Source organism: Strongylocentrotus purpuratus, unplaced genomic scaffold, assembly GCF_000002235.5.
Source record: "Strongylocentrotus purpuratus isolate Spur 01 unplaced genomic scaffold, Spur_5.0 spur5_scaffold_18, whole genome shotgun sequence".
In the NCBI taxonomy this organism is placed as follows: Eukaryota; Metazoa; Echinodermata; class Echinoidea; order Camarodonta; family Strongylocentrotidae; genus Strongylocentrotus; species Strongylocentrotus purpuratus.
The window spans coordinates 28,783,026-28,855,114 of NW_022145603.1; the positions used below are offsets into that span (position 1 = coordinate 28,783,026).

The window sequence follows — 72,089 nt, forward strand, 5'->3', positions numbered from 1 at the left end:
GCACCCGTCATAAGTTATCAAAGTGTAATGTACTTAATGTGAAAATAAGAGATACAAATATTGTTAAGGTTGACAGTACAAAATACCTCGGTATCAATATAGACAATGAATTGAAATGGGATCCTCATATAAATATAATGTGTCAGAAAATCAGTAAACTTATTGGCTTCCTTGGTAGATTGAGACATATTATAAATGAATCTGATCTGAATGTAATTTACAAATCCATAATTATTCCACATTTCGACTATGGAGACATTGTTTGGCAATCCGCAACTAAATCCTCCCTTTCACTTTTACAAAAGCTTCAAAACAGGGCGGGCCGTGTGATAATGAAAGTAAATCCTTATTCTCATACATCCAATCAACATGTTCATGATACTCTAAATTGGGACTTTCTAGACTGCCGTTACAAAAAGCATGTATGTACTATGATTTTTAAGATTTTAAATAATTACACTCCGTCTTATATGTCAAATAATATCAAATATCGCACGTATAATTATTCATTTCGCTCATCCCAAAATCTAGATCTCCCTAAACCGAATTCAAATAATTGCAAAAGAACATTCTTTTATAGGGGGGCGACACAATATAACCAACTACCAGAACACATCCGAAATGTAACTACATTAAGATCCTTCCATACCCTAATAACTGATAATTTTTCTTAGCACACTTCCTTAAACTCAAATGATTTTGCATAACCGTGTGTGTGTGTGTGTGGGTGTGGGTGTACGCGTATGATATTATTTTTTGAATATTTTGTTACTTTGGTATTTAAAAAACTTGCATTTCTGTTTTGTTTCTATTCTGCTTCATGTCGCTTTTATGTTAATATTGTAGTGTAGGACCCCAAGGAAGAACAGTAGTGTTCTATAAACACTGCTGAATTGGGCTATCCACCGATTTTTTTTTGTCTATGTATATGTATAAATATTTTACTTTGTATATTTTACTATGTATGATATTTTTATCTGATTTCGGAAATAAAAACAACAACAACAAAGCACACGCCCAAACTAATTTACGCAAACGCGCGCGATCGCGCACGCACAAACACACACACACACACGCTCGCTCATTAGGGGTGTGTGGGTGATAGGCTAGAAAGGAAGCTTAGACGTTTCCTTAAATTATTAGTAAAAGAAGACGATTTATTGTTCCGTTTTCTACTGTTAACCCTTGTCTGAATGAAATCCTCCCCCCCCCCCTCCCGCGCGAAGCGCGAAAGCTTTGGCGTTTCATTAAATTATTATAAAAAGAAGACGATTTGCTGTACCGTTCTCGACTGTATATCCTTGTCTGAATTCAGTCCCCCCCCCCCGCCCCCCCCGCCCCCCCCCCCCCGCGCGGAAGTTTTGGCGTTTCATTAAATTATTAGAGAAAGTAGACGATTTGTTAATCGTGCTCGACTCTTAATCTTTGTCTGAATTCGATTTACCCCTCCCGCGGAAAGCGCGGAAGTTTTGACGTTTCATTAAATAATTATAGAAAGCAGACGATTCGTTGTACCGTTTTCGACTCTTAATAGCCCTATTTATCTGAATTCAGTTTCCCCCTCTCGCGCGAAGCGCGGAAGCCTTGACGTTTCCTTCAATTATTAGAGAAAGCAGACGATTGGGTGTACTGTTCTCGACTCTTAATTCTCGTCTGAATTCAGTTTCCCCTTCCCGCGCGAAGCGCGAAAAGCTTAGACGTTTGATTTAATTATTATAGAAAGAAGACGATTCGTTGCACCGTTTACGACTCTTAATAAGCAATATTTATCTGAATTCAGTTTCCCCCTCTCGCGTGAAGCGCGGAAGCCTTGACGTTTCCTTAAATTATTAGAGAATGCAGACGATTGGATGTACTGTTCTCGACTCTTAACTCCCGTCTGAATTCAGTTTCCCTTTCCCGCGCGAAGCGCCCAAAGCTTAGAAGTTTGATTTAATTATTATAGAAAGAAGACAATTCGTTGCACCGCTTTCGACTCTTAATAAGCCCTATTTATCTGAATTCAGTTTCCCCCTCTCGCGCGAAGCGCAGAAGCCTTGACGTTTCCTTAAACTATTAGAGAAAGCAGACGATTGAGTGTACTGTGTTCGACTCTTAATTCTCGTCTGAATTCAGTTTCCCCTTCCCGCGCGAAGCGCGAAAAGCTTAGACGTTTGATTTTATTATTATAGGAAGAAGACGATTCGTTGCACAGTTTTCGACTCTTAATAAGCCCTTTTTATCTGAATTCAGTTTCCCCCTCTCGCGCGAAGCACGAAAGCCTTGACGTTTCCTTAACAGATTAGAGAAAGCAGACGATTGAGTGTACTGTTTTTTACTCTTAATTCTCGTCTGAATTCAGTTTCCCCTTCCCGCGCGAAGCTCGAAAAGCTTAGACGTTTGATTTAATTATTATAGGAAGAAGACGATTCATTGCACAGTTTTCGACTCTTAATAAGCCCTATTTATCTGAATTCAGTTTTCCCCTTTCGCGCGAAGCGCAGAAGCCTTGACGTTTCCTTAAACTATTAGAGAAAGCAGACGATTGAGTGTACTGTTTTCGACTCTTAATTCTCGTCTGAATTCAGTTTCCCCTTCCCGCGCGAAGCGCGAAAAGCTTAGACGTTTGATTTTATTATCAAAGAAAGAAGACGATTCGTTGCACCGCTTTCGACTCTTAATAAGCCCTATATTTATCTGAATTTAGTTTCCCCCTCTCGCGCGAATCGCGGAAGCCTTGACGTTTCCTTATCGTGACATACTGTATACGTGTATAGGCTATACATTAAAAAAATAACTCATTTCTCATGCATTATGCTGAAATTGAAACAATCACATTTTTTTCTTCTTCTTCTTCTTCTTCCTTTTTTTTCCTCTCTTTTTTTGGGTAATATCAGGGGGGGGGGATGATTGTAGAGGCCATTCCCCCCTACTTCAAGCCAGGGGGGATGCAGCCCCCCACCCCCCCCCCGGGATTTACGCCCCTGGTTGGACACCATTTAGTGTTATTCTGGGGGTTAAAAGCTTTCTATTGATGTAATTATCTTAATATTTGGGATTGTCTTAGAATATCAACTTTAAGTGTTCAGTTGACATTCGAAATTGGTTCTTTAATACAAAATAACAAAAACTTTTTGAGACAATTTTTAGAGTTTTCAACCATATCACAAATGTTAAAATATGCAGGAAGTTTATTCCAAAGCTCTGCTGATTCAACCTGAAAAGAGTATGACCTGTAGAACTTAATTTGTATTTATTTAAGGAATAGTGATGGGAAACTATTGGGAAGATCAGGACCCCTTCTTATAAAGAGTTGCTATGTAAAGCAACTTATTTGCGATTGTTTTAAATTATAGCCAAACGTAAATGAAGAGTATGGGACGCCATAGTGAAGTTCAGTAGTGTTCATTCGTGGTATAAATGGAAAAAACGGAAACCCCCTAGACTAAATGTCACACAGGTAGGAGAAAAAACTTAGTCATCTCAGCTGTATGACCTGCATCTCGTAACGAAACATCACACCTCAGCAGCTGTATATAAACTGCAATAAAGACAGGCTACCTTGACAGCTTCAATTAAACATGGTGCGTTGTGAAACGACCGGCTTCGTTTAGTATAAGTGCACGACTGTCAGTAATATAACTGCCCATCAAGGCCTTGCCTGACATACATCCACGTCCAGAAAGACTAAAAACAATATAATATGCATGAGAGTATATATCATAATTTCATAATGATATACATTCAACATTATCTATGAACAATTTAATCGAGTGACCACTTTGTCCTCGGAGTAGGTATACAAGACCCATGTGACCATTAACGTAATTAGGCCTCTGCGTCTAACACGTATATATTAACCACACCCAAAATGTTGTAGGATGTTCTAAAAGGAGAAATTAAGTTTGAACAAGGTCAAAACGAGTTTGGTCACTATATTAAATCCCCTCTTAGTAAGGAAGTCATGAAAAACTCACTTACAACAATTATATATTTCAATACATGTATCACCTTAGACCACAAAAGAATAACATCAATCAAGAAAAAAAATACGTATAATGCCTACCTATAATACAACCACACTCACGCACACACACCCTCGCCACCCCACACATACACATGCATGCTGGATAATAAATTGAAGAATTAAAAGAACCATCTTTTAAACTTTAAAGCCCCTTCAAAGCGTTGGGAGCCCCAAATTCGCCAACAATTTGATGGCAAAATTTTAATTAAATTGTATCATAATGTGAAAGAGGATGTCATTTATGACACACTTCTGCAAAGATTTCCCCCGAAAAATGTGTTTGAAGACAAAAATTCGACTTTAAACGCATTTGTTTTGAAGATCCTTGCAGAAATGTGTCTTAAATGACATCCCCTTTCTTAACATTTTGCCATCAAATTTTTGGGGCTCCCAACACTTTAGAGGGGCATTTAAGTTATTGGAAAAAAGTATTTAAGACAGAGTACGTTAAATCTTGAGAGTGGGGTATTTGTTTTTAAGTAGACACATGAAATCATTTGCGGAGAATAATATCAAGTACTTACAGTGTACGGAGGCTTGTAAATGCGGTGAACGCATTAGCTTCAATGTGTTGTATTTCATAACCTGACAGAATTCTGTTGACAAATACGAAAGGAAACATAATTATGAGCCTAAATTTAACCTTGCCTTTATCATAGACACAATGGTCTTTTTCGACTAATTCGGTTAAACCAGACTCTGCGTCTAAAATCACAAAAGAAAAAGTTAAACCTCGGACTAACTTTCTTTGTTAAACCCGATTTTGAACAAACATTTAAAAAAAGGTTATACATCACGTGGTGGTAAGTCTGGAACAGCAATCGTGTCTGACCACTACCATCAAGCCAAAATGAAAAAAAATAACTATTTTTGCATTTTACAAAGGCTCATAGTAGTGGGTTTTATGGGGATTTTGACACCATTCGAGTATTCACCCTATAACAGGTATTTTCAATCATATAAGGACATTGTGGCGGAAGAAAAAGTCGGGTCACGAATCAGACAGGGAAATACCAACTCACAGTACTCTAGCTTGTCTTTGATTATCGTAGATATGTTGTGGCAGAAGCTGTAGGTCTCGAGGATTTGCGAGGAGACCGTGGAACTTGTCTGCAGCTGTAGTATAATACAGTCCTAACTTATCAGTCAGTGCGGATATCACTTCGGGTATAGTTAGATTAGTCTTGGCTCTCTCATTGAAAGTCCTTTATCGGCAACAAGGGAAAATTGGAAAAAGTAACCAACACAAGAAGGAAAATTAGTTAATATATTGTGAATCATGACATGAAGATGTCGACATATTTACAGCGGCACTTAGTAGAGAAAATTGAAAAAAAACTACTGAAAATAGTTATGCTGCGACATCGTTTTCGAAGAAAAAGAAAATCGTTTAAATTTAAATTCTTCTTAAAAATTAGATTTACACTACGGTAGGCAACTATTCCCCTAAAAAGTTTAGAAGCAAATGTTAAATAAGAAGGAAAATATCCATGAAATCAGGATCTATGAGTCATTTTTAATTATAAGGGACAAATGTGTTAGTACCCTTTGGTATTAAGCAATCCAGTTTCTTTTGCAATATCCACTGATGGTTCGGGTGTGATATGCAGTACTGTTTTCATAGATCGAGATGATCGTTGTTGTATATAGTCACGAATGTTTACTAGTGAAGTGAACTTACATGCATCGTATTGTTGAAGCGATGGGTCGAATCGGTGTAGCTAGACATACTAAACCTTTGAATAAAATGGAATAATAGCAAATTAAAGTTAAATGCATGTATATACATGTACAAACACAAACGAACACCCGCACACACACACACATAATCACACACAGTGGCAGATCCTTTGGCCGTAAAACTGATAAAAACACATAAATTGTACCTAAAAGAAAAAAAAGAGACGGGCCCCCTCCCCTGGAAAAAAGGGGGGATGGGTGTTGATAAAAAAGTGGGCACTCCCCCCCCCCCCCACACCTCACCCCTCCCCTCGTTGAGCACCAAACAAAAATAGAGCTCACTACCCCCCCCCCCCCCTCCCTCATATCATAAACACATGTATAATATTAAACATACTTAAAACCATGAGAAACAGCCATCGAAACTATTCGAAAATGTATATTTATTTTAATTTATTTTTTACTCACCTATATACCATACATCCATCGCACATATATCCACAACTGGTATGCAGCGGCTCACTGTAAATAATTTGATTTTAAAAAGGTCGGTATTCATAAAGAAGTACTAACTTTAGAAATAATTGCCACTTATATCACTTTTATAGCGCCTGTATCCGTCAGGCAATGACGCTCATGGCACTAAGACATTATTACCCCAGTTACAGCTAAGCCACGTAAGTAACTAGCGCACCCATACCAGCACACTTTAAAGATAATAAAGTGTCTTTTTTTCCTCCATAGCTTCGCTAGCTGGAATCGTTTAGTGACATGTTGATTTCAGACAGTGAGGTGCATAAATAACTTCATATTTTGTGCAACGTGATGCCTGAATAAGTGAATTCGGTGACGGGAACTTTGTTCTTCTTCTGAGAATGCCGTGTCTATACAATTAGAAAAACGCTGTTGTAGTATATACCTCCTACGGTTTTAAGACGTTTGTTATACGACGTTCTTTTTAAGGAGAGTTTCGTATGAATATTTTAGTCTGAACAGACCCATAAACAATCTTAAAATGAGGAAGCCAATGGCACACCCAACTCTCAGTTTTCGTTGTTCCACTCTTCTACATGTTTTGTGGATTACGCTTACAAGTCGTTTCGAAAACGAGATCAAATTTTAAATGATTAATTTCAAATGATTAATTTTGTTTACAAGAGCGAGGTTAATATCGACTGTTTGGAGCCAGAAAGGCCTTCCATTTTCTACATAGTAAACGCCCTCTTTGATAAAAAGAAAAGACGATGTGTTATATATGAACGTCATTGCTAATGCCTGTATGTGTCTAAAACTGAACATAAAAGATCATTTGAATAGAGGCTCGGTCCACGCTAAACATTTTCATTTGCCTGCGTTTAGTAGGCTCATTAATCAATATACTTCTTACCATTGTTCGAATCGAGATAGCAATGTCCAGTTACACACGTTTCATTCTGCAGCGGAAATAAGGCGGAATCTGTACAAAATATAGATATTAAATAAGGGATTTCTCGATCACACCGAGTTATTAATATGTCCGATTAGAAAAAAACAATTCATTGTAAAATTCGACATCTGCGATTCACAGTCCAAAGATTTCAGCGAAACTTGCCATAACACGAACAAATCTCCTCCTCTTTCTTCCACTTCTTCTTCTTATAATAGTATAAGTAGTATTACACTGTAGTAGAAGAAAAATAGCAGTTTTAGTAGTAGTAGTAGTGTTAGGGGTAGTAAGAGTATGCTATGAAGGTTATGTTAGACCCCAACATGTGTGACATTTAGCTTAACTTCCGATCATACCAATTTAGCTCCACTTTCCCCAAAATACGGTGACCGTTAATTTTGAATAATATCAACACTAATAATAATAACAATAGACGGGCCGGCTGATTGTGCGTATTATAATCAAGTAACCAACACAAAAAAGGCAACAAAAAGCTAACATTGGCATTGGCTGGAATAAAACGTATAAGGCGCTATCTTGTTTTTTCAACGGCTGGTTCAAAATCATCGAATATTTGTGGGGGCCCCACAAATATTAGAAATGATTATATGTTTGGATATTTTAGCCGTCTCTGAACCGATTTGGTTCAAACAAAGATAATTTTGTCATTTAAATTGTTTGCTCTTTCACATTTGACACGGTTATGTTTTCATTACTCACAAAAAATTGTTTTGTGTAGCGCCATGATCTACACCAAAACTCAACTATCCCTTTAATACTACTACCACTTCTACTAACATTACTACTGCTATTAATACGGGTAATAGTAGTAGTACTACCTCTACTGCTACTATTAATATTACTACTATTCCTACTTCTACTGCTACTACTCCTTCTCCTTCATTTAATACAATATTACCCTTGAGGTTGGAATAATTTCTCTTCACCTTTTGTCATGAAATGATTGTGACAATATGATTCATTCTTGATAGACAAAGTTAATATTTTGCAGAACTGTACTGATCCATCTCAATAGACACAGAGATAGATCACTAAGTAAGAGAAAATGATAATGTTCTGGATGAAGGATATAATAACTACAATTATTTTGCGCAGACATCCATCCCAGCGGATGCTCAAGATGTCTATAAAATAGTATAACTAACGCGGCTGTAGCCCTTCTGCCCTAGGGCTAACACAAATTCGAGCAATGAATTCCGTCCAGATACCTATTTACTACACCAGGGTCGAGTGTGGCAAATGTAGATTAGTATTTTGCCGAAAGGACATTAGTGCCGCGGCGGAACTCGAACCACGAACCATGTGATCCACATGCTGGTGATGTATCGTCAAGATGTCATTTATTGTTCCTGTCCTATAGTTTGTTATATTTCAGCCGGGGTGTATGAAACTTTTATGCAATTAAAATAACAGATTCATTTTTTTTTATTTACAATAGCTTATCAGAAGCGTGTCTTTCACTTTAAAGTATACCATAAGCCTTCAGTTACGCTAAATAAGGTATGGATTAATGTTTGTTTATGAAAATATCCCCATGCTACCAAAACATCTCTGTGAAAAAAGAACACCAGGAAGCAGGATTTTCTTTCTTTCATTATAAGTAGGCTAACATTGATCACAGTCTTCCTTTAATTTAGTAAATAATCACATGTCATGTTTTATATTTATTTATGTATATGATTTCTGGACCCCATGGAAGACCAGCAGTGTCGTGCCTGGCACAGCTGAATATGGGCTATCCAGCCGTTTTATTGACGTTATGTATATACTTGTAAAATATGTTTGTTTTTAAAACGGAAAATAAATACTATAGCATACTATACTATAGGCGTCGGCTACCATAACCTGACTGATTTCATAAACGATGATTCTATAAACAGCTATCCATGATTTATACGTACATTGTTTCAGCCACTTCGACGTATCCCATCTTCTTTTACCGTGTAAAAGGGTACAAAACATAAAACTTAGTGCTTTCCTTTCCCATAGGCCAATGTATGTATCCCTTTCAGGGCCTGATTTTCTGTATGGGCTAAATTGAGCATATATGTTGTTCTTCAAATCGGCCACAATTATATATATTTGGTTCTATTTGTAGTGTGAGAGAGAGAGAAAAAAAGATGATGATGATGATGATGAAGATGATGATAATGCTGATGAAGTTGTTGATGATGAGGAACGAAGAGAGAGAGAGTAACATAGAAAGGGGGAAGAGATGATAATGATGAAGATGATGAGAGAGATGGTGAGAGAAAGGAGAGAGAAAGAGATCAAAAAAGGATTCGGTGATTGTTATAGGCCTAGACTTTTCATTTGTCAAAATTGGTTTCCTTTGATCGACAGTGTTCCGTATACGGAATTTGAAGAAGTCTCGAACTGGTTCAAATAGTATACATGTACGTATTAACCGTGGATAGCTGTTTATATAGGATCATCGTTTATGAAATAAGTCATGCTATGATAGCCGACGCCTATCATCGATGTTAACCTACTTATAATGATATAAAGAATCCTATTTCCTGCTGGTATATTTTTTCACGGAGATGTGCTTGCCTGGTAGCATGAGGCTTTTTCAGAAACACACATTAACCCATACTTTATTTAGCATAACTGTAGGCCTATAGAATACTTGAAATCGCAAAGCATTTTTTTTAAACAAAGGCTCTTGAAAAGTTTTTGTAAATAAATTTGCTATTTTAAATGCATAAACAGCTTGATACACTCCCGGCTGTGAGAAAATGTTTACAAATTTAACTTCAGGAACGATAAATAATCTATGGAAAAATCTGAAAATTCCGACTATATGACCGTCCCTATAACAACAATTAAAAAAACTGGTTAAAGGTAAATACCAGTATTGGAAACGCCCCAATTTCAAAGAAATGAATTGGAAGCTCTTATTACCAATCATGTGAAAGAATATGTTTTGAATAATACATGATGATACAATTTTTGCCGGGAAACCGCCTACTAATTGATATATTTGCTAAATTAGTTTATCTATTGGGATGTGATGGATAACGCACGTGTCGCGCACCTGTGCGCAGTCCCATATACATCTTTCTGTGTACGGTGCTTGTAACTTTACCACGACCGGGCCGAATTTGTTATCATTTTGATGATTCCAGAACCTTGCAGTACACACCAATACTTATATGCTAGATGTTCAACCTTTTCTGATCGATTCCACAATGTTTCTTTCACAATGCAATCGCATGACCAGAACTGATCTTTATTTTTAAGAACAAAAAATAGAACGAAATTAACAAGCAAACAAATCAAAACAGAATATTTGTTTTCTTATTTGCTAAGCTTATCATTACCAGTGAGTACATAGTAATCTGTATTGAAAAAGGAAAGAAAAAGGCAGACTGGCAATTTCTATATAATATTTGGGAAATTAACTTTTAGGTAAAATTTGCACAAAAGTTATTGAGTTCCTATATAAGGGGATTAGGTATCTTTGTCTCAGATTCTAAACAAAATCCTGGATGTAGCTCATACTGCATTCATGATTATAATTAAACCTTTAGGTCACTCAGGAATCCCATGATTATCGTCCGTCTGATTGTCAACATATTTATGATTGGAATTCGAAATTTCAAAAAGCGTTTTCCTAACGGTTTTAACACACTACAGTCTAATGGGGAAAATGAGTATGGTAAAACCGGTCACTCAAAGATTTTTGCTGTTTGGGGGGCAATTCATGATCATTTTTTAAGCGAAATTGTTTTAGGGCATCAATATTACACCATATCACAGGCGCTAATAACACGTAGGGCCATGCATCTCACATTTGGCATTTTAATCAATGCCTTTACATAAATTGTGTAAAACATTTGGTTTGGTAACATATACTAAACAAATTGAAGTTTCTTTTTTACATAATGACCTACATGATTTATTTGTGAAATTTACTATTCGGCAAATTTTACACAAAAGTTATGGGTTCCTATTTAACATATTTCTTGTCATATTTTGTGTAAACATTTCTCTGTGTGATCTACGACGAACGAAAAACAGAAAGATGATTGGCAGAATGTTGTTCTTGTAAAAATCCAAACAATGACCATTAACGAGAATATATGTCCAAAATGATGCATGATTCCCTTATTATTCTTATCCACTCGTATAAACATGGTACACGTTAAATGCTACGCGACAAACAAATTGAAAGAATGAAAAATAAGCATTGATGCTTACTGAATTCCCTACGATGAAACAGTGTAATTGCCACTCAATATCCAACATTAATCTATGCTTGTTAGCCGGACCTTTATGAAGGGATCATCATATTTCTTAGTGGTATATTATTTTGAAGATTGATGTTCGTTTTTACACTAATACATTTTTCTCCTGTGGTAGGTTGTAATTTACTGTGTTATAGGGTGGAGCATGAATGTCGTCCAGCAAACACGTATCCCACTTCAAGACTTTGAAGATGTATACTTAAATCAATCTTAGCATTGACGTAAACAAGACATGAAGAAGACGTTATAATGGCGTAGCTAAAGGGGAAAGGGTGGAGTGTCTCTTCACTCAGCAAATAAAATAAAATAAAAGGAGGTTAAGAGAGCGGGAGGGAGGGAGAGAAAGAGAAAGAGAGGGAAAGAGAAACGAGATTGAGAGAGATTCAAGGGAGAGGTTGGAGAGAGGGGTGAATGAGAGGAGGAGGGGTGGGGAGAGGGAGACGGGGATAGAGGAAGGAATAGAGAGGGACGATAGATATCTAGAGGACAGAGAGGAGATATAAGAGAGAGTTGAAGAGAGGGCATAGAGAGTGGGTGTGGGGGGGACAGAGGGAGGAAATTAAATGGCCAAATGGGCTAAAGCAGAGTAAAAGAATATGATTTTAAAATTCGAATTTCAAAGCCTTTATTTGTTAATCATTAAGATGTGTTGTTACTTTGTATACAATGGATATTAAATTCCATCTTTGAATCGAAAAACATTCTTAAAAACTAAATTCAAGCTATTTTATTTCATTTCATTTCATTTGAACATCTTTATTCAGGATAAACATGTTCACCAAGGCAGTTTTTTTGTCATTTTTCAGTTAACGAACCTGAATCAAAATAAACAAGAAAAAACAATATATCAAAGGCGGTTGGCAATGGAGAAAAGGATATGTACACAAATAAAGGAAAAGAACATGTTTTGCAATAGTTTATAAATCATATGAATGTCAGTTAAATTTATCTTCCACTTTCGAAAGTAAAGAGCAAGTCTAATTTTATACTTGGCTATTCTGTAAATATATCTTGTTGGACTTAACCAGCGCCTTAAAACCATCAATGTTTGGGGAGATTATTTCCATACAGTATTTGCGACAGTCATCTGCCACGGCTTATTATGCTTACATTGTAAACACGATCGCAACTAATTTCCGAAAATCAACCTAGCCTTGAAGTTTGCAAACATGACAATGACGAGACATTAATCTAGATTTGCCACTCCACATCCTAGAGAGGAATGGGGGCCTTGTAAGATGACAAAAGTCTTTGGGTTATTAATTGCCATATGCCCTCACGATGACCTTAGGTAGGAATACTCCCCAGGAAGTAGAGATGGTGCACATTATGCGTGAATGATCCGATGGCCGGGGAAATAACATTTGTAAAGCGCTTGGAGACGGGATTTCGTATTAAGCGCTATATAAATCCAGACTATTATTATTATTATTATTATTATTATATTATTATGTTTTATGAAAATCGAACTTGATTTCTTTTGGATATTCCAGTAGGGTATCAAAATAGCCCTTGAATTTATAAAACAAAAATAGTTCCAATCGTGTAAGTAATAGATGTTCTTTGTCTTACATAACATTTCCAAACATTCCAACAAAAGGCTCTTGTATGTAATACCAAAATTCATTGCATTTCTTTTTTTTATACTGTTGATACATATGTTTACTAAAACATAAATAACAAGAAGAAAAAAAACTAACATGTACCTTCTTTGTTGTGCAATCCTTTTAGTGTGTAATATTGTAAACTTTAAATTAACACTATACTTGTATACTTCGGTACAACTTGTTTCAATGCATTTGTGTCTTCATGTGCAGTCAAGGAAAGATCTTATACATTGGTTACGATGAGAGAATGAGAGGGGAGGATTAATAAGAGGTGAATAAAGAGAGAGGTCAAGTAGAGGTATTTTGGAACAGGTTAGGGAAGTTATATATATATATGTGTGTGTGTGTATATATATATATATATATATATAAATATATAAATATATATATATATATGTGTTGGGTAGTGCGTGTGTGTGTTTGCAAGTAAAGCATATTAAAGAAAAGTTGAATTCTAATTAAGAGTAAAAATCGCTCTTGACATTTCTTGTTCCTTGTTCCTTGTTACGAATCGGTAATACGTTAATGTAATCAAAGAAATAGTATCTATTTGATGTAATGTAGTAGCGGACAACTCTTCCATTTGTTTCAACACAAACAAATTACTCAAATATCTTCTTTTTTTTTAACGTATTAATCAAGGTCTTTCCTTTTAGATGACCTATACTAATAGGCTATCCAAAATATATTTTAAATATATCCCAAAGCGTAAAAGCCACTGAAGAGAAAAACACAAATAAAAAATATTGTGGACACTACGAACGGGAGAATTAACTACGTCACTAATCACTGCATTTCTAATGTGAGATTCGCATAGAATTTGTGATTTTTTTTTTTAATTAATATAAATTTTCTAAATTTAATTTCCAGGTACATGTATGAACAAAATAGAAAATTACAACACAGAGGATTTAACATGGGAGAATTACAGGACAGTGAAAATGCCACCAGCGGACGTCTGAGGATTACCTATTACGAATTTCCATTCCGTCATGAGGTTGTCCACGTCCGCTGGTGCTACATACATGCGAATAGATTTAAGAAGTAACGGTGAAAAAACATAACATAATTCAAGTAAATCCATTAAGCATAATAACTAATAGAATGATTGCATGTATGTGGAACTTTGTGGCATGAAGAAAATAACAATCATGTATGGCAGGTGAACAAACACAAAGCGCAACAACAATATTCATAGACTTTTTATTTGACCTAAATAAATTGAGATAATTAAGTTAAATTAATTTCTAACACTTAACATTATATAATTTCAAATTTGATTACCATTAATAAGAAAACATTTCAAACATTCCCAACTTAGTTACTTCTAACTCACTTATTTATTTTAAACTTTCGCTATTCTATTTCACTTATTTGTACCCCTACTTTTGAAGAGCTTATTAAAAATGTTGGATTGCCCTTTTAAGCTGGTTTACATCTACAGTGACACTTGTTTTTTAAAACTGTTTACTTCTGTCTATTGATGAGCTGTCCGTTAGAGATGTCATTTAAATCACAGGGTAGCAGGGTATGATCAGTGATCTAAATATATTAGCAGGGATTGCATAACTATATAGCGGATATGAGATTTCTTTAAATTCCGTCCACGAACCACTGTCGATCAAAGGATAACCTTTTTTCAACTTGATTAAGTAAAAGGCTAGGCCTATACCAATTACAGATTCCTTTCTTTCTCTCTCTCTCTCTCTCTCTCTCATTTCTCTCATCATCTCCCTCATATTCATCATCCTCATCATCATCTCCTTTTCTCTATTTCTACCTCTTTCTCACTCTCGCCCCTCTCTCTATCTGTCTGTCTCATCTCTCATCGTATCTCTCTCTCTCTCTCTCTCCCCCTCTCTCATCGTCATCATCTCTCACTCCCGCTCTTCCCCCTCTCTCTCTCTCTTCATCCCTCATCATCATCGTCATCTCGTTTTCTCTCTAACACACTTCCTCCCTCTCTATCTCGTTCTCTTGCTCATCTCTCTCCTCATCTCTTCCTCTCTTGAACCTTGAACCTTTAAGAATTACTCTCCCAAAAGCGTGAACGCTGTCCTGGAGAGGGCTGTCTCATCATCTTCATCTCTATTTCTCTCTCTTCCTCTCTCTCCTCCCCCTCTCTCTGGGTGTCTCTTTCTCACCTCTTTCCCTCTGATCTTTCTCTCTGTAGTCTCAATCTCAGCAATCAGAATATGAAATTGAGGGAGTGTGGGCGGGGAAAGATGGGGCGGGCGGGGTTCGGGCATTTTATGCAAGCTTCGATATCGCTATTGGGAATCACTGTAAGTTGAAGAACGCACGAAGTATTTTGCACTGTTATTCCTTATTCGTCTATTTAGTCTCTAGCAAACCAAGCAATATTTAATTTGTCTCAAGTTCTTACTGGTACCATGGGAGGAATTTTTTACATAACGGGGAAACTGAGGAATTAACAGACTGTTTCAAGCTTTGAGCCATGTGATCAAGATCTTATCTTCAGCCCCACTAACTAAATATTTTGTTGTGACTCTTGTGTAATGTGTGCAAAATAGCATATGGATCTGTGACTCTACTCTAGACTGTGTATGCAGTTACTAATTTTAGCCCTTCAAGAGGATTATGACCTGAAAGGGGTGCATACATTGGCCTATAAGAAAGGAAAGCATTATGTTTAGTACCCTGTTACACGGTAAAAAAGATGGGATTCTTCGAACTGGCTGAAACAATATACGTATTAACCGTGGATAGCTGTTTATAGGATCATCGTTTATGAACTAAGTCAGGCTATGATACCCGACGCCTATCATCGATTAACCTACTTATAATGATATAAAGAATCCTATTTCCTGCTGGTATGTTTTTTCACGGAGATGTGCTTGCCTGGTAGCATGAGGCTTTTTCAGAAACATACATTAACCCATACTTTATTTAGCATAACTGTTGGCCTAAAGTATACTTTAAATCGCAAAGCACTGTTTTAACAAAGGCTTTGACAAGCTTTTGTAAATAAATCTGCTATTTTAAATGCATAAACAGCTTGTGCACTCCCAGCTGTGAGAAAATGTTTACAAATTTGATTACAGGAACGATTAATAACATCTTTGACAAAAATCTGAAAAATTCCGAATATACCGTCCCTAACAGTAATTAAAACAACTAGTAAAGAAAAACAAACAGAATGAAGTTAACAAACAAACAAATAAAAAATGAAGATGTGCTTTTTATTTGCTAAGCGTATTATACCCAGCTAGTACAAAGTAATCTGTATTGAAAAAAGGAAATAAATAAGCAGACTGGCAATTTCTATCTGTCCTATGCAGATAATTAGATTTGGCTTTGTAAATACGGGAAGCATTCCACTACGATTCCGTTTTTGTTTTTATTTTGTTTGTTAATTTATTTAAATACGGTGATTGCAAAACATGCTTTCAGCTGGGCATAGTTGTTTTTCAGCTTGTCCGTACATGGAACATTAAACTACATATGAATAAACAGATACAATACAAAATTAAACAATAACAATACATAACATTAAAATAAGTGAAGGTTAAGAAAACAAATACATATTACAAAAAGAAAGACATAATGCAAATTTAACAAATAAATACATGTAAATAACTAGAAAGGGTGGGGGTATGATTGAATTATTGATTCAGTGAACATATTTAAGTTAATTGCTAAGCGGATGGACTCTGGGAGTTCATTTTGATACCAATATAAAGTGAACTTTTTAAAGAATGTTTCAGAGTGTAAAAGGTTAGGTTTAATATCACATGATATCAATGGCTAATAATTATATAAAAATTACAACTACTATTTCTACTACTACTACTACTACTACTACGACTACTTCTACTACTACTATTACTAATACTACCAATAATAATAAGAATTCACAGTCGCGTTGCCGCGCTGACCCTACTCGGAGGCAGGGCCAGCTTAAACGGTGGACTTGCGGTACTAGCCCACTTTCGAAAAACCAGGTGTGAACACAGAAGAGAGCCCGGGAAATGGCTGGACTAAAAACTCTCTTAGCCCAGCAAAAAACTGTTAAAGTATACAGAGAAGTTAATGACAGGCTGAGCTACAGTTCTCAAGAAAAACTTGTCTAAGACATTTTCCCGCTTTTCACGCAATAACACATGTGATTAAACATATGGAATGAACATCCAGGGTAAAGAACAATGGGTAGTAGCTTCCTGTAGAATCAGAATCAAAGATCAGAGGCTGCACTACCAGTCATCTGTGTGCTGCAGCTACATGCTATAAGCACAGAGGCATGTTTTAGTAGCAGATGCATGCAGACAATTTATTGCACTTATATGAGAAAACTATCTGTTTCACCATAGCACCTCTCACCATCCTATAGGTCCCAGACACAGTAATCTCAGGCTTACATCCCAGATAGCGATACGACGTTGTGCCAACGTGTTGCCAACGTGTGATGTTACGTAGGCCCAACGTCTTTTTGGCCGGCGGGCCAACTTTGGCTCGACAGCGACAAATTGACGTCGGGCCAAAATTGGGCAAATGCTATGCAAACCCCTTTCCCACCATGAGCCATATCCCAACGTTAAGCCAACGTAAGCCCAACGTCGTATAGCCAACCAATATTCATCATTTATCAGTGAAAAAATGGCAACGTTGGCCCAACATCGTATTGTTATCTGAGATGTAGTATTGAACAAATTGAGAATAAATTACCTCTGCAGACCACTGCCGCATCTTCACTGTGGGAACAATCATGCTCATAGAACCCAGGGTGTTGGCAATCCTCAAGACTCGTTTCATTTCCGATACATTCCACATCGTCCAGAAGAATACCTGCTTCACCCGGGCCAAAGAAACCACTGGCGAGAGCACTCTGCGCCCCAGGATAGCCCAGCATACGACAGGTCACATGAGCATCCGGCAGATCCCAGGAATCGTCACAGATGGTGCTCCAAGTTCCGTTATACAGGACCTCAACACGACCTTCATTGGACGTGTTGCCATTCACCAAGCGCACCTGCAGTGTTCTAGGGGGTGCCTGAGTAGTGGCTGTTAATAAAAAGAATAATTGTGAAGCTCTTTTGCATATTAAAGATGAAGTTGAGTTCTGGTCATGCGATTGCATTGTGAAAGAAACGGTGTGGAACCGACCAGAAAAGGTTGATCATCTATCATATAAGAATTTGTGTGTATTGCAAGGTTCTGGAATCATCAAAATGATAAGAAATGTGGCCAAGTCTTGGTAAAGTTACAAACACTTGCACAGAAAGATGTATATGGGACTACACGAACACGTGGCGTAAAAAGCCGGCCCCCGATTTTTACGATGTTACATGTATATTTAGAATATGAAGGCATTTGAAGAGCCAAGCTTTTCAGGGAACATGTCTTAACTGATGTTCTTCCACACTTGCATAATAAGAATGAGTAATGCTCACAAATTATTTTTCACCTCTTCCCAGAACTCAACCTTCTCTTTAAGAGCTTACATATATTTTTTAAAGCACGAAACATGAGTTAACAAACCAGTCATGAGTAAGGACACAAAGGGTATTTGAGATGAATGTCAACTACTCGTTGTTTGCCCAACAGAAGCATACAAACAAGCTGTCAAATTTAAAACTTGGACAATGCACAAACTGATATATACCATGTTCATGAGATCAAAAAGTTTAGATTGTATTTGTTGGTTGCTTTTTTTTAAAAACTTTTGTTAGCATAGGCATTCACTTTACTTTACTGACCTCAAGGCGCTTATACATAATATTATTACTACCACGGCTTTAGCCTGCTGCTCTAAGGCTAAAGCAAATTCAAGGATAAATTCCTTCCAGATACCTATTTACTACACCTGGGTGGAGTGTGGCAAATGTAGATTAGTGTTTTGCCGTAGGACATTACTGCCGCGACGGGACTCGAACCACGAACCATGTGATCCACATTTTGGTGATGTATCCTCAATACCACAACACTTTTGGTCAACATAGACTCTAATCTCGTGAAAGCGAAACCTTTCTTGTATGGTTTTAAATTTATTATTATACATGGATTGATATATGAATAGTTAGTTACCAAAATTAACAGTACACACGTGATAGAAATGAATTTAAAATTATCACATAACTTGCGTACACAAAATTACCTAAACCACTGCACTCATACGGAATGGAAAAGGCTTGAAAATACCCCTATTTAATGACTGGTTGGAAGAAAAAGGGGTTGGGGCGCTGCCCCTTAAATTCAACATTTCCGGGTAGGTGTCTAGTAAGGGTAGGGGGCCTGCCAAAGTTGCGACTGTGCCCGGACGCGTCGGGGCGCGATGAATAGAAAGGTCGCGTCTCAAGAGACGCATTTCGGCGCAAAGGGGCGCAAAGGGGCACAAAGGGGCGCGACAGTTACCCTCATCTGATTCTTGCATATGAAAAGAAACTGTCTATTGTTGGTATAAACCCGCTCTATTCTTCGTGCGCCCTTTCGCGCCCCACCAGGCTATGGAAGATTATCTCTCCCGTCATTGTTCTCGCTCGTGATGCGCGATGCACAACGGTACAGCTTAAACTTGTTATACAGAAAGTATTTGTCAGCCAAAACCTGTCTTCCCCTCTTCTTGTTCTCGTTCTGATAAACATCCCATTGTTTGTAAAAACTTGATGTATTCTTCTCGCGACGCGATCTATTCTTCCCGCGCCGTTTTGCGTCGTAACAGGCGGGGTATTATCTTTCCTATCATTATGGATGCTTTGCGATGTACATTGCTACAGCACAGCCTGAACTTGTCTGGTGGGAGCGTTTTTGTTTTGGGGGGCAATCAACACACTCGTTCATCTTGATCAGAATAAATTATGATTTTTTTTCTTCTGTTGTTGGTTTAATACGCCTCCTTTTAATATTTGTGACGACTGTATGAAATGTGAAATAAAGATGACTATGCACGATGAATGGTTGTTTAATTGCGAGCTTGATTGTCCCCAACAACCAAAAGTAAATGACGAATGAGTGAATAAATACATGTATGCGGTTAAAGTCGGCAAACTGATTACTGTTTGGGACGCTTGTGTATGTTTGTAATTCGACGTCTTTTGGCTAGACATTAATCAACATTTTCCACTCTCCACCCAGGTTACGTGTCAAGAATGTAAGACTCTCTAGATACTATGTTTGAAGTCGCTGATAACAACGAAAAAAAGAAGAAGTAATTAATCATATTATATTCTAATGATTTTGGTTCTTTTGATTAAGCGCTGTGCAGTGCCAACTTTTTCCACACGTTGTTGAGAACAGTCGAGTTTAAGAACCTTTCAGTAATTCTTGCAACTCAATTTGATCATTTTTTGTTGGTGCTTTTAATTGTAAGACATCTTGTAATCATAGTCGAATCAGTTTGGGTGTTCCATTTTATACTTTGGAAACAGTTATATACAATGGCACATTGCTTCCAAAGGTTATCGAGATAATGTTCAGTTCAGGCTGTAAGATATGCCAAGAAATCATGACTCTCTTTCTCTCGAAGTTCTATTTGAAGTCCCTAATTAGAATGAAAGTACCTTTAATTAATCTATTTCTATTTTTTTAATTGCTTGTATGTATACTTTGAAAAGGCACAAGGGGAAGAAAAGATCCAACAGTTGTTAGCACTTTAACTCTATAAGAACCTTTCATCCGTAGTACTAAAATCCAACTGAGATTTGTAGAAAGGGGGGGGGGCACCATAGGGGGCACACATTAATGAGGGGTTTATAACTCTTGGTCAAATATGCCAAGTGTCCTAAAACATTCTGACAAGAATAAACAAGTTTCAGATCTTGTTCATGCATATGAAAGTAATGTAGGAATGGTAACACATGATAACAAAAATTGCAGTGGCAGGAGGGGGGTCTTTCATGTGGAGAAATACGGGGTAGGGGTTAAAGGGCTTCCTTATTCTGACACCTGTGGTTTTCTGTGATCAATATAATTTCAAATCTGATCTTTGCTAATTTCAGACAGTTATTTATGGCATGCTAGAAAATCATTGCTATGTACACTATATAGAGGGTTCCGTGTAAAGTCATATCAATGTAAAGAGCTCCCTTCAGTGCAACTATTTTCTTACTTGGATTACCCTTCCCGATAATTAAAAAGCTGGAATGCAGTCTGTCATCTTAGTTGTGAAACGTAATAAAACTATTCCAGATAAGATCATTTATTTATTCAAGCGCTATTTTAAACAATCATTCAATGGAGACCATTTAATTATGTTTGCTATTACATTCTATTTGAAGAAATTTATCAATTTCAGGATCCTTTTTATAAAGAAGTTATGATTGTTCATCTTTGAGCTTTTTAATTTTGCCATAACAAATTAAGACGCAACTTGAAAAATTACTTTCAGGAACAGTTTTTCTTTTCTACCTGATGAGTTATTATCAAGGAACATCATTTGTTAAAATAAATACTGAACAATAAACAGTACTTGGTTTCTTTGTCAAATATTTGACTTGTGCATGTGACACATTTTTCTTGCAGTATTACATTAATTAATGTAACACCTCCCATCTGACGTTATTGATCATTACTTAAAAGTTGTTTACCTGGTATATGTTGGGAATTTCCTAGATATAAAATACCCATTTATATATATATATATATATATATATATATATTTCAAATTTATAATTATATATACATCTATATATTATACTACTATCTATTTCTTGACAGAAAATATCGGGTATTTTTGCAAGACAGTTTGAGGTGATATCACATTCTGCACACATATACATAAACTCACTGATGATTTTACATAATGGTTCAGATGTTTTACATAAACATATTTCATTTTTCCATATATAGAGTGGTTAAGAAATATAAATGCTAAGGCTTTGTAAGCTCTTATTCAAACAACATATTCCATCATTTATGTAAAATGTTGTGTTTGGTAAAAATTACACAAAGTTCTAAAGTTGTATTTGACCTAGCATTTTTCATAATATTTGTAGAATTGTTTGTTAGGTAAAATTTACACACAAATTTGAAGTCCTCTTATCTAACATAATATTTTACATACATTTAATAGAATATTTGGTTAGGTAATGTTTACAAAATTGAAGTTTATATTAAACAAGGATTTGCATAATATTTGGTAAATTAACTGTTTGGTAAAATTTGCACAAAAGTTATGGAGTTCCTATATACAGGGATTGGGTATTTTTGTCTTAGATTCTAAACAAAATCCTGGAATTAGCTCATGCTGCATTCATAATTAAAATTAAACCTTTAGGTCATTCGGGAATCCCATGACTATAGCCCATCTGATTATCAAGATATTTATGACTGGAATTCGAAATATCAAAAGGCGTTTTCCTAACGGTTTTATAACACTACAGTCTAATGGGGAAAATGAGTATGGTAAAGCCGGTCACTCAAATATTTTTGCTGTATGGGGGGCAATTTATGATCATTTTTTAAGCGAAATTGTTTTAGGGCATCAATATTACACCATATCACAGGCGCTGATAACATGTAGGGCCATGCATCTCACATTTGGCATTTTAATCAATGCCTTTACATAAATTTTGTTAAACATTTGGTTAGGTAATATTTACTAACAAAATTTAAGTTTCTATTTAACATAATGACCTACATAATTTATTAGTGAAATTTACTATTCGGCAAAAGTTACACAAAAGTTATGGAGTTCCTATTTCTTGACATAATTTGTTGTAAACATTTCTCTGTGTGATCTTCGACGAATGAAAAACAGAAAGATTCTTGGCAGAATGTTGTTCTTGTAAACATCCAAGCAATGACCATTAACGAGAATATATGTCCGAAATGATACATGATTCCCTTATTATTCTTATCCACTCGTATAAACATGGTAAACGTTAAATGCTACGCGACAAACAAATTGAAAGAATGAAAAATAAGCATTGATGCGTACTGAATTTCCTACGATGAAACAGTGTCATTGCCACTCAATATCCAACAGTAATCTATGCCTGTTAGCCGGACCTTTACGACGGGATCATCATATTTCTTAGTGGTATAATATTTCGAAGATTGATGTTAGTTTTTACACTAATACATTTTCTCCTGAAGTAGGTTGTAATTTACTGTGCTATAGGGTGGAGCATGAATTTCGTCTAGCAAACACGTATCCCGTTACAAGACTTTGAAGATGTATACTTAAATCAATCTTAGCATTGACGTAAACAAGACATGAAGAAGACGTTATAATGGCGTAGCTAAAGGGGAAAGGGTGGAGTGTCTCTTCACTCAGCAAATAAAATAAAATAAAAGGAGGTTAAGAGAGCGGGAGGGAGGGAGAGAAAGAGAAAGAGAGGGAAAGAGAAACGAGATTGAGAGAGATTCAAGGGAGAGGTTGGAGAGAGGGGTGAATGAGAGGAGGAGGGGTGGGGAGAGGGAGACGGGGATAGAGGAAGGAAGAGAGAGGGACGATAGATATCTAGAGGACAGAGAGGAGATATAAGAGAGAGTTGAAGAGAGGGCATAGAGAGTGGGTGTGGGGGGGGGGGCAGAGGGAGGAAATTAAATGGCCAAATGGGCTAAAGCAGAGTAAAAGAATATGATTTTAAAATTCGAATTTCAAAGCCCTTATTTGTTAATCATTAAGATGTGTTGTTACTTTGTATACAATGGATATTAAATTCCATCTTTGAATCGAAAAACATTCTTAAAAACTAAATTCAAGCTATTTTATTTCATTTCATTTCATTTGAACATCTTTATTCAGGATAAACATGTTCACCAAGGCAGTTTTTTTGTCATTTTTCAGTTAACGAACCTGAATCAAAATAAACAAGAAAAAACAATATATCAAAGGCGGTTGGCAATGGAGAAAAGGATATGTACACAAATAAAGGAAAAGAACATGTTTTGCAATAGTTTATAAATCATATGAATGTCAGTTAAATTTATCTTCCACTTTCGAAAGTAAAGAGCAAGTCTAATTTTATACTTGGCTATTCTGTAAATATATCTTGTTGGACTTAACCAGCGCCTTAAAACCATCAATGTTTGGGGAGATTATTTCCATACAGTATTTGCGACAGTCATCTGCCACGGCTTATTATGCTTACATTGTAAACACGATCGCAACTAATTTCCGAAAATCAACCTAGCCTTGAAGTTTGCAAACATGACAATGACGAGACATTAATCTAGATTTGCCACTCCACATCCTAGAGAGGAATGGGGGCCTTGTAAGATGACAAAAGTCTTTGGGTTATTAATTGCCATATGCCCTCACGATGACCTTAGGTAGGAATACTCCCCAGGAAGTAGAGATGGTGCACATTATGCGTGAATGATCCGATGGCCGGGGAAATAACATTTGTAAAGCGCTTGGAGACGGGATTTCGTATTAAGCGCTATATAAATCCAGACTATTATTATTATTATTATCATTATTATATTATTATGTTTTATGAAAATCGAACTTGATTTCTTTTGGATATTCCAGTAGGGTATCAAAATAGCCCTTGAATTTATAAAACAAAAATAGTTCCAATCGTGTAAGTAATAGATGTTCTTTGTCTTACATAACATTTCCAAACATTCCAACAAAAGGCTCTTGTATGTAATACCAAAATTCATTGCATTTCTTTTTTTATACTGTTGATACATATGTTTACTAAAACATAAATAACAAGAAGAAAAAAAACTAACATGTACCTTCTTTGTTGTGCAATCCTTTTAGTGTGTAATATTGTAAACTTTAAATTAACACTATACTTGTATACTTCGGTACAACTTGTTTCAATGCATTTGTGTCTTCATGTGCAGTCAAGGAAAGATCTTATACATTGGTTACGATGAGAGAATGAGAGGGGAGGATTAATAAGAGGTGAATAAAGAGAGAGGTCAAGTAGAGGTATTTTGGAACAGGTTAGGGAAGTTATATATATATATGTGTGTGTGTGTATATATATATATATATATATATATAAATATATAAATATATATATATATATGTGTTGGGTAGTGCGTGTGTGTGTTTGCAAGTAAAGCATATTAAAGAAAAGTTGAATTCTAATTAAGAGTAAAAATCGCTCTTGACATTTCTTGTTCCTTGTTCCTTGTTACGAATCGGTAATACGTTAATGTAATCAAAGAAATAGTATCTATTTGATGTAATGTAGTAGCGGACAACTCTTCCATTTGTTTCAACACAAACAAATTACTCAAATATCTTCTTTTTTTTAACGTATTAATCAAGGTCTTTCCTTTTAGATGACCTATACTAATAGGCTATCCAAAATATATTTTAAATATATCCCAAAGCGTAAAAGCCACTGAAGAGAAAAACACAAATAAAAAATATTGTGGACACTACGAACGGGAGAATTAACTACGTCACTAATCACTGCATTTCTAATGTGAGATTCGCATAGAATTTGTGATTTTTTTTTTTAATTAATATAAATTTTCTAAATTTAATTTCCAGGTACATGTATGAACAAAATAGAAAATTACAACACAGAGGATTTAACATGGGAGAATTACAGGACAGTGAAAATGCCACCAGCGGACGTCTGAGGATTACCTATTACGAATTTCCATTCCGTCATGAGGTTGTCCACGTCCGCTGGTGCTACATACATGCGAATAGATTTAAGAAGTAACGGTGAAAAAACATAACATAATTCAAGTAAATCCATTAAGCATAATAACTAATAGAATGATTGCATGTATGTGGAACTTTGTGGCATGAAGAAAATAACAATCATGTATGGCAGGTGAACAAACACAAAGCGCAACAACAATATTCATAGACTTTTTATTTGACCTAAATAAATTGAGATAATTAAGTTAAATTAATTTCTAACACTTAACATTATATAATTTCAAATTTGATTACCATTAATAAGAAAACATTTCAAACATTCCCAACTTAGTTACTTCTAACTCACTTATTTATTTTAAACTTTCGCTATTCTATTTCACTTATTTGTACCCCTACTTTTGAAGAGCTTATTAAAAATGTTGGATTGCCCTTTTAAGCTGGTTTACATCTACAGTGACACTTGTTTTTTAAAACTGTTTACTTCTGTCTATTGATGAGCTGTCCGTTAGAGATGTCATTTAAATCACAGGGTAGCAGGGTATGATCAGTGATCTAAATATATTAGCAGGGATTGCATAACTATATAGCGGATATGAGATTTCTTTAAATTCCGTCCACGAACCACTGTCGATCAAAGGATAACCTTTTTTCAACTTGATTAAGTAAAAGGCTAGGCCTATACCAATTACAGATTCCTTTCTTTCTCTCTCTCTCTCTCTCTCTCATTTCTCTCATCATCTCCCTCATATTCATCATCCTCATCATCATCTCCTTTTCTCTATTTCTACCTCTTTCTCACTCTCGCCCCTCTCTCTATCTGTCTGTCTCATCTCTCATCGTATCTCTCTCTCTCTCTCTCTCTCTCTCTCTCCCCCCTCTCTCATCGTCATCATCTCTCACTCCCGCTCTTCCCCCTCTCTCTCTCTCTTCATCCCTCATCATCATCGTCATCTCGTTTTCTCTCTAACACACTTCCTCCCTCTCTATCTCGTTCTCTTGCTCATCTCTCTCCTCATCTCTTCCTCTCTTGAACCTTGAACCTTTAAGAATTACTCTCCCAAAAGCGTGAACGCTGTCCTGGAGAGGGCTGTCTCATCATCTTCATCTCTATTTCTCTCTCTTCCTCTCTCTCCTCCCCCTCTCTCTGGGTGTCTCTTTCTCACCTCTTTCCCTCTGATCTTTCTCTCTGTAGTCTCAATCTCAGCAATCAGAATATGAAATTGAGGGAGTGTGGGCGGGGAAAGATGGGGCGGGCGGGGTTCGGGCATTTTATGCAAGCTTCGATATCGCTATTGGGAATCACTGTAAGTTGAAGAACGCACGAAGTATTTTGCACTGTTATTCCTTATTCGTCTATTTAGCCTCTAGCAAACCAAGCAATATTTAATTTGTCTCAAGTTCTTACTGGTACCATGGGAGGAATTTTTTACATAACGGGGAAACTGAGGAATTAACAGACTGTTTCAAGCTTTGAGCCATGTGATCAAGATCTTATCTTCAGCCCCACTAACTAAATATTTTGTTGTGACTCTTGTGTAATGTGTGCAAAATAGCATATGGATCTGTGACTCTACTCTAGACTGTGTATGCAGTTACTAATTTTAGCCCTTCAAGAGGATTATGACCTGAAAGGGGTGCATACATTGGCCTATAAGAAAGGAAAGCATTATGTTTAGTACCCTGTTACACGGTAAAAAAGATGGGATTCTTCGAACTGGCTGAAACAATATACGTATTAACCGTGGATAGCTGTTTATAGGATCATCGTTTATGAACTAAGTCAGGCTATGATACCCGACGCCTATCATCGATTAACCTACTTATAATGATATAAAGAATCCTATTTCCTGCTGGTATGTTTTTTCACGGAGATGTGCTTGCCTGGTAGCATGAGGATTTTTCAGAAACATACATTAACCCATACTTTATTTAGCATAACTGTTGGCCTAAAGTATACTTTAAATCGCAAAGCACTGTTTTAACAAAGGCTTTGACAAGCTTTTGTAAATAAATCTGCTATTTTAAATGCATAAACAGCTTGTGCACTCCCAGCTGTGAGAAAATGTTTACAAATTTGATTACAGGAACGATTAATAACATCTTTGACAAAAATCTGAAAAATTCCGAATATACCGTCCCTAACAGTAATTAAAACAACTAGTAAAGAAAAACAAACAGAATGAAGTTAACAAACAAACAAATAAAAAATGAAGATGTGCTTTTTATTTGCTAAGCGTATTATACCCAGCTAGTACAAAGTAATCTGTATTGAAAAAAGGAAATAAATAAGCAGACTGGCAATTTCTATCTGTCCTATGCAGATAATTAGATTTGGCTTTGTAAATACGGGAAGCATTCCACTACGATTCCGTTTTTGTTTTTGTTTTGTTTGTTAATTTATTTAAATACGGTGATTGCAAAACATGCTTTCAGCTGGGCATAGTTGTTTTTCAGCTTGTCCGTACATGGAACATTAAACTACATATGAATAAACAGATACAATACAAAATTAAACAATAACAATACATAACATTAAAATAAGTGAAGGTTAAGAAAACAAATACATATTACAAAAAGAAAGACATAATGCAAATTTAACAAATAAATACATGTAAATAACTAGAAAGGGTGGGGGTATGATTGAATTATTGATTCAGTGAACATATTTAAGTTAATTGCTAAGCGGATGGACTCTGGGAGTTCATTTTGATACCAATATAAAGTGAACTTTTTAAAGAATGTTTCAGAGTGTAAAAGGTTAGGTTTAATATCACATGATATCAATGGCTAATAATTATATAAAAATTACAACTACTATTTCTACTACTACTACTACTACTACTACTACGACTACTTCTACTACTACTATTACTAATACTACCAATAATAATAAGAATTCACAGTCGCGTTGCCGCGCTGACCCTACTCGGAGGCAGGGCCAGCTTAAACGGTGGACTTGCGGTACTAGCCCACTTTCGAAAAACCAGGTGTGAACACAGAAGAGAGCCCGGGAAATGGCTGGACTAAAAACTCTCTTAGCCCAGCAAAAAACTGTTAAAGTATACAGAGAAGTTAATGACAGGCTGAGCTACAGTTCTCAAGAAAAACTTGTCTAAGACATTTTCCCGCTTTTCACGCAATAACACATGTGATTAAACATATGGAATGAACATCCAGGGTAAAGAACAATGGGTAGTAGCTTCCTGTAGAATCAGAATCAAAGATCAGAGGCTGCACTACCAGTCATCTGTGTGCTGCAGCTACATGCTATAAGCACAGAGGCATGTTTTAGTAGCATGATGCATGCAGACAATTTATTGTACTTATATGAGAAAACTATCTGTTTCACCATAGCACCTCTCACCATCCTATAGGTCCCAGACACAGTAATCTCAGGCTTACATCCCATATAGCAATACGACGTTGTGCCAACGTGTTGCCAACGTGTGATGTTACGTAGGCCCAACGTCTTTTTGGCCGGCGGGCCAACTTTGGCTCGACAGCGACAAATTGACGTCGGGCCAAAATTGGGCAAATGCTATGCAAACCCCTTTCCCACCATGAGCCATATCCCAACGTTAAGCCAACGTAAGCCCAACGTCGTATAGCCAACCAATATTCATCATTTATCAGTGAAAAAATGGCAACGTTGGCCCAACATCGTATTGTTATCTGAGATGTAGTATTGAACAAATTGAGAATAAATTACCTCTGCAGACCACTGCCGCATCTTCACTGTGGGAACAATCATGCTCATAGAACCCAGGGTGTTGGCAATCCTCAAGACTCGTTTCATTTCCGATACATTCCACATCGTCCAGAAGAATACCTGCTTCACCCGGGCCAAAGAAACCACTGGCGAGAGCACTCTGCGCCCCAGGATAGCCCAGCATACGACAGGTCACATGAGCATCCGGCAGATCCCAGGAATCGTCACAGATGGTGCTCCAAGTTCCGTTATACAGGACCTCAACACGACCTTCATTGGACGTGTTGCCATTCACCAAGCGCACCTGCAGTGTTCTAGGGGGTGCCTGAGTAGTGGCTGTTAATAAAAAGAATAATTGTGAAGCTCTTTTGCATATTAAAGATGAAGTTGAGTTCTGGTCATGCGATTGCATTGTGAAAGAAACGGTGTGGAACCGACCAGAAAAGGTTGATCATCTAGCATATAAGAATTTGTGTGTATTGCAAGGTTCTGGAATCATCAAAATGATAAGAAATGTGGCCAAGTCTTGGTAAAGTTACAAACACTTGCACAGAAAGATGTATATGGGACTACACGAACACGTGGCGTAAAAAGCCGGCCCCCGATTTTTACGATGTTACATGTATATTTAGAATATGAAGGCATTTGAAGAGCCAAGCTTTTCAGGGAACATGTCTTAACTGATGTTCTTCCACACTTGCATAATAAGAATGAGTAATGCTCACAAATTATTTTTCACCTCTTCCCAGAACTCAACCTTCTCTTTAAGAGCTTACATATATTTTTTAAAGCACGAAACATGAGTTAACAAACCAGTCATGAGTAAGGACACAAAGGGTATTTGAGATGAATGTCAACTACTCGTTGTTTGCCCAACAGAAGCATACAAACAAGCTGTCAAATTTAAAACTTGGACAATGCACAAACTGATATATACCATGTTCATGCGATCAAAAAGTTTAGATTGTATTTGTTGGTTGCTTTTTTTTAAAAACTTTTGTTAGCATAGGCATTCACTTTACTTTACTGACCTCAAGGCGCTTATACATAATATTATTACTACCACGGCTTTAGCCTGCTGCTCTAAGGCTAAAGCAAATTCAAGGATAAATTCCTTCCAGATACCTATTTACTACACCTGGGTGGAGTGTGGCAAATGTAGATTAGTGTTTTGCCGTAGGACATTACTGCCGCGACGGGACTCGAACCACGAACCATGTGATCCACATTTTGGTGATGTATCCTCAATACCACAACACTTTTGGTCAACATAGACTCTAATCTCGTGAAAGCGAAACCTTTCTTGTATGGTTTTAAATTTATTATTATACATGGATTGATATATGAATAGTTAGTTACCAAAATTAACAGTACACACGTGATAGAAATGAATTTAAAATTATCACATAACTTGCGTACACAAAATTACCTAAACCACTGCACTCATACGGAATGGAAAAGGCTTGAAAATACCCCTATTTAATGACTGGTTGGAAGAAAAAGGGGTTGGGGCGCTGCCCCTTAAATTCAACATTTCCGGGTAGGTGTCTAGTAAGGGTAGGGGGCCTGCCAAAGTTGCGACTGTGCCCGGACGCGTCGGGGCGCGATGAATAGAAAGGTCGCGTCTCAAGAGACGCATTTCGGCGCAAAGGGGCGCAAAGGGGCACAAAGGGGCGCGACAGTTACCCTCATCTGATTCTTGCATATGAAAAGAAACTGTCTATTGTTGGTATAAACCCGCTCTATTCTTCGTGCGCCCTTTCGCGCCCCACCAGGCTATGGAAGATTATCTCTCCCGTCATTGTTCTCGCTCGTGATGCGCGATGCACAACGGTACAGCTTAAACTTGTTATACAGAAAGTATTTGTCAGCCAAAACCTGTCTTCCCCTCTTCTTGTTCTCGTTCTGATAAACATCCCATTGTTTGTAAAAACTTGATGTATTCTTCTCGCGACGCGATCTATTCTTCCCGCGCCGTTTTGCGTCGTAACAGGCGGGGTATTATCTTTCCTATCATTATGGATGCTTTGCGATGTACATTGCTACAGCACAGCCTGAACTTGTCTGGTGGGAGCGTTTTTGTTTTGGGGGGCAATCAACACACTCGTTCATCTTGATCAGAATAAATTATGATTTTTTTTCTTCTGTTGTTGGTTTAATACGCCTCCTTTTAATATTTGTGACGACTGTATGAAATGTGAAATAAAGATGACTATGCACGATGGATGGTTGTTTAATTGCGAGCTTGATTGTCCCCAACAACCAAAAGTAAATGACGAATGAGTGAATAAATACATGTATGCGGTTAAAGTCGGCAAACTGATTACTGTTTGGGACGCTTGTGTATGTTTGTAATTCGACGTCTTTTGGCTAGACATTAATCAACATTTTCCACTCTCCACCCAGGTTACGTGTCAAGAATGTAAGACTCTCTAGATACTATGTTTGAAGTCGCTGATAACAACGAAAAAAAGAAGAAGTAATTAATCATATTATATTCTAATGATTTTGGTTCTTTTGATTAAGCGCTGTGCAGTGCCAACTTTTTCCACACGTTGTTGAGAACAGTCGAGTTTAAGAACCTTTCAGTAATTCTTGCAACTCAATTTGATCATTTTTTGTTGGTGCTTTTAATTGTAAGACATCTTGTAATCATAGTCGAATCAGTTTGGGTGTTCCATTTTATACTTTGGAAACAGTTATATACAATGGCACATTGCTTCCAAAGGTTATCGAGATAATGTTCAGTTCAGGCTGTAAGATATGCCAAGAAATCATGACTCTCTTTCTCTCGAAGTTCTATTTGAAGTCCCTAATTAGAATGAAAGTACCTTTAATTAATCTATTTCTATTTTTTTAATTGCTTGTATGTATACTTTGAAAAGGCACAAGGGGAAGAAAAGATCCAACAGTTGTTAGCACTTTAACTCTATAAGAACCTTTCATCCGTAGTACTAAAATCCAACTGAGATTTGTAGAAAGGGGGGGGGGCACCATAGGGGGCACACATTAATGAGGGGTTTATAACTCTTGGTCAAATATGCCAAGTGTCCTGAAACATTCTGACAAGAATAAACAAGTTTCAGATCTTGTTCATGCATATGAAAGTAATGTAGGAATGGTAACACATGATAACAAAAATTGCAGTGGCAGGAGGGGGGTCTTTCATGTGGAGAAATACGGGGTAGGGGTTAAAGGGCTTCCTTATTCTGACACCTGTGGTTTTCTGTGATCAATATAATTTCAAATCTGATCTTTGCTAATTTCAGACAGTTATTTATGGCATGCTAGAAAATCATTGCTATGTACACTATATAGAGGGTTCCGTGTAAAGTCATATCAATGAAAAGAGCTCCCTTCAGTGCAACTATTTTCTTACTTGGATTACCCTTCCCGATAATTAAAAAGCTGGAATGCAGTCTGTCATCTTAGTTGTGAAACGTAATAAAACTATTCCAGATAAGATCATTTTATTTATTCAAGCGCTATTTTAAACAATCATTCAATGGAGACCATTTAATTATGTTTGCTATTACATTCTATTTGAAGAAATTTATCAATTTCAGGATCCTTTTTATAAAGAAGTTATGATTGTTCATCTTTGAGCTTTTTAATTTTGCCATAACAAATTAAGACGCAACTTGAAAAATTACTTTCAGGAACAGTTTTTCTTTTCTACCTGATGAGTTATTATCAAGGAACATCATTTGTTAAAATAAATACTGAACAATAAACAGTACTTGGTTTCTTTGTCAAATATTTGACTTGTGCATGTGACACATTTTTCTTGCAGTATTACATTAATTAATGTAACACCTCCCATCTGACGTTATTGATCATTACTTAAAAGTTGTTTACCTGGTATATGTTGGGAATTTCCTAGATATAAAATACCCATTTATATATATATATATATATATATATATTTCAAATTTATAATTATATATACATCTATATATTATACTACTATCTATTTCTTGACAGAAAATATCGGGTATTTTTGCAAGACAGTTTGAGGTGATATCACATTCTGCACACATATACATAAACTCACTGATGATTTTACATAATGGTTCAGATGTTTTACATAAACATATTTCATTTTTCCATATATAGAGTGGTTAAGAAATATAAATGCTAAGGCTTTGTAAGCTCTTATTCAAACAACATATTCCATCATTTATGTAAAATGTTGTGTTTGGTAAAAATTACACAAAGTTCTAAAGTTGTATTTGACCTAGCATTTTTCATAATATTTGTAGAATTGTTTGTTAGGTAAAATTTACACACAAATTTGAAGTCCTCTTATCTAACATAATATTTTACATACATTTAATAGAATATTTGGTTAGGTAATGTTTACAAAATTGAAGTTTATATTAAACAAGGATTTGCATAATATTTGGTAAATTAACTGTTTGGTAAAATTTGCACAAAAGTTATGGAGTTCCTATATACAGGGATTGGGTATTTTTGTCTCAGATTCTAAACAAAATCCTGGAATTAGCTCATGCTGCATTCATAATTAAAATTAAACCTTTAGGTCATTCGGGAATCCCATGACTATAGCCCATCTGATTATCAAGATATTTATGACTGGAATTCGAAATATCAAAAGGCGTTTTCCTAACGGTTTTATAACACTACAGTCTAATGGGGAAAATGAGTATGGTAAAGCCGGTCACTCAAATATTTTTGCTGTATGGGGGGCAATTTATGATCATTTTTTAAGCGAAATTGTTTTAGGGCATCAATATTACACCATATCACAGGCGCTGATAACATGTAGGGCCATGCATCTCACATTTGGCATTTTAATCAATGCCTTTACATAAATTTTGTTAAACATTTGGTTAGGTAATATTTACTAACAAAATTTAAGTTTCTATTTAACATAATGACCTACATAATTTATTAGTGAAATTTACTATTCGGCAAAAGTTACACAAAAGTTATGGAGTTCCTATTTCTTGACATAATTTGTTGTAAACATTTCTCTGTGTGATCTTCGACGAATGAAAAACAGAAAGATCCTTGGCAGAATGTTATTCTTGTAAACATCCAAGCAATGACCATTAACGAGAATACATGTCCAAAATGATGCATGATTCCCTTATTATTCTTATCCACTCGTATAAACATGGTACACGTTAAATGCTACGCGACAAACAAATTGAAAGAATGAAAAATAAGCATTGATGCGTACTGAATTTCCTACGATGAAACAGTGTCATTGCCACTCAATATCCAACAGTAATCTATGCCTGTTAGCCGGACCTTTACGACGGGATCATCATATTTCTTAGTGGTATAATATTTCGAAGATTGATGTTAGTTTTTACACTAATACATTTTCTCCTGAAGTAGGTTGTAATTTACTGTGCTATAGGGTGGAGCATGAATTTCGTCTAGCAAACACGTATCCCGTTACAAGACTTTGAAGATGTATACTTAAATCAATCTTAGCATTGATGTAAACAAGACATGAAGAAGACGTTATAATGGCGTAGCTAAAGGGGAAAGGGTGGAGTGTCTCTTCACTCAGCAAATAAAATAAAATAAAAGGAGGTTAAGAGAGAGGGAGGGAGGGAGAGAAAGAGAAAGAGAGGGTAAGAGAAACGAGATTGAGAGAGATTCAAGGGAGAGGTTGGAGAGAGGAGTGAAGGAGAGGAGGAGGGGTGGGGAGAGGGAGAAGGGGATAGAGGAAGGAAGAGAGAAAGAGAGGGAAAGAGAGACGAGATTGAGAGTGATTCAAGGGAGAGGTTGGAGAGAGGGGTGAAGGAGAGGAGGAGGGGTGGGGAGAGGGAGAAGGGGATAGAGGAAGGAAGAGAGAAAGAGATGGAAAGAGAAACGAGATTGAGAGAGATTCAAGGGAGAGGTTGGAGAGAGGGGTGAAGGAGAGCAGGAGGGGTGGGGAGAGGGAGACGGGGATAGAGGAAGAAAGAGAGAGGGACGATATATATCTAGAGGGGACAGAGAGGAGATATAAGAGAGAGTGGAAGAGATGACATAGAGAGTGGGTGTGGGGGGGGGGGCAGAGGGAGGAAATTAGATGGCCAAATGGGCTAAAGCAGAGTAAAAGAATATGATTTTAAAATTCGAATTTCAAAGCCCTTATTTGTTAATCATTAAGATTTGTTGTTACTTTGTATACAATGGATATTAAATTCCATCTTTGAATTGAAAAACATTCTTAAAAACTAAATTCAAGTTATTTTATTTTTATTTCATTTCATTTGAACATCTTTATTCAGGATAAACATGATCACCAAAGCAGTTTTTCGTCATTTTTCAGTTAACGAACCTGAATCAAAATAAACAAGAAAAAACAATATATCAAAGGCGGTTGGCAATGGAGAAAAGGATATGTAAGCAAATAAAGAAAAAGCTATAAGAACATGTTTTGCAATAGTTTAAAAATCATATGAATGTCAGTTAAATTTATCTTCCACTTTCGAAAGTAAAGAGCAAGTCTAATTTTATACTTGGCTATTCTGTAAATATATCTTGTTGGACTTAACCAGCGCCTTAAAACCATCAATGTTTGGGGAGATTATTTTCATACAGTATCTGCGACAGTCATCTGCAACGGCTTATTATGCTTACATTGTAAACACGATCGCAACTAATTTCCGAAAATCAACCTAGCCTTGAAGTTTGCAAACATTACAATGACGAGGCAGTAATCTAGATTTGCCACTCCTCACCCTAGAGAGAAATGGGGGCCTGGTAAGATGACGAAAGATTAATTGCCATATGCACTCACAGTGACCATATGGTAGGAATACTTCCCAGGGGGTAGAGATGGTGTACATTATGCGTGAATGATGCGATGACCGGGGAAATAACATCTGTAAAGCGCTTGGAGACGGGATTTCGTATTAAGCGCTATATACATCCAGACTATTATTATTATTATCATTATTATATTATTATGTTTAATGAAATTCGACCTTGATTTCTCTTGGATATTCCAGTAGGGTATTAAAATAGCTCTTGAATTTGTTTAAAAAGGGTAGTTGCAATCGTGTAAGTAATAAATGTTCTTTTTTTGTCTTACATAACATTTCCAAACATTCCAACAAAAGGCTCTTGTATTTAATACCAAAATGCGTTGCATATCGTTTTTATACTGTTGATACATATGCTTACTAAAACATAAATAACAAGAAGAAAAAAACCAAAATGTACCTTCTCTGTTGTGCAATTCTTTTTTGTGTGATTCTTTTAACTTTAAATTTACACTGTACTTGTATACTTCTTTACATCTTGTTTTAATGTATTGTGTCTTCATTTGCAGTCAAGAAATGATCTCTTACACTGGTTACGATGTGAGAATGAGAGGGCGGGGGATTAGAGGTGAATAAAGAGAGAGGTCAAGTAGAGGTATTTTGGAACACGTTAGGGAAGTTATATATATATATATATATATATATATATATATATATATATATATATATATATATGTGTGTGTGTGTGTGTGTGTGTGTATTTATATATATTTATATATATATATATAAATATATATATATATATAAATTCACACAATTCACACAATTACATGTCTTCGTGGTGTATATTCACCCCGATGCCGACGCAGGTATTGCTTCTACCATGATACAGACAAAGGTTAATGAGATGGAGGACCAGGCCCCTGATTCCCCCAAAATTGTCCTAGGGGATTTCAACCATTGTCGGCTGGAGGACACTATGCCCCATTATCACCAGCATATCGATAGACCTACACGAGGTGGAAACATTCTAGACCGTTGTTATAGCTCAATAGAAAACGCATACAAAGCTATTACACAACCACCACTTGGACGTTCCGATCACAATGTGATCCACCTCTTGCCAAAGTACAAACAGAAGCTAAAACGAGAAAAAACGGTAAAAAAGACCATCCGTGTTTGGAATGTTAAGTCAACTGAAGACTTGCAGACAGCCTTTGACATCACAGACTGGGAATTGTTCTTTGGTTCTTGTGAGAACATTGATAAGATCACAGACACAATTAATAGTTACGTCATGTTCTGTGAGAGCCTTCACATTCAGTCAAAAACTGTTACTATCTACCCTAACAATAAACCATGGATAAATACTGAGCTAAAATCGATCATGCGAGAGAAAAGGGCTGCCTTTGACCGCGATGATATTGAGCAGGTTAGAGATCTGAATGAAAAACTAAAGAATGCAATCAATCGGGCGAAAAGATGCTACAAAGATAAGCTAGAAAGCTGCTCCGAGAATAATAACTTAAAAGGAGCATGGAAATGTTTAGAAACCATGACCGATTATAAAAGAAAAGAAAATGCATTTGTAAACATTGATGATCCAAAACAAAAAGCTGATCAATTAAATGTTTTCTATTGCCGATTTGACAAACACGACTTTCATGATACTATCAAGGAGCAGGAAGTATTGCTCCGATCAATGAATGACCATCCGATCTAGATCGACGAGCAAGAGGTACGAAGGCAGTTCAAAGCTGTGAACCCCCAAAAGGCTAACGGCCCAGATGGCATTAGAGGTCGAGTGATGAAAACGTGCGCCAGCCAACTGGCTACCCCGTATACGGCGCTTTTCCAGATGTCCGTTGACCAATGCAAAATCCCGGCATGCTGGAAATCATCCGTCATCACTCCAGTAGCCAAGCAACCCCGCCCTACAGAAGACAACGACTTTCGACCAATAGCGTTAACGTCGATTGTCATGAAATGCCTTGAGAGAATTGTCTTGAGAAATCTCATTCGACCGATTCGCTCTAGTATTGACCCCCTTCAATTTGCATATCAACCGCAGAGATGTGCGAATGATGCTGTTCTTTCTTTTGTACACACGCTACAAGAACATTTGGACACACCGAGACGTTACGCAAGGGCATTGTTCGTTGACTTTTCATCAGCCTTCAACACGATACAACCGCACCGTCTTATAGAGAAGCTGTTGCATCTGAAAGTGAAACCGTCTCTTATTTTGTGGATAACGGACTTTCTCCTCACGAGAAGCCAGAGAGTGAGAGTAAACAACATTTTGTCCGAACCACTGCACACCAACACTGGATCACCCCAGGGCTGTGTACTTTCCCCGATTATTTTCATTCTATATACTAATGACTGTCTATCCCATTTTAACAATGTTCATACTTTCAAGTATGCAGACGATACTGCCATATTAGGGCTGATTAAATATGATGAAAAGGATTACAGAGATTGTGTAGATAACTTCAACTCATGGTGTGTGGAAAACTATCTAGAACTGAATGTGCAGAAAACCAAAGAGATCCTGTTTGATTTTAGAATCAAAGTAGAAAGCAAACCAAGTGACCACCCTGTAAGCATTAAAGGCCAAGATATTGAAATTGTTACTTCATACAAATATTTGGGTATAAACATTGATAATGAACTGGTCTGGAATGGGCATACAAAAGCCCTCGCAACAAAAGGGAGCCAGCGAATGCACTTTCTGCGAAAGCTGCGTTCATACCATGTTGATAGGACCATACTGTCACTTTTTTATCGGTCCGTACGTAGTTGAAAGTATAATGACCTATGATTCTGTAGTGTGGTACAACAGTGCTAGAAAGAAAGACCAAGGAAAACTCAAAACCATTGTCAAACAAGCAGCCAAAATAATAGATAGACCAATGGACCTTGATGATGTTTGCAGAAACAGAGCAGTGGAAACGGATGTCAAGTTGTTAAGGGATTCAAGTCACCCCCTGAATGGAAATTATGTCAGGTTAAGAAATGGTAAAAGGTGGCAATCAAAGAAATCCCGCACTTCGAGGTACCTGAACTCTTATGTCCCGTATTCTATCCGTCTGCTGAATGAAATATAAAATGTAAAAATGTATCACCCGTATCTTATTTTGTTCTATTTGATTGTAGGAAATGATCAAAATTCCATTTGTATTTATTCTAGGACAAGTATATTTAACTACTTACAATAGCCATCTTTTCTCAAATTAAATGAAAAAGTTTCTTTTTCTATTTATACTCACATGTCGTAATATATTGCATGTTTACTAATAATTATCTCATACTGCCTCCAATAGGTATTCATATCTCATACATACTGCATTGAGTGCACTCATATTTTAGGTTTCATTTATAGGGACAATAATTGTTGTGGATCTATCAGAATATCAGGATATATACATGGTTAGTTTTTACTTGTTTCCACAATATAGACATTATGATAAATATGTTTTATTGTTAAACTGTCTGTGTTTTATATGTGCCTTGTTATATTTTGTTATCATAATGATATAATGAGTCAAACTAATGATTATAATAACAATTCAAACAATAATAATAATAATAATAATAGTATTAGTAATATTGATAATGATAATAGTAATAATAGTTACAATGTTATATTGTTCTGGTAATTACTCTGGATACATAAACAAATATTGAATATAATGTAAATTCAAAGAAAATATCTATATAATGTGAATGTTAAAGTGCTATATGTTCATTCTCTCTATATACTCGTTGTATGTTGTATGTATCATGTTACATGTACATTTTATTTATTCTTCTATGTGAACAATGCATGTAAACGAAACGAATTTCCTTTTGGACCAATAAATTTGAATTGAATTGAATTGAATATATATATATGTATGTGTCGGGTAGTGCGTGTGTATGTTTGCAAGTAACGCATATAAAAGAAAAAGTTGAATTCTAATTAAGATTAAAAATAGCTCTTGACATTTCTTGTTCCTTGTTCCTTGTTTCGAATCGGTAATACGTTAATGTAATCAAAGAAATAGTATCTCTTTGATGTAATGGAGTAGCGGACAACTCTTACATTTGTTCCAACACAAACAAATTACTCAAATATATATATATTTTTTTAACGTATTAATCATGAAGGTCTTTTCCTTTTAGATGACCTATAATAATAGGCTATCCAAAATATATTTTAAATATATCCCAAAGCGTAAAAGCCACTGAAGAGAAAAACACAAATAAAATATATTGTGGACACGACGAACGGGAGAATTAGCTACGTCATACTGCATTTCTAATGTGAGATTCGCAGAGAATTAGTGATTTTTTTTTTTTAACACGACCTTCATTGGGCGTGTTGCCATCCACCAAGCGCACCTGCAGTGTTCTAGGGGGTGCCTGAGTAGTGGCTGTTTATAAAACAAAAATTGTGAAGCTCTTTTGCATATTAAGACCCAAAACATATTTTTTTAAAGCACGGAACATGACTCAACAAAATTGTCATGAATAAGGACACAATGGGTATTTGAGATGAATGTCAACTACTCGTTGTTTACCCAACAGAAGCATACAAACAAATGTCAAACTTGGACAATGCACAAACTGATATATACCATGTTCATGCGATCAAAAAGTTTAGAGTGTTTTTTTTTGGTTGCTATCTTTTAAACTGTTGTCAGTATAGGCATTCACTTTACTTTACTGACCTCAAGGCCTCTATACATAATATTATTACTACCACGGCTTTAGCCCTGCTGCCCTAAGGCTAAAGCGAATTGAAGGATAAACTCCTTCCAAGTACCTATTTACTACACCTGGGTGGAGTGTGGCAAATGTAGATTACTGTGTTACCGAACGACATTAGTGCCGCGGCGGGACTCGAACCACGAACCATGTGATACACATTTTGGTGATATATCCTCAATACCACAACAGTTTTGGTCAACATAGACTCTAATCTCGTGCAAACGAAACCTTTCTTGTATGGTTTTAAATCTACACTGTAAAAAAAAATCTCTGTAATTTTACAGCAAATCTGCTGGCAGCAGAGTCGCCATAAATTATGTTGTAAAAATACAGATTGGTTGTTATTTTCTCCTACAAACATTTCATGTATTTTCTTTTACAAATTGTATGTTGATTAAAATTACACCAGAATGAATGTAAAAACATAGTACAAAAATGTTTGTTAATTTGGTTTACAGCTGCTTTGGTGTGGAAGTACCTTTTTGTGTATTTGTATTTGAAGCAATTTTGTTTTATTTGTTTACACCACCATGTAATTTTACAGAATGAATGTAAAAATATAGTACAAAAACGTTGTATAAATACAAATGTTTGTTAATTTGGTTTACAGCTTTCCCTTCTTCCTTTTGAGTACAGACCTCTTTACAGAGTATTATCGTACTATACTGGGGGTGTGCAGGTGGACCACTTCACCGGGGTTTCCCCCTACTCTTATACGAATAGTGCAGTGGGTTCTTAACGTGCAAAGGTAGTGACTCTTCTCTACACGAGGCCTCCATTTAACGTCCTATCCGAGGGATGGAGTGTTTTCCACTTGACATAACCTGCGTCTATGAACAAGGGAAGGGGCACGTTAACACACAACGCAGGTTTCAGTCATCCGCTTGGGTGGGAGTCGAACCCGGGATCTTTGGTTCGACAGACGGACGCTTTACCGACTGAGCCAACTCGCCTCCCTTTGGTGTGGAAGTATCTTTTTGTGTATTTGTATTTGACCCAATTTTGTTTTATTTTTTTTACACCACCATGTAATTTTACAGCATGAATGTAGAAATATAGTACACATTCAAAGTCTCTGGGACTTCATTCATATGCAAATGAGCATCCTCCGCATCGTGTATAAGAAGCCCACTCAAAGCCACGTGCATCAGTATTCAAAGACAAAAGGCTCATTCAATCATGCAAAGAAGGGCGGGAAAAAGACAACAAAATCAATTGTATTAATAGTCACACTGACAGAACATTCAATCAGGGAGGGACATGATTCCTCATATTAGGCTTATACTTCGTAGAATATAAATTAAACTTCAATATTAAATTTCTTTTAAATCTCGTTTAATTTAATTATTCTACTTCGTAACGCCTAATTATTCGAAATCATGTCTGGGATTTTAAAGTTGGAAAACGGAATCTGTAAATATGCTACAGTATATGTGAAATAAGTTTCATGAAATGTAAAATGCTGTCCAATCAAAACGACATTATAAAAACAGAATTTTGTTAAAGAATCTAGTAACTGCATTCAATTAAATCACATCGAAGTAAAACTGCACCATATCCATTCAATTTAAGAAATCGTTGTACGAATACAGACATCTGTAAAAATACATTTAGGTAAACAATTTCATCTGTAAAATTACAGGCAAACTGTATTAGTAACTCTATTTTGCCCTAAAATTACAGGCAAACTGTATTAGTAACCCTATTTTGCCTTAAAATTACAAATTTCTGATGTAAGTAAGTCTCACAATAAAAATGAAGTATTTTTACGGGATAGATCTGTAAAATTACAGGCAAACTGTATTGGTACTCTTTTTTGCCTTAAAATTACAAATTTCTGATGTAAATCAGTCTCACAATAAAAATGAAGTACTTTTGCGGAATATATGTAAAAATACATCCGAATTGCTGTATTTAGTTAAAACGTTACAAATCTGTATTTTTTTCCTGTAAAAATACAGATATTTTTTTACAGTGTATTATTATACATGGATTGATATATGAATAGTTATTTACCAAAATCAAACAAACAGTACACACGTGATTTGGGAACACCTGATAGAAATGAATTTAAAATTATCACAGAACTTGCATACAAAAAATTACCTAAACCATTGCACTCATACGGAATGGAAAAGGCTTGAAAATTCCCCATGTGATGACTGGTTGGAAGAAAGGGGTTGGGGCGGTACCCTTTAAATTCAAATTTTTCGGGTAGGTGTCTAGTAAGGGTAACTCTAACCGTAGAAGTGTCGTGGTATAAATGGATATGTCACCGTGCTGAAGATAAGCTGGTTCGTGGTTATAGTTGCACTTCGGCACCGACGTCTTTTGGCTAGACATTAATCAACATTTTCCACTCTCCACCCAGGTTATGTAAAAGGGTACCAGGTAGGAAGAAATTCCTAAAATGCCAGAAAGCTTTATCAGGGTAGCTCGGCTAATACTAAGGTAAGAGTACAGCGCTTAGATATATTATTATTAAACGCTATATCAATGCTATTACTGTTATTAATATCGTCATCATTACTATAATCGTTTTCATTATCATTATTATCATTATTATCACCACTGCTGATTAATTTGTACTAATTGCTTATTAGAAGCTATGCAAATAAAACTAATCTTCTCTTTTGGTTTGTTTGTTAATTTTGTTCTGTTTGTTTTTCTTAACTGGGTTTTCTAATTGCTGTTAGGGACGGTATAGTCTGAATGTTTCTGAGTTTTTTCAAACATGTCTTTTATTGTTCCTGTCCTATAGTTTGTTATATTTCCTTACAGTCGGGAGTGGATGAAGCTTTTATGCAATTAAAATAACAGATTCATTTTTGTATTTACAATAGCTTATACAAATCTTTTACCAGAAAAGTGTCTTTCACTTTAGAGTAGACTTTAGGCCTACATTTATGCTAAATAAGGTATGGATTAATGTTTGTTTTTTTAAAACATGCCCATGCTACCAACAACTCTCCGTTAAAATAAAAAACCGGAAGCAGGATTTGTTTCTATCATGATGAGTAGGCTAACATCGATGATAGGCGTCGGCTACCATAACCTGACTGATTTCATAAACGATGATTCTATAATCAGCTATCCATGGTTTATACGTATATTGTTTCAGCCATGCACTTCGACAAATCCCATCTTCTTTTACCGTGTAAAAGGGTAATAAACATAAAACTAAATGCTTTCCTTTCCCATACTCCATTGTATGTATCCCTTTCAGGGCCTGATTTTCTGTATGGGCTAAATTGAGGAAAATAGAGCCTACCAATACTTCGCTCTGTGGGGGGGGGGGGGTAGTATGCATAATTCATTTATTGTATTTGACCCCAGTGGGGGGGGGGGGAAGTATGCATAATTCATTTTTTGTGTTTGACCCCAGGGGGGCGGGGGGGGGGCCCGTCGGGTCCCCCCGTGGATCCGCGTCTGTGTAGGCCTATAGTATACTTTAAATCGCAAAGCACTTTTCTTACAAAGGCTTTGACAAGATTTGCTATTTTAAATGCATAAACAGCTTGATACACTCCCGGCTGTGAGAAAATGTTTACAAATTCAACTACAGGAACGATAAATAACATCTTTGGAAAAATCCGAAAATTCCGAATTTACCGTCCCTAACAAAAATTAAAAAAACTAGTTAAGAAAACAAACAGAACAAATTTAACAAACAAAGAAATAAAACAAGAACATTTGCTTTTTATTTGATTAGCGTATCATAACCAGTTAGTTCAAAGTAATCTGTATTAACAAAAGAAGAAATAAGCAGACCTGCTATTTATATCTGTCCTATGCAGACAATTTGATGTGGCTTTGTAAATACGGGGAGCATTCCCTTAGATTCCGTTTTGTTTAGTATTTGTTTGTTTGTTTATTTAAATACGGTGATTAAAACCATGCTTTCAGCTTGGCATATTTGTTTTTCAGCATGTCCGTAAATGGTACATTAAAATATATATGAATAAACAGATGAAATACAAAATTAAACAATAAAAATACATAACAGTAAAACAGGATAATGTTGTTGCTAGCTCATGCCAGCATAGACATTCACTTTACTCTACTGACCTGAACATTTGACTCCAGCATCCTCCGCATGGCTGCAGTTATTCTCAAACAATCCTGGATGCTGGCATTCCCCAAGGTTGTCTTCTGTCCCCAGGCAAGTCACGTTGTCAAGGATAATAGGTCCCTCTCCTGCTCCATACCCTTGTGTTAACTGCGCCTCACCCAGACCCAGCATCCTACAAATTACGTGACCGTCGCTGATGTCCCAGAGGTCATCGCACACCGTTCCCCAGGAGCCGTTGTAGTAGACCTCCACCCGACCCTCTCGATCCGTTGCGCCATCAACGAGACGCACCTGGAGGTAAACTACAGGCCTTATCTGGGGAGGGATTGTCGTGGGTGGAGCATCAGTAGCGCTGGAATCTAAGGGTGGGTGATTTGAGAAAGTTTATGGTATAGATTAGTGTTTTGCCAAAGGAGATTAGTGCCGCGGCAGGAATCGAACCGAAAACCATGTGATCCACATTCTGGTGATGTAACCTCAAGACCACAGTACCTCTGCTAAAAATAGACTCAAATCTTGTGTAAACAAAGCCTTTAATTCTTTTATTTCGATTCCATCATTATAAATTGATTGATACATGAATAATTATTTAACAAAACTATACAAACAATATTGACGTGATTCGGAAATGAATTTTAAAAAGTGACAGAACTTGCATACGCAAATTAACCTATACCACTGCACTCATAAGGAATGTAAAAGGCTTAAAAATAACCCATAAAATAGCTGATAGGGAGGAAAGTGATATGTCACCGGGCTGAAGATAAGCTGGTTCGCGGTTATAGTTCCACTTCGGCACCGATCTCATTTGGCTAGACATTAATCAACATTTGCCAATCTCCATCCAGGTTATTACTATTATTGTTATCATTATTATAATCTTTTTCTTAATCATCATCACCATCGCATATCTCTTTCCTTTTTTAAATAGAGATTACTTTGTACTAACCGCTTATACACAGCTATGCAAATAATGTTTTTTTTTTGTTCTTTTTGTTGGTTGTTTGTTAATTTTGTTCTTTTTGGTTTTCTTAACTAGCTTTTCTAATTACTGTTTCTGATTTTAGGTAGTGTATCAAACGTTTCTGCCTTTAAAAAATCAGATTTATTTACCATAGCTTGTCAAAAGCCTTTGCAAAGAGAAACAAGTGTCTTGCATTTAAAGTTATACTATGGGCCTACAGTTACGCTAAATAAGGTATGGATTAATGTTTGTTTATGAAAAGTCCCCATGCTACCAACACATCTCCGTCAAAAAAAAAACACCAGGACGCAGGATTTGTTCTATCATTATAAGTAGACTAACATCAATGATAGGCGTCGGCTACCATAACCTGACTGATTTCATAAACGATGATTCTATAAACAGCTATCCATGGTTTATACGTATATTGTTTCAGCCAGTTCGAGGAATCCCATCTTCTTTTACTGTGTAAAAGGGAACTAAACATAAAACAAAATGCTTTCGTTTCCCATAGGCCATTGTATGTATCCCTTTCAGGGCCTGATTTTCTGTCAACAAAAAATATTTGTTTTCTTATTTGCTTAGCTTATCATAACCAGTGAGTACATAGTAATCTGTATTAAAAAAGGAAAGAAATAAGGAGACTGGCAATTTCTATATAATATTTGGGAAATTCAGTTTTAGGTAAAATTTGCACAACAGTTTAATATGGAGTTCCTATACTGTATAAAAGGGATTGGGTATCTTTGTCTCAAATTCTAAACAAAATCCTGGATTTAGCTCATGCTGCATTCATAATTATAATCAAACCTTTAGGTCACTCAGGAATGGGATTCCTGAGTGACCTAAAGGTTTAATTATAATTATATATATATCTGTACAGCGCTTTGAGAGGGCTTTCGGTCTTGAAAAGCGCTATATAAGAACTAGCTATTATTATTATTATAACTATATAGCGGATATGAGACTTCTTTAAATTCCGTCTACGAAACACTGTCGATCAAAGGATAGCTTTTTTTCAACTTGATTAATTAAAAGGCTAGGCCTATACCAATCACAGATTCCTTTCCTTCTCTCTCTCTCTCTCTCTCTCTCATTTCCCTCATCATCTCCCTCATATTCATCATCATCATCATCTCCTTTTCTCTATTTCTACCTCTCTCTCACTCTCGCCCCCTCTCTCTCTACCTGTCTCGTCTCTCATTTTGGAGCAAGCCGGGTGGCATTTGGCGCACGCCATATGGCACCCAGTTTATTCCACTTGGCGACACATGCCGAGCGGACATTAATTCGGCGCCACAGCGAGCCACTACGCGCCAATCACTACGCGCCGGCACCAACTGGCGCTGGCCCAGTGGACTTCTACCTTTAACAAACAAACAAATAACAACTAAAGATGTGCTTTTTATTGCAAAGCGTATCATAACCAGCTAGTACAAAGTAATCTGTATTGAAAAAAGGAAATAAATAAGCAGACTGGCAATTTCTATCTGTCATATGCAGATAATTAGGTGGTCTGTCGATGACAGATCACCTATTGATTTCGTTAGAATTTTCTTTCTTTATTTATTTATTTATTTATTCTTTATTAGGTGGACTGTCAACGACAGATCACCTATTGATTTCGTTAGAATTTTCTTTCTTTATTCTTTCTTTATTCTTTATTAGGTGGTCTGTCAACGACAGATCACCTATTGATTTCGCTAGAATTTTCTTTCTTTCTTTATTCTTTATTTTTATTTCTTCCGTACACTTTTTTGTCCACACGTTTACTCGAAATCGACATGGTCAATTTCCTTTGAATTTCTGTCAGTCATCAAGCCCTATGATTTCAAGTCTAATTAACTTTTTCAAGTTCATTGGGTCATCGTGACGTCATCCAGGCGCCATTTTGTAAAAATCAGGTCATTATCATATCTCGATAACAAGTCATCAAACATCAACCATATTTGGTATACATCAACTTCAGGTTGAAGGTCAACGAAAAATGTCAAAAAATTCCGCGCGCGCACCTCGACGCACACGTACGCGCGCATTAAAATTTTGAAATGGTCAAATTCGTTCTAAATTAATTTTTCATACGTTTCAGGCCATTTTAAGCATTTTCAAAATTTGCGCGCGCATAATTATGCGCGCGCGTTTCCGCGCGTATCCGCGCGTCTTGGCATTTTGCAGCATAGAATCGCCAATTTTTTTCTGTTATCACATTTATTACATTTTACCAAGCATTTTGATACCTTGTTTACCTTTTTCCGACCAGTAATACTGCAATTAGCGGCTGTCAAAGTTGAACGCACGCGCCAACCTGCGCTATCTGTATCCACAATACATGGGCAAAAACATGCCTATACAAAATTCATTTTAACTCCTCAGAATTGATAGATAACCCCCAATTTCTTTCATATTTAAATAGATTATGAGTTGGAGGTATGATTTCATGTCTCATTTGACCCTCAATTAACTCATGACGTCATCATAATGGCCTCCAAACTCAAAATTTCAATTTGCATATTATGACGTCAGCATATTTCTGGAAAATTGACTGTATCTCTGTAAACAATGATCAATTTTCTTCCAAATTTTGATATGATCTAGCTTAGACAATTCTCTACAAATATAGTACAAACAATATTTCATTTTGACAAAGGTATCATGGCGTATTTTTGCGATTAAAGGTGGCATGTCAATTTTTCACATTTTGCGTGTATTCTCTATGGGACATGACTTTTTCTCAAAACTGGTTCTACATTCTCGTCTTTCGCGAGCAATATCTCCGTCGTTTTATCTTCATTTACGCTGAGCTTTGAGTATGTTGTAGCTGAGACAATAAGCTATCATAAGTGTGCCCTTTATTTTTCATTCAGATGCCGGGATCATGCTCATATTTCACTTCCAAAGTGGGATTTGAGAATTCCATTTCCCGTTTACGTGTAATCTCTATGGGAAATGTTTTGGTATATCCGTAACGCACTTGACTTCCGACCTCGAGGTCCCTGGTTCGAGTCCGGGCGTCTCCAACAATTTGTTTTCTTCACTTTTTTTTCTTTTTGACCTTTCACTGTACCATCTCCTTTCAATATTAAAACACGTACAATCGTAAATAATGTAATAAACAACCATATTTACTTTATTATTACCCTATTATCACTTGATCCATTACTTTTTGCGTGCAATCCTTATGGGAGATGACTTTTTCTCAAATCTGGATTCTACAAAATCTTGTCTTTTGCGAGCAATATCGCCGTTATTTCGGCTTGATTTTTGTTGATTTTTGAGTATGTTGTAGCTGTGACTATATACTATCTAAATGTTCTCTCATTTGTGTCAGTCTGATGTCATCATGGTCTGTTGATGATAATCATCAACATCATCATGATCATCATCATCATCATCATCGTCATCACCATTACTATCAAGATCATCATCATCATCATCATGATGATCATCATTGTTTACATGTCTATATAACTTCTCCCTTTCTCAATAAAGTAAATATTATAATCTATCATAAGACTTGAAGACAGACCACCTTAATCGTCCTCGTGACAATTTAAATTCTAGTTCTTTAGTTTTTTATTTCTTCCGTACACTTTTTTGTCCACACGTTTACTCGAAATCAACATGGTCAATTGCCTTCAAATTTCTGTCAGTCATCAAGCCCTATGATTTCAAGTCAAATTAACTTTTTCAAGGTCACTAGGTCATCGTGACGTCATCCAGGCGCCATTTTGTAAAAATCAGGTCATTATCATATCTCGATAACGAGTCATCAAAAATAAACCATATTTGGTATACATCAATTTCAGGTCAAAGGTCAACTAAAAATGTTAACAAATTCCGCGCGCGCACCTCGACGCGCACGTACGCGCGCATCAAAATTTTATAATGCTCCGATTCGTTTAAAATTAATTTTGCATACGTTTCAGGCCATTTTAAGCATTTTTAAAATTTGCGCGCGCGTAATTATGCGCGCGCGTTTCCGCGCGTATCCGCGCGTTCTGGCGTTTTGCAACATAGAATCGCCAAATTTTTTCTGTTATCACATTTATTACATTTTACCAAGCATTTTGATACCTTGTTTACCTTTTTTCGACCAGTAATAACGCAATTAGCGGCTGTCAAAGTTGAACGCACGCGCCGACCTGCGCTATCTGTATCCACAATACATGGGCAAAAACATGCCTATACAAAATTCATTTTAACTCTTCAGAATGAATAGATACCCTCCAATTTCTTTCATATTTAAATAGATTATGAGTTGGAGGTATGATTTCATGTCTCATTTGACCCTCAATTAACTCATGACGTCATCATAATGGCCTCCAAACTCAAAATTTCAATTTGCATATTATGACGTCAGCATATTTCTGGAAAATTGACTGTATCTCTGTAAACAATGATCAATTTTCTTCCAAATTTTGAAATGATCTAGCTTAGACAATTCTCTACAAATGCAGTCAACACAATATTTCATTTTGACAAAGGTATCATGGCGTATTTTTGCGATTAAAGGTGGCATGTCAATTTTTCACATTTTGCGTGTATTCTCTATGGGACATGACTTTTTCTCAAAACTGGTTCTACATTCTCGTCTTTCGCGAGCAATATCTCCGTCGTTTTATCTTCATTTACGCTGAGCTTTGAGTATGTTGTAGCTGAGACAATAAGCTATCATAAGTGTGCCCTTTATTTTTCATTCAGATGCCGGGATCATGCTCATATTTCACTTCCAAAGTGGGATTTGAGAATTCCATTTCCCGTTTACGTGTAATCTCTATGGGAAATGTTTTGGTATATCCGTAACGCACTTGACTTCCGACCTCGAGGTCCCTGGTTCGAGTCCGGGCGTCTCCAACAATTTGTTTTCTTCACTTTTTTTTCTTTTTGACCTTTCACTGTACCATCTCCTTTCAATATTAAAACACGTACAATCGTAAATAATGTAATAAACAACCATATTTACTTTATCCTTATGGGAGATGACTTTTTCTCAAATCTGGATTCTACAAAATCTTGTCTTTTGCGAGCAATATCGCCGTTATTTCGGCTTGATTTTTGTTGATTTTTGAGTATGTTGTAGCTGTGACTATATACTATCTAAATGTTCTCTCATTTGTGTCAGTCTGATGTCATCATGGTCTGTTGATGATAATCATCAACATCATCATGATCATCATCATCATCATCATCGTCATCACCATTACTATCAAGATCATCATCATCATCATCATGATGATCATCATTGTTTACATGTCTATATAACTTCTCCCTTTCTCAATAAAGTAAATATTATAATCTATCATAAGACTTGAAGACAGACCACCTTAATCGTCCTCGGGACAATTTAAATTCTAGTTCTTTAGTTTTTTATTTCTTCCGTACACTTTTTTGTCCACACGTTTACTCGAAATCAACATGGTCAATTGCCTTCAAATTTCTGTCAGTCATCAAGCCCTATGATTTCAAGTCAAATTAACTTTTTCAAGGTCACTAGGTCATCGTGACGTCATCCAGGCGCCATTTTGTAAAAATCAGGTCATTATCATATCTCGATAACGAGTCATCAAAAATAAACCATATTTGGTATACATCAATTTCAGGTCAAAGGTCAACTAAAAATGTTAACAAATTCCGCGCGCGCACCTCGACGCGCACGTACGCGCGCATCAAAATTTTATAATGCTCCGATTCGTTTAAAATTAATTTTGCATACGTTTCAGGCCATTTTAAGCATTTTTAAAATTTGCGCGCGCGTAATTATGCGCGCGCGTTTTCGCGCGTATCCGCGCGTCTTGGCATTTTGCAACATAGAATCGCCAAATTTTTTCTGTTATCACATTTATTACATTTTACCAAGCATTTTGATACCTTGTTTACCTTTTTTCGACCAGTAATAACGCAATTAGCGGCTGTCAAAGTTGAACGCACGCGCCGACCTGCGCTATCTGTATCCACAATACATGGGCAAAAACATGCCTATACCTTATCTATGTTACTTTTGTATTTTTGCTTTTTCTTCTAATTTAATTGTACGGGTTATAGTCTTCTCTTAATCAGAACACTGTGCGCTTAGAAACATCAGTATTAAGCGCCTAATAAATGTTATGTATTATTATTATTATTACAAAATTCATTTTAAATCTTCAGAATGAATAGATACCCTCCAATTTCTTTCATATTTAAATAGATTATGAGTTGGAGATATGATTTCATGCCTCATTTGACCCTCAATTAACTCATGACGTCATCATAATGGCCTCCGAACTCAAAATTTCAATTTGCATATTATGACGTCAGCATGGATAAATACTGAGCTAAAATCGATCATGCGCGAGAAAAGGGCTGCCTTTGACCGCGATGATTTTGAGCAGGTTAGAGATCTGAATGAAAAACTAAAGAATGCAATCAATCGGGCGAAAAGATGCTACAAAGATAAGCTAGAAAGCTGCTCCGAGAATAATAACTTAAAAGGAGCATGGAAATGTTTAGAAACCATGACTGATTATAAAAGAAAAGAAAATGCATTTGTAAACATTGATGATCCAAAACAAAAAGCTGATCAATTAAATGTTTTCTATTGCCGATTTGACAAACACGACTTTCATGATACTATCAAGGAGCAGGAAGTATTGCTCCGATCTCGATCGACGAGCAAGAGGTACGAAGGCAGTTCAAAGCTGTGAACCCCCAAAAGGCTAACGGCCCAGATGGCATTAGAGGTCGAGTGATGAAAACGTGCGCCAGCCAACTGGCTACCCCGTATACGGCGCTTTTCCAGATGTCCGTTGACCAATGCAAAATCCCGGCATGCTGGAAATCATCCGTCATCACTCCAGTAGCCAAGCAACCCCGCCCTACAGAAGACAACGACTTTCGACCAATAGCGTTAACGTCGATTGTCATGAAATGCCTTGAGAGAATTGTCTTGAGAAATCTCATTGGACCGATTCGCTCTAGTATTGACCCCCTTCAATTTGCATATCAACCGCAGAGATGTGCGAATGTGCCCTGTCACATTCATTGTAATGATCAACGATGCTGCTGAAAATTGTGACTACTGGAAGTATGTCGATGATTTGTCACTTGTGGAAGTTGTTCATCACTCGCGGCCGTCAGAAATGCAGTCGAATCTCGATTCCTTAAGTCGCTGGTGTGATGACAACAATATGGCTCCTAAACCAGAAAAGTGTCAAGTGTTGCAAGTCTCTTTTCTTCGTCATGCTCCTCCCCCTGTTCATTTGTCCATTCGTGATGTACCCTTGCAATCCTGCTCATCTTTTAAACTTCTTGGTGTTATCGTTCAGGATGATCTAAAATGGAAAGAGCAGGTGAAACGCATGGTTGGAAATGCATCACGTCGCCTCTTCATTCTATGTAAACTCAAGAAGTTTGGTGTCAAACCGGAGGATCTCGTGTTCATATACTCTGTGTACATACGACCAATACTAGAGTATGCAGTACCTGTTTGGGGAACAAGTTTAACTCTGTGCCAGTCTGCTGAAATTGAACGAGTACAGAAGAGAGCTCTTCGCATGATTTGTTACCCGACTGACTCTCACTATGATGACCTTCTTCACCAATTTGACATTTCATCTCTTGATAGCCGACGTGTTGAGATCCTCACGCGATTTGCGAAATCACTTCTGGGTTCTCAAAGACACCGCCATCTCCTGCCACAACCGCGCCATGTGAATACTTGCCGCAGTTTAAGAAACTCCGATCATTTGTCCCTTCCACGTTGCAGAACCCAGCGTTACAAACAATCGGCAGTTCCCTCTCTTGTTCGTTTGCTAAATTCGATCAACTGAAATCTTGTTAGATCTGTTTTATGTATTGTCATTTTTCGAACTCTCTCCCTCTCTCCGTCTCTCTCTCTCTCTCTCTTCCTCCCTTTCTCTAGCTCTTTCTCTCTCCTTCTCCTTTCCCTCCTCCCCTCTCCCACTGTTTCTCTGTTTCTGTCTTGTATTTCCTCTTCTCAATTTTCTGACAATGTGATAATTACTCATTAATAATGTTCACCAACATGTATAGGTCATTGACATTCACCAATTTTAAACAGTATAATAACAATTCCATAATGGCATTCTTAGTCATGTAGCATTTGACATTTCCGCATTATGTGCACTTTACTTTTACAATGCTTCATTAAGCTGAATCAACTCAATTTTCGTTCAATTGCTTACATTTTGTTTTTGTCATGAATTGAACTCTCTTTTTTTTTCTCGTTATCCTTTCCCTCTCCCTCTCTTCCACTTTTCACTCTTTATTTCTTCTTTCTTCTCTCCTTCTCCTTTCCCTCCTCCCCTCTCCCACTGTTTCTCTATTTCTGTCTTGTATTTCCTCTTCTCAATTTTCTGACAATGTGATAATTACTCATTAATAATGTTCACCAATATGTATAGGTCGTTGACATTCACCAATTTTAAACAGTATAATAACAATTCCATAATGGCATTCGTATTAATGTATCATTTGACATTTCCGTATTATGTGCATTTTACTTTTACAATGCTTCATTAAGCTGAATCAACTCAATTCTCGTTCATTTGCTTACATTTTTTTGTCATGAATTGAACTCTTTTTTCTCTCGTTATCCTTTCCCTCTCCCTCTCTTCCACTTTTCACTCTTCATTTCTTCTCTCTTCTCAATTCACTGACAAACTGATTATCACAATTTTATAACTTACAATATTTTTTTTTTTTCCTTCATACTTTAAGTTATTACTGAATTTTTAATTCAACTGTTTTTAATGCATTTTGATATGATACAATGTGAGCAATGTAATTTAACTTATTACTGAATTTTTAAATCTACTGTTTTTAATGCATTTTTATATGATACATTGTAAGCCAATTATTGTTAGTCTTTGGACTTTTTATTTGGTATATTTGTAATAAAACCGAAATTGAATTGAATTGAATTGAATTGAATGATGCCGTTCTTTCTTTTGTGCACACGCTACAAGAACATTTGGACACACCGAGACGTTACGCAAGGGCATTGTTCGTTGACTTTTCATCAGCCTTCAACACGATACAACCGCACCGTCTTATAGAGAAGCTGTTGCATCTGAAAGTGAAACCGTCTCTTATTTTGTGGATAACGGACTTTCTCCTCACGAGAAGCCAGAGAGTGAGAGTAAACAACATTTTGTCCGAACCACTGCACACCAACACTGGATCACCCCAGGGCTGTGTACTTTCCCCGATTATTTTCATTCTATATACTAATGACTGTCTATCCCATTTTAACAATGTTCATACTTTCAAGTATGCAGACGATACTGCCATATTAGGGCTGATTAAATATGATGAAAAGGATTACAGAGATTGTGTAGATAACTTCAACTCATGGTGTGTGGAAAACTATCTAGAACTGAATGTGCAGAAAACCAAAGAGATCCTGTTTGATTTTAGAATCAAAGTAGAAAGCAAACCAAGTGACCACCCTGTAAGCATTAAAGGCCAAGATATTGAAATTGTTACTTCATACAAATATTTGGGTATAAACATTGATAATGAACTGGTCTGGAATGGGCATACAAAAGCCCTCGCAACAAAAGGGAGCCAGCGAATGCACTTTCTGCGAAAGCTGCGTTCATACCATGTTGATAGGACCATACTGTCACTTTTTTATCGGTCCGTACGTAGTTGAAAGTATAATGACCTATGATTCTGTAGTGTGGTACAACAGTGCTAGAAAGAAAGACCAAGGAAAACTCAAAACCATTGTCAAACAAGCAGCCAAAATAATAGATAGGCCAATGGACCTTGATGATGTTTGCAGAAACAGAGCAGTGGAAACGGCTGTCAAGTTGTTAAGGGATTCAAGTCACCCCCTGAATGGAAATTATGTCAGGTTAAGAAATGGTAAAAGGTGGCAATCAAAGAAATCCCGCACTTCGAGGTACCTGAACTCTTATGTCCCGTATTCTATCCGTCTGCTGAATGAAATATAAAATGTAAAAATGTATCACCCGTATCTTATTTTGTTCTATTTGATTGTAGGAAATGATCAAAATTCCATTTGTATTTATTCTAGGACAAGTATATTTAACTACTTACAATAGCCATCTTTTCTCAAATTAAATGAAAAAGTTTCTTTTTCTATTTATACTCACATGTCGTAATATATTGCATGTTTACTAATAATTATCTCATACTGCCTCCAATAGGTATTCATATCTCATACATACTGCATTGAGTGCACTCATATTTTAGGTTTCATTTATAGGGACAATAATTGTTGTGGATCTATCAGAATATCAGGATATATACATGGTTAGTTTTTACTTGTTTCCACCATATAGACATTATGATAAATATGTTTTATTGTTAAACTGTCTGTGTTTTATATGTGCCTTGTTATATTTTGTTATCATAATGATATAATGAGTCAAACTAATGATTATAATAACAATTCAAACAATAATAATAATAACTAGACTTTAATTCGTCACTTAGACGAATTAGGTGATACGTATGATAATGGTCTACATAACGAATAATGCATTACACGATATATTATTTTGTAAAATGCTTCTCCAATTCATATGCTTCTCCCATTATGATCTAGTCATATGTCAAGATTAAATTGTGTCTCCTTGATCATCATGGATCTAGGGAAGATAGACTGAAACAATATATGACCTTTGACCCTGTGCAGTAACCAGTTACACATTTGACTCTAATTTACATCATGAAGAACACCTTTTGACGATTTTTATCTTATTCAAAGAAATGAAAATGTAACTGATATTATCATTATGATAATGATGATCATGATGATCATGATCATGATCATGAGCGCGATCATGACATCTTATTGAAAAAATGAGGGTTGATTTAGATAGCATATAGTCTCAGCTACAACATACTCAAAAATCAACAAAATCCAAGCCGAAATAACGGCGATATTGCTCGCAAAAGACAGGAATGTAGACTCCAGATTTTAGAAAAAGTCATCTCCCATAGGGATTACACGCAAAAAGTAATGGATTAAGTAAAAATAGGGTAATAATAAAGTAAAAAGCGTTATTTATGACATTATTTGCGAATCTACGTGTTTAAATAATCAAAGGAGATGGTACAGTGAAGGTCAAAAGGAAAAAAAAGTGAGAAAAAAAAAGTGTTGGAGACACCCGGACTCGAACCAGGGATCTCGAGGTTGGAAGTCAAGTGCGTTACCGATATACCAAAACATCTCCCATAGCGATTAAACGTAAACGGGAAATGGAATTCAGAAATCCTACTTTGCAAGTGAAATATGAGCATAATTCTGGCATCTAATCGAAAAATAAAAGAAACACTTTTGATAGCTCATTGTCTCAGCTACAACATATCCAAAGCTCAGCGAAAACAAAGCTAAAACAACGGAGATTTTGCTCGCGAAAGACAGGAGTGTAGAATCCAGTTTTGAGAAAAAGTCATGTCCCATAGAGAATACACGCAAAATGCGAAAAATTGACATGCCTCATTTAATCGCAAAAATACACCATGATACTTTTGTCAAAAATAAAAATTGTGAATACTACATTTGTAGAAAATTGTCTCAGCTAGAACATATCATAATTAAAAAGAAAATTGATCCATATTTACAGAGATACAATCAATTTTCCAAAAATATGCTGACGTCATAATATGCAAATTAAAATTTTGAGTTTGGAGGCCATTATGATGACGTCATGAGTTAATTGAGGATCAAATGAGACATGAAATCATATCTCCGACTCATAATCTATATAAATATGAAAAAATATTAGGAGTTTCTATCTATTCTAAAGAGTTACAATGAATTTTATATAGGCATGTTTTTGCCCATGTATTGTGGATAAAGATAACGCAAATCTGCGCGTGCTGTCAACTTTGACGGACGCTCATTGCGTTAATAAAAGGTGAACAAATTATCAAAATGCTTGGAAAAATGTACCGAATATGATGACAGAAAAAAATCGGCGATTCTATGTTGCAAAATGCCAGTACGCGCGAAAACGCGCGCGCATGCGCGTGTGCGTAATTTTTTTTATCAAATGCTCCATATGGCCTGAAACGTATGCAAAAAAAAATTGGGATGATTTGGAGCATTTTAAATTTTTGCGCGCGCGTAAACGCGCGGACGAACGCGCACGCGCGCATTTGCGCACTTTTATTGACCTCAACTTGACCGGACGGATATTTATCTTAATCGTGATAATTATGAATGAGAAATACTTTTCCGTTATGAAGATATGATCATTAGTTGATTTTCACAAAATGGCGCCTGGATGACGTCACGATCATTTTGACTCTCCAAAAAGTCACGCAGTTCTAAGTTAGACTAAGATCTATCATCATGGCAAGTTTCATGATAATGGCTTTATTCAGTCTTGAGATATCTTGCGAACAAATTCGAGGAAGAATAATAAAAATAAACTAGACTTTAATTCGTCACTTTGACGAATTAGGTGATACGTATGCTAATGATTTACATAATGAAGAATGCATTTTCGCGATGTCATATTGTTATATAAAATGCTTCTCCCATTATGATCTATCCATATGTCAAGTTTCTACTGTTTAGCCTTGATCATTATGGATGTATGGAAGATATATTGAGACAATTTGACCATTGACCCTAATTAACATAATTAGGCCTACACATACACATTACATATTTCGTGGTAAGAATGAAGTAAGCGAAGGAAAATGGAGGCAATGACAAACGAGAGCGACAGAGAGAGATAGACAGAATATGGCCGGGTTCAAATTAAGTTTCCTTTAATTCAGACCCATGCGGTACTGAGAATCTTTTCCTGTTTTCGTTATTTGATGGCTTTTGACGCTACATAGGAATGCCGTCTTTTGTCACCAAATATTGTTCAAATAGCATTGTAGAGACGATGAATAACTACTAACGCAAAGTCGTTAGCCATGAGAATATCAATTTCTATCTCGTTCTGCTAAATAACCCGAACAATGGAGTCAACCAAGTGGAATCAACTGTTAAACGAATTTATCATGAGTTCTGAAATTTCAATTTGTTACTGCACGTCATAATAGTATTAAAGAGCAGCAAAGGCAAACGATTGTGGCTAAAATTCAGAAATTGTTGCTTAGATTGCTTAAATTACCATGAGACATCAAGCTACATAGAACTATGATCGACACACATGATATTGTTTTGAAAACAGTCTGAAAAATTGGAGGTAGAATAAATAAGAGATAATGTGGTCATGTTAACAAGTGCATTATGTCCATGTTAATCCCCTAGTTCCAAAATCATGATTGTATTCTCTATTTATTTCAATTTAAAATAGAAATTCTAATGTTCCTTCTTTTGGCTTGATAATATTTCACCAACGAATTGACATTTTTGGTAGACATCTTGGATGTATCATAGCAATAAATTCTTGGCACATGACGTATGGTGTATACGATAAAAATGATAAAAAGAAGAAGCATACAAGTAACTATAAGAATAATAATAACACATACTTACTATAATAATGATTATAATTACGATATTTACTATAATAATTAATATAACAATGACAATAATAATGATTATTATGATACTGCTGATATTACTACAACTACAACTACAACTACTAAGAAGAAGTAAATGAAGAAAAGGGGGTAGGAGAAGAATCATTTCAGCGATATTAGTGAGTATATTCTCAATGATTGAGGCATACACGTGCATACACATTACATATTCCGTGGTAAGAATGAAGAAAGCGAGGCAAATTGAAGGAAATGACAAACGAGAGCGACAGAGAGAGAGAGAGAGACAGAATATGGCAGGGTTCAAATTAAGTTTCCTTTAAATCAGACCCAGTACTGAGAATCTTTTTATGTGCCATGTTTTCGTTATTTGACGGCTTTTGACGCTACATAGAAATGCCGTCTTTTGTCACCAAATATTGTTCAAATAGCATTGTAGAGACGATAAATAACTACTAACGCAAAGTCGTTAGCCATGAGAATATCAATTTCTATCTCGTTCTGCTAAATAACCCGAACAATGGAGTCAACCAAGTGGAATCAACTGTTAAACGAATTAATCATTGAGTTCTGAAATTTCAATTTGTTACTGCAAGTCATAATAGTATTAAAGAGCAGCAAAGGCGAACGATTGTCGCTAAAATTCAGAAATTGTTGCTTAGATTGCTTACCATGAGACATCAAGCTTCATAGAACTATGATCGACAAACATGATATTGTTTTGAAAACAGTCTGAAAAATTGGAGGTAGAATGAATAAGAGATAATGTGGTCATGTTAACAAGTGCATTATGTCCATGTTAATCCCCTAGTTCCAAAATCATGATTGTATTCTCTATTTATTTCAATTTAAAACAGAAATTCTAATGTTCCTTCTTTTGGCTTGATAATATTTCACCAACGAATTGACATTTTTGGTAGACATCATGGATGTATCATAGCAATAAATTCTTGGCACATGACGTATTGTTTATACGATAATTATGATCAGAAGAAAAAGCATACAAATAACTATAAGAATGATAATAAAAAATAAGCTTTATAATAATGATTATAATTACGATATTTACTATAATTATAAAAATAACAATGATTATTATGATACTGCTGCTATTACTACTCCAACTTCTACTACTAGGAAGTAGAAGATGAAGAAGAACGGGGAGGAGGAGAATTGTTTCAGCGAAATTAGTGGATATATTCTCTGTATAATTATGATTGAGGCATACACTCAAATTTAAATTATAATCAAACAGGCATCTGAAGTTTTTAGATTCTTACTATTTGCTTCATGTTGTTGAGAATCGCCCCCGGCTGGATCGCACCCTGCTTCCCTGAATCAACAAACAAACTTTGAGAAAAGATTTTGTCTCCCTTTAATTCAAAGTCGTTTTACAAACTTTTGACCATCGAATAATACCCGCATTCATTCAGGCTAATTGTTTATCGTGTATTTTGTAGAAAGATACAAACCCTCGGGTAATTTAAATAACGTTGGAAATGTGGAATTGAATTGGGGCCTTGAGCAAAGAATACACTTTAAGATGACCAAAAGTGCGAGGTAGTTTCCACTGCCCGTGGGATCATAAAATATGTGATCTAAATCGTTTGCCTGTAGGTCTGAAGTATCAAAGGTCGATACATTTAAGATCAGACCTGCGAAGGGTCATTTTATCCAATTTTGATCTGACAAATTTGAAGCATAAAAAAAATCAAAAGCAGTAAGAGAAAAGACATCTCCAAGTCTCCAGCGGTAAGACAATTAATGACGAGCACAATTGAAGACCAATCTAAGACGCGTTTATAGTGACGACAGACTTCTGTGTGACGTTTAAAATTGTACTGCGATCATTTGAGTTCGATCGTCATCACAAGTGCATGTAAAAACTGAAGTTTGATTTGGACTCGTCGTCTTTGACCACAAATTTCGTCATGATCCCGTCAACAAAATGGAAAATAAATGTCACAAGTAATTAAAAAAATTACCTCAGCAACAACACAATAATTTTTTTTGTGAAATTTGAATAAAGATGAACGATATATGGTCCAACTTGCATTGTCATTAATTACTTAATCAATTAAAATTAAAAGTTTTGACTTGAACGAGCAATGTGATGATATCGGAAAACCCGATAAGCCAAAAAGATGTATGGAATAATATATACAACTCATACTTAATCCACTTATTAAAAGAAATTGGATTATCCGGGCACTTATAGAAATTATGACCTATTAAACATAGGCATGTTTTTGTTTTAAAATTGCAAATGTGCGCGCGCGCGTGTTGTTATCTTTGACGCCCGCTTATTCCATCATTATGTCTCAAAATTGACTGAAATTTACAGGTATTGTTGAGAAAAGTATCAGAAATCAAAAAAATGCAAAAAAGGGAATTTCTCCGTTCCACGTACGTTATGCGCGCAAATACGCGCGCACCGACCCGCACGCGCGGACATTTTTGAAACGCTTAAAATTGTCTGAAACGTATAGAAAATTACTTGGTTTGGGGTTTTAAGCACTTTAAATTTGTATTTCTTTTTGACGCGCGCGTACGCGCACGTTTGAAATGGAAGGCGCATGTGCGTGGGCTAAAATTCTGACGCATGACCTGAGCATGATTTTATGCCAAATTTGAATTGAAATTGATATTGCATGGCTGAGGTACGACCATTAATGACATTTCACATACTGACGTCATGATGTCATCACGATGAGCTAGCGTCACCGTAAAGTCAGGCAGTTCTTAGTTGGACTAAGATCTATCTTCAGGCCAAGTTTCATGACAATGGCTTCTTCCATTATTGAGATATCCTGCATACAAGTTTATAGAAGAATAATAATAAATTCTTCCATACAGACACAAAATAAATACTAGACTTTAATTCGTCACTTAGACGAATTAGGTGATACGTATGATAATGGTCTACATAACGAATAATGCATTACACGATATATTATTTTGTAAAATGCTTCTCCCATTCATATGCTTCTCCCATTATGATCTATTCATATGTCAAGATTAAATTGTGTCTCCTTGATCATCATGGATCTAGGGAAGATAGATTGAAACAATATATGACCTTTGACCCTGTGCAGTAACCAGTTACAAATTTGACTCTAATTTACATCATGAAGAACACCTTTTGACGATTTTTATCTTATTCAAAGAAATGAAAATGTAATTGATAAATGATTATCATCATTATGATTATGATGATCATGATGATCATGATCATGATCATGAGCGCGATCATGACATCTTATTGAAAAAATGAGGGTTGATTTAGATAGCATATAGTCTCAGCTACAACATACTCAAAAATCAACAAAATCTAAGCCGAAATAACGGCGATATTGCTCGCAAAAGACAGGAATGTAGACTCCAGATTTTAGAAAAAGTCATCTCTCATAGGGATTACACGCAAAAAGTAATGGATTAAGTGAAAATGGGGTAATAATAAAGTAAAAAAGGTTATTTATGACATTATTTGCGAATCTACGTGTTTAAATAATCAAAGGAGATGGTACAGTGAAGGTCAAAAGGAAAAAAAAAAGTGAAAAAAAAAGTGTTGGAGACACCCGGACTCGAACCAGAGATCTCGAGGTTGGAAGTCAAGTGCGTTACCGATATACCAAAACATCTCCCATAGCGATTACACGTAAACGGGAAATGGAATTCAGAAATCCTACTTTGCAAGTGAAATATGAGCATGATCCCGGCATCTAATCGAAAAATAAAAGGCACACTTTTGATAGCTCATTGTCTCAGCTACAACATATCCAAAGCTCAGCGAAAACAAAGATAAAACAACGGAGATTTTGCTCGCGAAAGACAGGAGTGTAGAATCCAGTTTTGAGAAAAAGTCATGTCCCATAGAGAATACACGCAAAATGCGAAAAATTGACATGCCTCCTTTAATCGCAAAAATACACCATGATACTTTTGTCAAAAATAAAAATTGTGAATACTACATTTGTTGAAAATTGTCTCAGCTAGAACATATCAAAATTAAAAAGAAAATTGATCAATATTTACAGAGATACAATCAATTTTTCAAAAATATGCTGACGTCATAATATGCAAATTGAAATTTTGAGTTTGGAGGCCCTTATGATGACGTCATGAGTTAATTGAGGATAAAATGAGACATGAAATCATATCTCCAACTCATAATCTATCCAAATATGACAAAATATTAGGAGTTTCTATCTATTCTAAAGAGTTACAATGAATTTTATATAGGCATGTTTTTGCCCATGTATTGTGGATAAAGATAACGCAAATCCGCGCGCGCTGTCAACTTTGACGGACGCTCATTGCGTTAATAAAAGGTGAACAAATTATCAAAATGCTTGGAAAAATGTACCGAATATGATGACAGAAAAAAAATCGGCGATTCTATGTTGCAAAATGCCAGTACGCGCGAAAACGCGCGCGCATGCGCGTGTGCGTAATTTTTTTATCAAATGCTCCATATGGCCTGAAACGTATGCAAAAAAAATTTGGGATGATTTAGAGCATTTTTAATTTTTGCGCGCGCGTAAACGCGCGGACGAACGCGCACGCGCGCATTTGCGCACTTTTATTGACTTCAACTTGACCGGACGGATATTTATCTTAATCGTGATAATTATGAATGAGAAATACTTTTCCGTTATGAAGATATGATCATTAGTTGATTTTCACAAAATGGCGCCTGGATGACGTCACGATAATTTTGACTCTCTAAAAAGTCACGCAGTTCTAAGTTAGACTAAGATCTATCATCATGGCAAGTTTCATGATAATGGCTTTATTCAGTCTTGAGATATCCTGCGAACAAATTCGAGGAAGAATAATAATAAATAAACTAGACTTTAATTCGTCACTAAGACGAATTAGGTGATACGTATGATAATGGTTTACATAACGAATAATGCATTACACGATATATTAATTTATAAAATGCTTCTCCCATTTATATGCTTCTCCCATTATGATCTATCCATATGTCGAGTTTAAATTGTGTCTCCTTGATCATGATGGATCTAGGGAAGATAGATTGAAACAATATATGACCTTTGACCCTGTGCAGTAACCAGTTACACATTTGAATCTAATTTACATCATGAAGAACACCTTTTGACGATTTTATCTCATTCAAAGAAATGAAAATGTAATTGATAAATGATTATCATCATTATGATAATGATGATCATGATGATAATGATCATGATCATGATCATGAGCGCGATCCTGACATCTTATTGAAAAAATAAGGATTGCTGTAGATAGCATATAGTCTAAGCTACAACATACTCAAAAATCAACAAAATCCAAGCAGAACTAACGGCGATATTGCTCGCAAAAGACAGGAACGTAGAATCCAGATTTGAGAAAAAGTCATCTCCCATAGGGATTACACGCAAAAAGTAATGGATTAAGTGATAATAGGGTAATAATAAAGTAAAAAGGGTTGTTTATGACATTATTTGCGATTCTACGTGTTTAAATAATCAAAGGAGATGGTACAGTGAAAGGTCAAAAGGGAAAAAAAGTTAAGAAAAAAATTGTTGGAGACACCCGGACTCGAACCAGGGATCTCGAGGTTGGAAGTCAAGTGCGTTACTGATATACAAAAACATCTCCCATAGCGATAAAACTTAAACGGGAAATGGAATTCTGAAGTCCTACATTGCAAGTAAAATATGAGCATGATCCCGGCATATGATCGAAAAATGAAGTACACATTGAAGATAGCTCATTGTCTCAGCTACAACATATCCGAAGCTCACGGAAAACAAAGTTAAAAAAACGGAGATGTTGCTCGCGAAAGACGGAAATGTAGAATGCAGTTTTGAGAAATAGTCATGTGCCTTAGACAATACACGCAAAATGTGAAAAATTGACATGCCTCCTTTAATCGCAAAAATACGACATGATACCTTTGTCAAACTGGAAAATTGTGGACATTGCATTTGTAGAAAATTATCTCAGCTAGAACATATCAAAATTTGCAAGAAAAAAAATCAATATTTACAGAGATACAATCAATTGTCCAAAAATATGCAAACGTCATACTATCAAAATTTAAATTTTGAGTTCGGAGGCCATTATGATGACGTCATGAGTTAATTAAGGGTCAAATGACACATGAAATCATATTTCCGACCCATAATCTATCTAAATATGAAAAAAAATTGGGAGTTCCTATCTATTCTGAAGAGTTACAAAGAATTTTGTATAGGCATGTTTTTGCTCATGTATTGTGGATAAAAAAAAACGCAGGTCCGCGCGCGCTGTCAACTTTGACGGACGCTTATTGCGTTATAAAGAGGTTAACAAATTATCAAAATGCTTGGAAAAATGTAACAAATATGATGATAGAGAAAATTCTGCGATTCTATGTTGCAAAATGCTTGTACGCGCAAAAAACGCGCGCGCATGCGCGTGAGCATATTTTTTTGTCAAATGCTCCATATGGCCTAAAACGTATGCAAAAAAAATTTGGGATGATTTTGAGCATTTTAAATTTTTGCGCGCGCGTAAACGCGTGGATGAACGCGCACGCGCGCATTTGCGCACGTTCATTGACCTGGAATTGACCGGTAGGATATTGATCTTAATCATGATAATTATGAATGAGAAATACTTTTCCGTTATGAAGATATGATCATAAGTTGATTTTCACAAAATGGCGGCTGGATGACGTCACGATGACTTTGAGTTTTTGAAAAGTCACGCAGTTCTAAGTTAGACTAAGATCTATTATCATTGCAAGTTTCATGATAATGGCTTTAGCCATTCTTGAGATATCCTGCGAACAAAATTGAGGAAGAATAATAATAATTTCTTCTATACAGACACAAAATAAATACTAGACTTTAATTCGTCACTTAGACGAATTAGGTGATACGTATGATAATGGTTTACATAACGAATAATGCATTACACGATATATTATTTTGTAAAATGCTTCTCCCATTTATATGCTTCTCCCATTATGATCTATTCATATGTCAAGATTAAATTGTGTCTCCTTGATCATCATGGATCTAGGGAAGATAGATTGAAACAATATATGACCTTTGACCCTGTGCAGTAACCAGTTACACATTTGACTCTAATTTACATCATGAAGAACACCTTTTGACGATTTTATCTTATTCAAAGAAATGAAAATGTAATTGATAAATGATTATCATCATTATGATAATGATGATCATGATGATCATAATCATGATTATGAGCGCGATCATGACATCTTATTGAAAAAATGAGGGTTGATTTAGATAGCATATAGTCTCAGCTACAACATACTCAAAAATCAACAAAATCCTAGCAGAAATAACGGCGATATTGCTAGCAAAAGACAGGAATGTAGACTCCAGATTTGAGAAAAAGTCATCTCCCGTAGGGATTACACGCAAAAAGTAATGGATAAAGTGAAAATAGGGTAATAATAAAGTAAAAAGGGTTATTTATGACATTATTTGCGATTCTACGTGTTTAAATAATCAAAGGAGATGGTACAGTGAAGGTCAAAAAGAAACAAAAGTGAAGCAAAAAATTGTTGGAGACACCCGGACTCGAACCAGGGATCTCGAGGTTGGAAGTCAAGTGCGTTACCGATATACCAAAACATCTCCCATAGCAATTACACGTAAACGGGAAATGGAATTCTGAAATCCTACTTTGCAAGTGAAATATGAGCATGATCCCGGCATCTAATCGAAAAATAAAGGGCACAGTGGTGATAGCTCATTGTCTCAGCTACAACATATCCGAAGCTTAGCGAAAACGAAGCTAAAACAACGGAGATTTTGCTCGCGAAAGACAGGAGTGTAGAATCCAGTTTTGAGAAAAAGTCATGTCCCATAGAGAATACACGCAAAATGTGAAAAATTGACATGCCTCCTTTAATCGCAAAAATACACCATGATACTTTTGTCAAAAATAAAAATTGTGAATACTGCATTTGTAGAAAATTGTCTCAGCTAGAACATATCAAACTTTGAAAGAAAATTGATTGAAATTTACAGAGATACAATCAATTTTCCAAAAATATGCTGACGTCATAATATGCAAATTGAAATTTTGAGTTTGGAGGCCATTATGATGACGTCATGAGTTAATTGAGGATCAAATGAGACATGAAATCATATCTCCGACTCATAATTTATCCAAATATGAAAAAATATTAGGAGTTTCTATCTATTCTGAAGAGTTACAATTAATTTTATATAGGCATGTTATTGCCTATGTATTGTGGATAAAGAAAACGCAAATCCGCGCGTGCTGTCAACTTTGACGGACGCTCATTGCGTTAATAAAAGGTGAACAAATAATCAAAATGCTTGGAAAAATGTACCAAATATGATGACAGAAAAAAATCGGCGATTCTATCTTGCAAAATGCCAGTACGCGCGAAAACGCGCGCGCATGCGCGTGTGCGTAATTTTTTTATCAAATGCTCCATATGGCCTGAAACGTATGTAAAAAAAATTTGGGATGATTTGGAGCATTTAAAAAAATTTCGCGCGCGTAAACGCGCGGACAAATGCGTACGCGCATTTTTGCGCGCATTTTTTGACCTGAAATTGACCGGACGGATATTGATCTTATTCATGATAAATATGAATGAAAAATTACTTTTCGTTATGAAGATATGATCATAAGTTGATTTTCACAAAATGGCGCCTGGATGACGTCACGATAATTTTGAGTCTTTGAAAAGTCACGCAGTTCTAAGTTAGACTAAGATCTATCATCATTGAAAGTTTCATGACAATGGCTTTATTCAATCTTGAGATATCCTGCGAACAAAATCGAGGAAGAATAATAAATAATAAATAAATAAATAAATAATAAATAAATAAAAATCTTGACGAAATCAAAAGGTGATACGTAGACTTCGTTACGTATCACCTAACTAGACTTTAATTCGTCACTTAGACGAATTAGGTGATACGTATGATAATGGTCTACATAACGAATAATGCATTACACGATATATTATTTTGTAAAATGCTTCTCCAATTCATATGCTTCTCCCATTATGATCTAGTCATATGTCAAGATTAAATTGTGTCTCCTTGATCATCATGGATCTAGGGAAGATAGACTGAAACAATATATGACCTTTGACCCTGTGCAGTAACCAGTTACACATTTGACTCTAATTTACATCATGAAGAACACCTTTTGACGATTTTTATCTTATTCAAAGAAATGAAAATGTAACTGATAAATGATTATCATCATTATGATAATGATGATCATGATGATCATGATCATGATCATGAGCGCGATCATGACATCTTATTGAAAAAATGAGGGTTGATTTAGATAGCATATAGTCTCAGCTACAACATACTCAAAAATCAACAAAATCCAAGCCGAAATAACGGCGATATTGCTCGCAAAAGACAGGAATGTAGACTCCAGATTTTAGAAAAAGTCATCTCCCATAGGGATTACACGCAAAAAGTAATGGATTAAGTAAAAATAGGGTAATAATAAAGTAAAAAGCGTTATTTATGACATTATTTGCGAATCTACGTGTTTAAATAATCAAAGGAGATGGTACAGTGAAGGTCAAAAGGAAAAAAAAGTGAGAAAAAAAAAGTGTTGGAGACACCCGGACTCGAACCAGGGATCTCGAGGTTGGAAGTCAAGTGCGTTACCGATATACCAAAACATCTCCCATAGCGATTAAACGTAAACGGGAAATGGAATTCAGAAATCCTACTTTGCAAGTGAAATATAAGCATAATTCTGGCATCTAATCGAAAAATAAAGGGAACACTTTTGATAGCTCATTGTCTCAGCTACAACATATCCAAAGCTCAGCGAAAACAAAGCTAAAACAACGGAGATTTTGCTCGCGAAAGACAGGAGTGTAGAATCCAGTTTTGAGAAAAAGTCATGTCCCATAGAGAATACACGCAAAATGCGAAAAATTGACATGCCTCATTTAATCGCAAAAATACACCATGATACTTTTGTCAAAAATAAAAATTGTGAATACTACATTTGTAGAAAATTGTCTCAGCTAGAACATATCATAATTAAAAAGAAAATTGATCCATATTTACAGAGATACAATCAATTTTCCAAAAATATGCTGACGTCATAATATGCAAATTAAAATTTTGAGTTTGGAGGCCATTATGATGACGTCATGAGTTAATTGAGGATAAAATGAGACATGAAATCATATCTCCGACTCATAATCTATATAAATATGAAAAAATATTAGGAGTTTCTATCTATTCTAAAGAGTTACAATGAATTTTATATAGGCATGTTTTTGCCCATGTATTGTGGATAAAGATAACGCAAATCCGCGCGTGCTGTCAACTTTGACGGACGCTCATTGCGTTAATAAACGGTGAACAAATTATCAAAATGCTTGGAAAAATGTACCGAATATGATGACAGAAAAAAATCGGCGATTCTATGTTGCAAAATGCCAGTACGCGCGAAAACGCGCGCGCATGCGCGTGTGCGTAATTTTTTTATCAAATGCTCCATATGGCCTGAAACGTATGCAAAAAAAAATTGGGATGATTTGGAGCATTTTAAATTTTTGCGCGCGCGTAAACGCGCGGACGAACGCGCACGCGCGCATTTGCGCACTTTTATTGACCTCAACTTGACCGGACGGATATTTATCTTAATCGTGATAATTATGAATGAGAAATACTTTTCCGTTATGAAGATATGATCATTAGTTGATTTTCACAAAATGGCGCCTGGATGACGTCACGATCATTTTGACTCTCCAAAAAGTCACGCAGTTCTAAGTTAGACTAAGATCTATCATCATGGCAAGTTTCATGATAATGGCTTTATTCAGTCTTGAGATATCTTGCGAACAAATTCGAGGAAGAATAATAAAAATAAATAATAATAATAAAGAAAAATCTTGACGAAATCAAAAGGTGATACGTAGACTTCGTTACGTATCACCTAACTAGACTTTAATTCGTCACTTAGACGAATTAGGTGATACGTATGATAATGGTCTACATAACGAATAATGCATTACACGATATATTATTTTGTAAACTGCTTCTCCCATTCATATGCTTCTCCCATTATGATCTATTCATATGTCAAGATTAAATTGTGTCTCCTTGATCATCATGGATCTAGGGAAGATAGATTGAAACAATATATGACCTTCGACCCTGTGCAGTAACCAGTTACATATTTGACTCTAATTTACATCATGAAGAACACCTTTTGACGATTTTTATCTTATTCAAAGAAATGAAAATGTAATTGATAAATGATTATCATCATTATGATAATGATGATCATGATGATCATGATCATGAGCGCGATCATGACAGCTTATTGAAAAAATGAGGGTTGATTTAGATAGCATATAGTCTCAGCTACAACATACTAAAAAATCAACGAAATCCAAGCCGAAATAACGGCGATATTGCTCGCAAAAGACAGGAATGTAGACTCCAGATTTTAGAAAAAGTCATCTCCCATAGGGATTACACGCAAAAAGTAATGGATTAAGTGAAAATAGGGTAATAATAAAGTAAAAAGGGTTATTTATGACATTATTTGCGAATCTACGTGTTTAAATAATCAAAGGAGATGGTACAGTGAAGGTCAAAAGGAAAAAAAAGTGAGGAAAAAAAAGTGTTGGAGACACCCGGACTCGAACCAGGGATCTCGAGGTTGGAAGTCAAGTGCGTTACCGATATACCAAAACATCTCCCATAGCGATTACACGTAAACGGGAAATGGAATTCAGAAATCCTACTTTGCAAGTGAAATATGAGCTTGATCCTGGCATCTAATCGAAAAATAAAAAGCACACTTTTGATAGCTCATTGTCTCAGCTACAACATATCCAAAGCTCAGCGAAAACAAAGCTAAAACAACGGAGATTTTGCTCGCGAAAGACAGGAGTGTAGGATCCAGTTTTGAGAAAAAGTCATGTCCCATAGAGAATACACGCAAAATGCGAAAAATTGACATGCCTCCTTCAATCGCAAAAATACACCCTGATACTTTTGTCAAAAATAAAAATTGTGAAAATTACATTTGTAGAAAATTGTCTCAGCTAGAACATATCAAAATTAAAAAGAAAATTGATCCACATTTACAGAGATACAATCAATTTTCCAAAAATATGCTGACGTCATAATATGCAAATTGAATTTTTGAGTTTGGAGGCCATTATGATGACGTCATGAGTTAATTGAGGATAAAATGAGACATGAAATCATATCTCCGACTCATAATCTATCCAAATACGAAAAAATATTAGGAGTTTCTATCTATTCTAAAGAGTTACAATGAATTTTATGTAGGCATGTTTTTGCCCATGTATTGTGGATAAAGATAACGTAAATCCGCGCGTGCTGTCAACTTTGACGGACGCTCGTTGCGTAAATAAAAGGTGAACAAATTATCAAAATGCTTGGAAAAATGTACCGAATATGATGACAGAAAAAAATCGGCGATTCTATGTTGCAAAATGCCAGTACGCGCGAAAACGCGCGCGCATGCGCGTGTGCGTAATTTTTTTATCAAATGCTTTATATGGCCTGAAACGTATGCAAAAAAAATTTGGGATGATTTAGAGCATTTTAAATTTTTGCGCGCGCGTAAACGCGCGGACGAACGCGCACGCGCGCATTTGCGCACTTTTATTGACCTCAACTTGACCGGACGGATATTTATCTTAATCGTGATAATTATGAATGAGAAATACTTTTCCGTCATGAAGATATGATCATTAGTTGATTTTCACAAAATGGCGCCTGGATGACGTCACGATAATTTTGACTCTCTAAAAAGTCATGCAGTTCTAAGTTAGACTAAGATCTATC

At 36.0% G+C, this 72,089-nt stretch overlaps 1 protein-coding gene and 1 long non-coding RNA gene across 2 annotated transcripts; both read right to left on the bottom strand.

Annotated features, from left to right (window-relative positions):
- Positions 1 to 4,533: 4,533 nt before the first annotated feature.
- On the bottom strand, positions 4,534 to 5,778 carry LOC105446571. The gene is made up of 3 exons (XR_004064640.1): positions 5,688 to 5,778; positions 5,029 to 5,211; positions 4,534 to 4,602 (listed from the first exon to the last, which is right to left on the bottom strand). It is a non-coding gene; the product is annotated as an uncharacterized LOC105446571 (long non-coding RNA).
- An 8,137-nt stretch (positions 5,779 to 13,915) lies between these two features.
- Positions 13,916 to 45,240, bottom strand: LOC115925264 (deleted in malignant brain tumors 1 protein-like). Its single transcript, XM_030988906.1, has 5 exons — positions 44,795 to 45,240; positions 40,324 to 40,389; positions 29,241 to 29,576; positions 17,677 to 18,012; positions 13,916 to 14,007 (listed from the first exon to the last, which is right to left on the bottom strand). The coding sequence occupies exons 1-5, from the start codon at positions 44,967 to 44,969 to the stop codon at positions 13,916 to 13,918; spliced, it is 1,005 nt and encodes a 334-aa protein (XP_030844766.1). The 5' UTR covers positions 44,970 to 45,240.
- Positions 45,241 to 72,089: the final 26,849 nt, after the last annotated feature.

Excerpts from the sequence above, each read along its gene's own strand:
- LOC115925264 (XM_030988906.1), bottom strand. The coding sequence starts at position 44,969 with ATGCTGGGTCTGGGTGAGGCGCAGTTAACACAAGGGTATGGAGCAGGA. Across the intron at positions 40,390-44,794 it reads TGCTGGAGTCAAATGTTCAG|CCACTACTCAGGCACCCCCT; the intron begins GTCAGTAGAGTA and ends TTTTATAAACAG. Across the intron at positions 18,013-29,240 it reads TGCGGCAGTGGTCTGCAGAG|CCACTACTCAGGCACCCCCT; the intron begins GTAATTTATTCT and ends TTTTATTAACAG.